Source organism: Helianthus annuus, chromosome 12, assembly GCF_002127325.2.
Source record: "Helianthus annuus cultivar XRQ/B chromosome 12, HanXRQr2.0-SUNRISE, whole genome shotgun sequence".
NCBI lineage: Eukaryota > Viridiplantae > Streptophyta > Magnoliopsida > Asterales > Asteraceae > Helianthus > Helianthus annuus.
This window is the reverse complement of record NC_035444.2, coordinates 98,991,962-99,064,050: the sequence shown is the minus strand read 5'-3', so window position 1 is coordinate 99,064,050 and position 72,089 is coordinate 98,991,962. Positions and strand designations below refer to the sequence as shown.

General features: G+C 38.7%; 1 protein-coding gene across 1 annotated transcript; it reads right to left on the bottom strand.

Annotated features, from left to right (window-relative positions):
- Window positions 1-34,605: 34,605 nt before the first annotated feature.
- Window positions 34,606-69,280, bottom strand: LOC110895860 (1-aminocyclopropane-1-carboxylate oxidase homolog 1). Its single transcript, XM_022143223.2, has 3 exons — window positions 68,695-69,280; window positions 35,251-35,572; window positions 34,606-34,958 (listed from the first exon to the last, which is right to left on the bottom strand). The coding sequence occupies exons 1-3, from the start codon at window positions 69,216-69,218 to the stop codon at window positions 34,704-34,706; spliced, it is 1,101 nt and encodes a 366-aa protein (XP_021998915.1). The 5' UTR covers window positions 69,219-69,280; the 3' UTR covers window positions 34,606-34,703.
- Window positions 69,281-72,089: the final 2,809 nt, after the last annotated feature.

Here is a 72,089-nt window from a genome sequence, read left to right as displayed (position 1 = left end):
CGGTGGTATGTGTTGTTGGCGAGGTTGTAGGTGTTCCTGGTGCACATAAGGTTTTCCTGCAAAAGATCATGTAAACTCTGAAAGTTAGGAAAACCGCCTCCTTGTGAGGAGGACGGGCCCGGTTCACCGTGGGGTTGGTACTGGTCTTGGGGAGGTGGAGCGTGAAGGACTAGCGCCTCTTGCGGGTTCCATGCATGGCCTTGCATCCTCTGAAAGCTTACCGACCCGTCTCCCACCTTATAGATTAGGTTCATGGAGTGACAAATGTGTACATCGACCCGTTATGACCATGGGCTCCTCTCGAAAGACCTAGGGATGTTCGCGAAGTGCAGCTAGTGAATTCCAGACTGCGATCCCAGCTTGTCGAAAGGGGGAGTCTGTAGACGTAAAAGCCTGGTTCCTGGTCTTGTTGCTACGAAGAACCAAGAGATGGTCCTAAATCTATGAAAGCTGCTTATGCTGAGAAGATTAGGAGTGCTATATCAGATTGCGATCCTGAAACAACTTAAGGGGGAGTCTGTTAACAAAAGAGAGTTTGAAGGATGCTTCAACGTCAAATTTTTTTGGAGAAAGTGTGAAGAATGATCAAGACTGAAGTTTTGACGTACTGACGTCTCGTACTGAAGACTCCGTCAACATCCAAGGGGGAGACTATTAGTGCATATGTCTGTTGACTTCGTCTTGTATTGAGTCTTGTAATTAGAATGATAGATTAAGTCATGTAGTTTAGAAAAATAGGGTTTCAATGTTAATTTCCCGCAAAATGTTGATTCACCACGAAATGGTGATTTCCCACCAAATGGACATGACACTTTCGTGGGAAATCAGAAAGTGTCATTTCGTGGGAAACCAGAAATTGTCATTTCGTAGGAAATCAGGAAATGTCATTTCGTGGGAAATCAGAACTACTATAAATAGGGTAGTGGTAGTGTCATTTGGTGGGGAATCAGGAAATTGTAACATGGTGCTGCCAAATTTTCTCCACCCATTGTATCGTCACGTTTATCAATACAAGAGACCGTTTTCTAGTACGTTCTTGTGTGTTCGGTCACGCACGTTCACGGATTCCGCACGTCGAACGTTCGGTTACGCAATCGTACGGTGTCAAAACCGATCCTACAAGTGGTATCAGAGCAGGAGCTCGATTGCTTTGATCAAACACATAGATTCGTACCAGATTACAGCGTTTTCAGATCCGAATTTCATCTATTTCTTCATCTTTTTCACTTTTACCACGGTTTTCACTAAAAACCGTCAAATTGAACAGGTTTTTACAGTCCAAATCGGCTGAATTTTTGATATGTTGTGCGAAAACACTTGATTTACAACCCTACCAAATTTCAGATTCAAACTCCTAGCCGTTTAGGAGAAATTTGAGTTTTTCGGTCCGATTTCGCGTTAAAAACCTGATTCCACTCGAAATTAAGATCTAATTCCGCTCAAAATCAGCATTAAAATCTGATTTCGCTCGAAAAACATTGATTTCGCTCGAAAAACGTTAATTTCGCTCGTAATTTCAGGTTGATTTCGCTCCAAAGTAGCTTACAATCTGATTTCGCTCATAAGACACCACATCTGATTTCGCCCGAAACTTTAAATCCTGATTCCGCTTTAAACGTGACTGTGCAGATTTCGAGTAAAACATTTCATTGAACCATGTGGTGATAAAGCTTGTCTGTTCACCAAAACAAATCGGTCCGATAAGATTTAGTTAAATATAACAGTGGTCGGCCGTTTTAATTAAAGTTATATGTGAATTGTAGTGTCGGCTTAGTGAAAGATAAGGCCCAATCAAGTAAAAAGAGTTGTCAACCACTTTTAGTTGAAGGTCCAATCAAATATTAAAGCTCATCGCAATCGAAAGGCTCAACTAAAAGGTGTTATCGAGAATCTGTGAAAGTCATTGCATGTGAGTTTAAATTTGCGGCCCAATACATGTGAGCTATTAACTGTCATCGAGAAGTTAAAGGTCCAATCAGAAATCGACTTATATTTTTGTCGGTCATCATTAATAATCTAAAACAAAATGCATGTGATCTGATGTCATATTAGCGGCCCAATCAACAACCAAATAGTTGTGTGTCTGAATTGCATGAAATAAAGTGTGTCGGTCACTTCTGATATTTGGTCAAAATGTTTGATGAACAAGAAAACAAGAATCTTGAAAATTTGAATAATTGGCCTAGTGAATCTTGGTATGAGATGAGAAGTGATAAGAATGTTTATGTTAAAAGATTCGAAAATTTTTTGTGTATGAAGCATGAGTCATTGGAGAAGTTGGAAAACCGGTTTAATGAGCTAATTAGCAAGTTAGAAAAACATGGAATAAGATTTTCAAATGATGAAAGAATTTCAAAATTTGTTGATGCATTACCTTTGGAATGGGATAAATTTTTGCATGAACTGAAACGAGATTCTAGTTTCTCACGCTATGATTCAAGAAGTTTCATCAATTTACTTAAAAATCACAAGTGTGATGAAGAATCAAGAAAAAGGAAGATAATGGATAAAACAAAAGAAGATTTAGAAAAGATAAATTTGGATGTAATCATTGAAATGAGAAAAAGAATCTCTGTGTGTCTTGAAGCAAAAAATGTTATGAAATACGATATTAAGAGGGGTTGTTATATTGATGAATATATGAATCCTCTTGATTTTGTTAAAATTTTCTGTGCAGGAACATACAAGACAAAGACACAGGATATTTCAAAGAATGAAGAAAAAGAAAAAGATGAAATTTCAAAAAGTGAAGCTGTGTGCTTGAAATGTGATAAATCTGAAGCAGACATTGTCAAACTCTTGAAGGATGTGGAGAGTTTGACATTGGAAAACAAAAGTTTAAAAAATGAAAAATTGAAATTCGAAAAAGATTTTGAAATAATTAAAGTTGAAAATGAAAATGTTTCTTGGATCAAATTAGAAAATAAAGTTTTAAAAGAAAAAGAAAAAGATTTTCAAAATCAAATAAAGATTTTAGAAGATGAGAAAGATATTTTTGGTAAAAATAATCTTGAAAAACAAATTGCAATAAATTCTCATCTTGCTAAAATCATTCAGCTTGAAAAAGAAGCTAAAAGTGATCGGAATAAAATTGATGAGTTAGAAAATAAGTTGAAAGGTTTTGTGACTTCTGCACCATATGTGTGTCCAAAACCGATCAATTCAGTTCCAATAAGTGACCATGTCACAAATTTTGACAAAGTCAAAATTGAGTATTGTGATGATAAAACTGATGATGAAAATGAGAAAAATGAGAAAAGAAAATTATTTTTAGAATTAAAAGAAAATTTCAAAAATACTGTTTTGCAATCTACTGAAATAGGTGAATGCTCAAAGGAAAAACCTGTTAAGAAGATTGTAGAACAGAAACAAAAAATTAAAAATTCGAAAAATTTTCAAAATGAAAATAAAAGCTCATCAGTTCAGTCATCCAATCATTATGCAAAATCACAAAAATCTAAAAACAAAAACTCACAAAAAATTGGTAATTAGTGGTGCAGGTTTGACCACAGTGCTCAAGCGTCAAAACAAGCTTATAGGAGAAGTCATGAGTACTATAAATCAAATCAGTGCTATGATTTGAGCGTTTGGTGTGAAAGTGGTGAATGGTATGATAACAGAGTGTCCTACACTTGTGGTGTTCAAGGACACATTGTTGTTAACTGCCATAATCAGTGGTTTGAGATGAGGAGATGCTATAACTGCCAAATCAAAGGACACATTGCCAGAGATTGCCCAAGGAGATCGAATGACAGATTGAGGGCTAATTCTCAGAAAGCGACAAAGAAAGCAGTCAATGTTAAGCCCAAAGAACAGAAGGTTCAAGAACCTAAAGTTCAAGAAAAGAAAGTGAAGCTTTCTCAGGGGCAGAAAGACAGACTGCGAAAGAAGAGGAAGAAGGCGAGAGAGTATCTGGAGAAGATTTTGTCCTCGGATACAACTGGAAAATCAGAAAACAGTTCTGATAAATCATTTTGCTCTTCAAAGAATGATAATTCAAGCAAAAAGAATTCATCAGATACAAATCTGAGGACAGAAGAGAGGGTAAAGAAAGAAAAAATGGTTAATCAAAAGATTAACAAACCAAAGAAAGTGAGATTTTCACTTCTTGGCGATGAATCTGTTTCTGTGAAAACAAAGGAGCTACATGTCGGCGATGAATCTGGCTCATCAAAGTCAGACAAGCCACACTCAGGCAATGATTCTGGTTCATCAAAATCAGAGGAGCCAGTTGTTGAGGTAAAAACTGAGAATTCTAGTTTAACAATGGATGATGCAAATTTTCCACCATTGTTGAACAAGAATTCAAAATCACCCAAGGAACGTCAGGCTTGGGTAAGTCTGTTCAAATAGTGAAAACCTGACTTGCCGGAACTCCCAGGTTGGTAATTGGGGAGTAGGAATCGGCATCTTTCTTGAGAAATTCACAGGTTGGTAACTGTGATATTTCGACTTACAAGTGGTTAATCAAGGACATTAAGTTGTACTTGATTTGACCATCTGTGGTTGTGATAAACCTACAAGAAGTTGAAAACAGTGTGATGAATTAAACCCCATGTTTGTGAAACGACACACAAAACTAATTTTCCGAAAAAAACCATTTTAATTAAAACAAACTTAAGTGTTTTGAAATCATAATGGGAAAATAGTTTGTTGTCAGGGGGAGTTCTGATTGTTTAAGCCAAGTGGATGGCGAATTGAAGCGATTCGATATCATGTTGTCACATTATCTGTATAGTTTGTTTTCAAATTTTCCAGAAAATCAAAATTGAAACATATTTTGATTTTAGGGGGAGAAAAATTTAAAAAAATTTTGAAAATTTGAAAAAAATCCAAAAACATGATAAAATATAAAAGCCAAACACATTGAAAAAATCAAAAATGAGTTTTGTTGAGACATGAGGAAATGATAGTAAATCAGTGGACTATCACAGCATGCTAAAGAAATGAAATGTAAAATGTGATAAACGGTCTCACTAAAGATGTGACGATAGGCTTAGCTAGACTAGTAGATTTGCGGTAACGATACAAACTTAAATGAAAAAGCCTAGTTCTAGTCGGAAACACGGTTGAAAGCATAGTACTTAGTTTTGTCCTTTGTGATTGTGTGCCTGCTCAGTAATCGCTGAATGCCAAAAAACATAAAAACTAGTTAAGTTTGTGAGCTTTCACAACTTTGCTGAAAAGTCGCTGTGATTGTGCATTTCATTTTGCAAAGATTTAAACTTGTTTTATTTCTTTATTTTGTTTAAGCATTGGACATCCTCTGCGTATACGTGAGTATCGACCTGGATGTTATTGCCTAAACGTTCTGCTTTATTTTCTTTGGTGTTTCGTTTAAGCTTTGGATCACCTCTGCGTATACGGGAGTATCGACCTGGTGCTTAAAGCCTAAACAACTTCAATTTGTTTTATTTTCTTATTTTGTTTAAACATTGGACTTTCTCTGCGTATACGGAAGTATCGACCTGATTGTTAATGTTTAAACATTCTGCTTTGTTTTCGCACAAATCACAGTTGATGAAAGTTTACAAGCATTACTTGAGTTAGTGTATTGCATGATGAGGGGATATGCTGAGATCGTGGGGTCCATAAGAATTTAGTACAAAATTAATATACCTTAACGTATCGGTAAGCATTTTGAAAGTTTTTAGATTGAGTTTAAGAGGATAACTATTTCGTCAATCTATGTGAATCGTTTAGAACTTAAAATGATTAAAGCTTAACGGTGCTAGTGATTTGTCTCATAAACTAATATGATCCTCTTACACAAACTCACAAAAATATTGTTTGTATATATTTCTTTACTGCATTTCTTTCAAAACACAAAAAGATTTTAGTGTGTTTTAGCATAAATTTTTGAAAAATCCAAAAAGATTTTTGACAACTGATGTTGGAGCGCTGATATTCAAAATTATAAGTGCTAAACAGGAAGAACAGAAGTTTGGGTAAGTTTGTTGGAAATAAGAATTGTTTTTGAAATGGATAAATGGCTCATTAATTTGAAACCAATTTAATCATTTTAAATTCAAGTGATAAGCATAAAGTCAAATCTTACTGTTGGTTAAAGTATGTGCAGGTATGAGGCTAATGAAAGCCAGACTACGATCCCGACAACTGAGTCTAAGGGGGAGTCTGAAGACGAGCTCAACGCAAGAGGAAGCGTGGATTCAAAAAGCCAGATAAATATTTTGGAGGAGCTTGTATACGGAAATCCAGGTGTCGATCCCAAAAGCACGGAAGCTTGACGAAAGGGGGAGCCTGAAGAAAGAGACTACCGAGAGGGGGAGCAACTGAAGCTGAAGACAGATCCACATGGATTCTGTTCGAAAAAGAGAAAGACAAGACGCTACGAGATTGACTGCGACAATATCCAAGGGGGAGTCTGTTAGGGCAGTAATGTCAATCGCCTTCGTCAATCCGAGCCATAGAGAGAAACAGTTCAAAACGAGCTTTATATTGTAATAATTAGATAGAAGTAGCAAGGTGGCATTTTGGTAATTAATGAGAAGTCTCATTAATTCCAAGGGCTATATATAGGAGAGTTATGTCATCATTTGTAAGACTTTTGCTCATTTGGAATTAGAAGAGCTAATCTTAGAGAGAGAAAGTCTAGAGAGAGAAAGTTCTCTACGTGATTCTCGTTGCTTGTACACATCTTCTTATTCAATAGAATCACGGTTCTAGTACGTTCTTGTGTGTTCGATCACGCACATTCACGGATTCCGCACGTCGAACGTTCGTTACGCAATCGTACGGTGTCAAAACCGATCCTACAAAAATAGGGGTTGGTGCATGAGCAAGCCGGTTTAGATGCATGTTCCGGAGTAGGAGAAATGGAACATCAAGGGGTCTTCGGGTGTGAATGCAGTGAAGGACTACCAAATCTCTCAACCCAACAACGCCGCTGCTGTCATGTCTTTGACTAAGAGAGTAAGCGAGGAGCCTATGAATGTAGCGGTAAAGCGGATCCCTCAGCTTAGTGCTCTTAGTGCTGCTCGGATTGTAGAACCCATCACCAATCTGAGCCCATGCGGCTTGGCGTTCGTTTTCATCTAACTCTCGCATTCCTCCGGTGTTTTCTTCACTTCCCGAATCCTCCTCCATATACAGCCCATCTATTGCCCCGAATTGTGCCATAGAGATCGAGTACCTAGTTCCACCACACCGAAATGCAACCCCATTATTGTCGAAAGGGTCGCACCTCGAATTAAAAGTGAAGGTGTTGTAGAACTCCATAGTGCACTCGTGTACCGATCGAAGTCGAGTGGTTAGGGCAACCCTTAGTGGGCCGGTAACGAGGTTGTTAAACCGGTCAAGTTGGTTCACCATGGCTAAGAAGTCCGTGCATGCTTGTCTTGGGTATTCTTTGTGTCTTGTTTGAAGTGTGTCATATCTGGCCCTAGCATCAAGCTCATTTGCATTGAATCTTGTGAACTTCTTCGACATCTTGATGTTGTTAGAATGAGAGGAGACGTCGAAAATCTGTGGAAAATCGCCTAGACCAGAGCGTGCTTTGGGGAAACGGGGCGTGTGGAATGATGTAACTGATATGAAAAAAGGGGTTTTATCCCGACAGTTGTGCGGACACGGCCCCGTGTCCAGCAGACACGACCCCGTGCCTAGCAAAGTTTTGAATTTTTTTTTCAGTGCTCGTGTGAGTGCCCAGGTATGATGTTGATGCCTTTACTCGTCGACCGTTTGAAGCGAGATCTCTTCCTCCTCATCCTCAATGGATCCTTGATAGAGTTTCAGCCGTTGGCCATTGACTTTGAATGGAATTCCATTCCGAGATTTAATTTCTGATCTTTGGCAAGCATCACATGTCTTGACAAGATTTTGCGCATCTTTGTAAATGGTTGGCCAATAAAACCCTGAATCAAATACCTTTCGTGTGGTACTAGCGGCACCATGATGTCCTCCATATGGACCTTCATGACAATAGCGGAGAATCCTTCGCGCTTCGTAGCCATGTACACATCTTCGGATGAGTTGGTCGGCACACATTTTGAAAAGATAGGGATCTTCCCAAAAGTAATGCTTTACATCAGCAAAGAATTTCTTTCTTTGGTGATGTGGCTATCCCTTTGCGACTATACCGCTAGCTAAGTAGTTAGCATAGTCGGCATACGAAGGCTCTTGTCTATGTTCCGCCATTTCCAGGGACTCTGTTGGAAATTTTTCGTTGATTTGCTCGTTCCTGGTTGCCTCCAAAGCTGGGTCATCTAAACGTGAAAGATGATCTGCTGCTGTGTTTTCTGCTCCTCTTTTGTCTTTGATTTCAATACCAAATTCTTGTAGGAGTAGAATCCACCTGATCAAACAGGGTTTTGCGTCTTGTTTCTTGAAGAGGTATCGGATGGCTGCATGTGTATAGACTATAGTTTTAGAAAGAACAAGGTAAGAACGAAATTTATCAAAAGCAAAAACCACAGCTAGTAATTCTTTTTCAGTAGTTGTGTAATTCTCTTGTGCATCGTTAAGTGTTTTACTAGCATAATAAATTGGGTGGAAATGCTTTTCTTTTCTTTGTCCCAAGACTACTCCAACCGTAAAGTCACTTGCATCACACATGATTTCGAAAGGTATTCCAATCAGGCGCTATCATGATAGGTGCATTGACAAGCATTTCCTTGAGGGTTATAAATGCTTGATTGCAATCCTTGTTAAAGATGAAAGGCACATCTTTTTCAAGTAATTTTGTTAGAGGTCTTGAAATTTTCGAAAAGTCTTTGATAAACCGTCTATAAAATTCGGCATGCCCTAAGAAACTTCTGATTGCTCTAACGGAGGATGGTGGAGGTAATCGAGAAATTGTGTCTATTTTTTCTCGATCAACTTCCATTCCTTTGCTCGAGATCTTGTGACCGAGTATTATTCCCTCAGTTACCATGAAATGGCATTTTTCCTAGTTAAGGGCGAGGTTAGTTTCCTGACATCGGGATAGCATTCGTTCGAGGTTATCGAGGCATTGGTCGTATGAATCTCCAAAGATAGAAAAGTCATCCATGAAGACTTCCATTGTCTTTTCTATCATGTCATGGAAGATGGCCACCATGCAACGTTGGAATGTTGCGGGGGCATTACATAGACCGAATGGCATGCGTTGATAAGCAAAAGTTCCATAGGGACATGTGAAAGTTGTCTTTTCTTGGTCTTCAAGTGCTATCGGAATTTGGAAGTATCCTGAAAAACCATCCAAGAAACAGTAAAATTTATGATCGGATAGTCGTTCTAACATTTGATCAATGAAGGGCAAAGGAAAGTGGTCTTTCCTTGTTGCTTCATTTAATCGTCTATAGTCTATACATACTCTCCATCCTGTGACGGTTCTCGTTGGTATTAATTCATTCTTTTCATTAGTTATTACCGTTATACCTCCTTTCTTTGGGACTACTTGGACGGGACTCACCCAAGGACTATCGGAGATATGATAAATTAGTCCGGCGTCAAGTAGTTTGATGACCTCATTTTTAACCACTTCTTGGACATTTGGATTTACTCTTCGTTGCGGTTGTATTACTGATTTGTAGTCATCATTCATTAGAATTTTGTGCGTGCACATGGAAGGGCTTATTCCTTTTATATCTACAAGCTTCCAAGCGATCGCATTTTTATGTTTTTTCAAAAGTTTAATTAATTTTTCTTTTTCTACACTACTTAATTTAGACGAAATAATTACAGGTGAATTACCATCTTTGTCTAGAAAAGCATATTCCAAACCTATCGGAAGTTCTTTGAGCTCAAGGGGCGGGTCTTTAGGAGACTCCTTATGTTGGGGCTCATTTTGATCAAGAACTTTAAAGTTTTGTTCTATGGCGACCTCTTCTTCAACAAAGTGGTCAATCTTTTCACTTGTATCGGGTGGCTCATCTTCATCTTCAATTAGGGGGTCATTGTTGCCAAAAGGATATTTCATTGAACTCTCAAGATCTATGCTCCTTTTGAATGCCCCTAATTGAAGAGCTAGATTATTAAACTTCTGGTTTTTCAAAGCTTCGTGAGTTTTTACAAAAGGTCTTCCCAACACTAGAGGAGCGTCATCGAGGATGACAAAGTCGGTTGGGATTACAATTTGATTTGTTTGAACCAAGACATCCTCAACTACACCGATTGATTTTATTACTCTCCGATTGGATAGAAAAATGGGTATTTGAAGTGGAGCAAAATCACTAATACTCAATTTTTCGAAAATGTAGTTAGACATTATGTTAACACAAAGATCCTTATCAATGGTGACGTTACTAATAAATGAATTTTGAAAAAAACATGGAACCAGTGTAATGTTAATTTCAAAAGGGTCTTCTTTTATTAGCGAAGTTTGATCATTAGTTAACTTAACACTTACCATTTCGTCAATTTTTGCGTTAGTGTTTAGCTCTTTTAAAAACTTAGCATGAGTTGATACTAAACAATGATTTTCAAAAGAATGTGACAAGAGATTAATTTCTTCAAAATTAGACTCTTCTTTAATTTTAACGTTATCGTCCTCACCTAATTCGTTGTTTAACTCATGTGTCGGTTTCTCACTTAATTGTTCTTCCGTATTTAACTTTTCAACTATCGTTTCTTTATTTAATTCTTCTCTCATGCGGGACTCATCTTCCCTTGCACGAGATTCTTTTATGTATCGTTCGATAGTTTTAAGTTTTTCGATTATCCTATCGGCCACTTCGGTGATAGAGAAAGGATCGGGATCCTCAAAGCTTGAATCCGGTTGTTCGATCCTTGGTTCCTCATATTACTCATATGAAGTAGATGATTCACACCATTGTTCTTCATTGTAAGCATATGATGGATAAGGGTCGTAATTTTGTTCTTCATAGTACTCATATGAGGTGGGTTGTTCACGCCATGGTTCCTCATAATAAGAGTATGAAGGTGGTGGCTCATATCTTGATTCCTCAAAGTATGAGTATGAAGGCTCATACCTTGGTTCATCAAAATATGAGTATAAGGGGGAAGGTTCATACCTTTGGTCTTCATAGGATGTGTATGAAGTCGATGGCTCGTACCTAGGCTCCTCATAATAGTTGTATGAATTGGATGGTTGAAATAAGTTACAACATTGTACCGAGTGCGGGTTACCACAATTAGTGCAATAGTCTCTCATGTAATCATCCTCCTCATAGGTGTAGTTGTAGCCTCCTGAGTATTGATCCATAAGAATCACTCAACAGACCACAACTGGGTCTCGGGACCAGAAAACAAAAATAAAGGTGGAAACAGAGGCTGGACACGGCCCCGTGTTCAGTGGACACGGCCCCGTGTTCAGGATCTGTATCTGGGCGTTTAATGAAAAATGTGTAGCACGGCCCCGTGTTCAGGCTACTGTAATGCAAACTAAACTAAAATGCAGAAAAATGTGGTGCGTTTTGAAAAAGTTTTGAAAAACTGATTAGGCCGTCAATTTTAAGCTTTCTTAAAATCCTTGTGTCCCCGGCAGCGGCGCCAAAAACTTGATGTGCGTAAGTGTGTATATGTTTTAGGTATATATATTTTAAGCCCTTTTTAAACTTTTTAGCCAAGTTTTAAATTTATAAAACACGATATTTACTAACACTAAACACACATATGGGCAAGTGCACCCATCGTGGACGTAGTATAGTGTTGGTAAGATACCGAGGTCGTCCAAGGACACAAGAGCTTTTAGTACCAGTTTATCCTCAACGTCTAATCAATCAAAATGTTAGAAAAAGGTTTTTAAACTAAGAAAATAAAACTAACTAAAATGCTAAAAAATAAAATAAAAATAAAACAGATAGACAAGATGAATCACTTGGATCCGACTCGTGTGTAGTGTAACCTTTGATTATTTTTGCACTTTTGCACTTGTTTAAGAGATTATCTTAGTTCTTGTAGTAGGCCCCTCTTTTGAAGGCAACGTTACCCTCAACCCAGTAGTTTGAGTCAGCAAGGATACAATCCTAAAGGGTCGGATTATTGAAAGATAATTAATTAAGTTATTAATGCATAATGTGGTAGGCCCCTCTTTTGAAGGCGACGTTACCCTCGGCTAAGTAGTTTGAGTCAGCAAGGATACAGTCCTAAGTAGTCGGGTTAAAGTTTTAATAGTAGTTTAACTTATGAGGGGGTCAAAGAGTTTGGACCCCCGCCATCCAATACCTTTGGGTATTGAAGGAGGTCCTACTAAATTTGACCCAGGTCCTTTGCAGGATCTATGCACTGAACAATGGCAAGACTCTTACCAAACCGTTCCCTTAACCCCCGACCAGGTAGCCAACATACCTCCATATAGACCGTGGAGATATGAATGGTGAAAATCTTTTATTTTATATAGACAGTAAAATAATGCCAAGACACCACGGACAAACGATAAGGAAGAATCACCTTCAACATAAGAAACTAGTAATTAAAGTCATTAATACAAAACCAATTAAAAAGTGCAAAAGATTAAAAATAAAAAGTATTACACTAAACACTTGTCTTCACCAAGTGATGTAAGAGACTTAGGCAAACATGGCCTTTGATTGTCAAGAACTCTTACGATCAATCTTGGATCCCGAGACGACTCACACACTCTATGATGGACAATGGATGATGGTGGTTGATGATGGTGTTGTGATGGTGGTGGGTGGTGGGTGAAGTGTGAGAGAGGTGGTGTGCCAAGGGATGAGTTTCAAGAACTCCAAACACTCCTATTTATAGGCTGAACAGAAGCTCGGGCACGGCCCCGTGTTCGCTGGGCACAGCCCCGTGTCCATCTGACTCTCTCTCTCTCTCTTCATTAATTGCAATTCGCAATTTCAATAAATGCGCCTGCAAGAAGTTGACCACGCCCCCGTGTCCGCTGGGCATGACCCCGTGGTGGGCAACAGAAGCTTCTATGAGTTTGTCTTTTCTGCTGACACTTGGGCACGGCCCCGTGCTCACTGAGCACGGGGCGTGTTCAGTCTTCTGTCTTCTTTGTTTTGCTTGGGAAGATGCTATCGGGAGGTCGGGCATGCCACTTTTGTTCCTTTTCTTGTATTTATGTTAGATTTAGCTATCTTCTTGCTTCTGTTGTTCATTTGAGCTCATTTAACCCTGAAAATACCAAAGGAAGACAAAAACACAATTTTTCCAACATTAGTACTAAAAAAGGGTTAGTTTTATGCCACAATTGATGTAATTTATATGTTGCATTTTGTGCACATCAATGTCACACCCCTATTTTTCCACGTGTCACCGGTGGGCCCGGTGGGGAGTATCGTGACGTAGTTGATATCATCATAGTCAAACAACACAAATTTAAAATGCACAGCGGAAGCAAAAAAGATAGATTTATTTCAACCGAATAAATATTTTAATCTTAAGTATCACAAACAGTTGAAATAGATCCACAGGCAGATAAAAATAAAAAGGAAACTTGTTCAACAGAATTATTTGCATCCAAGCTTGCGAGACTCTAAATGATGCTAAGGAGAGGCCAGCCTATTACGCGTAGTGCCTGCACTTAACCTTTTTGGGAAAATACGTCAGTTTACACTGGTAAATACAATTTAACTGACTCATTTTGAAAAGGTTTAAAATTGATTTGAATGCACATGGCACAAAAAGATTTTTGTAACTTGGGATAATTATTTGAATATAAACTTGTAAAAGATTTACATGTTTCTTATGCGTCTGGTAGTCCGGGTTGACACCGGGTTAAAGGTCAATAGACACACCACATGGTATAGTCCCGCAGCGGTTAAACCCAAAACCGGCGGTTATACCTTAATATTTATTTATGCACAAATGGGTGTACGCCTACACCCGTATGCTTAGGTCATGGCCATTTCGTAAAATGATGCCAAGGATATCCGGGACATGGTCATTAACCCCCCAAAGGCTTTAAGCAAACAAAACAATTTTAACGGGTCATTTCAATTATTTAACCTACATTTGATTAAAGATTCAATGCCCGACCAAACGGTATTTTATATACCGTACCCCAAGCCCGTATAGGGAAAATAGGTTAAAAGTATTTACCTGAGCAAGTATAGTTACAATAAGCAAGTGCAAATAGCTTTTACAGGATCTCCTATTCTGGAACGAAGGTTTATAATAACCTATTAGAATCCTAACGGGTCTTTAATTTAGCCTAAGCTTAGACCGGTTAGTTTTTAAAGAAAGAGTACGGTTCAATCGCATGGAAGGCGAAGACCGGTTTAGAATGTGATTTTTGACCCGACAAGCTTGCATGCTTGTTTGATATGGGTAACTTAAACACATTCTGGATTTTGAGACAATAATGATATGGTTTGACCCGTTTCGGCTAATATGTGTAAACTAGTTACATAAGCCGATCCGAACGCGGAAAGTGCGTAACGAGTTACCATATGAATCATATACAAGTTTCCTGAGTTAATATGTACTAAATATGTTGTGACATCAGTAAGATATCTTCTATTATGCCCAAAATGATTTTAAACTCAAACTATGCCTCATAAGGGTATTTTGGTCATTTTAAAGGGTATAAAAGAGTTTAATTTGTAATCTGAGTTACAGGTCTGATTTATTTAGTAAATATAGTAAATTTAATAAGTTATAACAGTAGGGTATCATATATATGTGAAATTTATTAATTATAACCATATTATGCACCATAGGGGCATTTTGGTAATTTCACATAAGCTTAAAAGGTCAAAACTGGAAATCTGAGTTTAAGAGTTTTGCTTACTATTATAATATAAAAATTTACTGAATATATCAGTAGGTATCAAACCTTATATATATAAACTAGTTTTGATACATACTATGTCGTTAAAATGCTTTAAAAGGCGATTTGGAGCCATTTCCGGGTTTTGTATATAAAGCTGATATTTTTAATATTCCAGAAGGCTCAAAATAATTTATTTAACATAATGAATCAGTAGAAAAAGGTTTGAGGTCAAAAGGATTTATAAAACTCATTTTATAGCCCAAAAGGGCAAAACCGGCAATAACCGAAATAAGCTTAAAACTCTAAGTTATGCTCAGCCTAAAAATAAATAAAAATCTTCAGAAATCCAAAAATATTATTTTATATTAGTAGGTAAAAAGTTTGATATTTAAAATTTGGGTTTAGATAGGCTATATGCTAATTACGCCATTTAATTACTAAAAAGGCTTCTAATTACGCTAATGAGCATAACTCTAAATCTAGACCTCAAACTGATGTAAAATTTTAGGTATAAGTTTATAAATCAGTAACTAAGGTGTCTACTCTTTTACATTTTCAAAATCATAATTTAAGGTGGAAAGGGCATAATAGTCAACATTTAGGCGATTAATGGAAACTTGCATAATAATTGGACAACTAATGAACCAAGCCGTATAATCACAGAGGGTTATACTAACATGTAACTAGGTCCAAAAGAAGCTCTAAGGCAATCCTAAACTAGGCTTAAACGGGTCAGAACTGAAAGTCAAAGCATAAGTCAAACTATGCGACTTTCGGTTCCCAAACGAGTCTAAACTGAAAATTGTCGAGTTGAACATGTTTAGACATGTTCTTATTTTAATTATCAAGTTATATTAATGATAAAACGGGTTACATGGATCCTACATTGCTAATTATGTATTAATTTAAAATAAAGCTTTCTGTTGACTTTTTGTAATTAGCTTTGACCCGACAATTGACATAGTTAGAGTGGGAATCAGAGAGTACCCTTTTAAGGGTTTATTACCCACATAATTACCTACTTATTGGTATTTTTAATTCGAGATTTGACTGGATAATTATAGCTTAATCTCGAAGTCAAACCTTAAGTACGACGGTTTGACTTTTAGCTAATTAACTAAGCTAAACTGAATTAAGAAGGATTAGGAACACTTACAATGGTCCTAAGTAAGATTAGGGACTTTAGGAAAGATTGATTGCTGTCCAGAGAGCTTCAGAGTAAGGTTGCAATTGTGTTTGAATGAGCAAGTCTCAAAGTTGCAACACCAAGTTCTTATATAGTGCACAAAATGCCACAAGATCATGCCATGTAACTCTACTAATGTTGTGAGTCATATCTGCGCTTCCCAAAGTGGTGCTTTTTACAGACCTTACACTTGGGCTTATCTCCAGACTGATGCCCGTCCTTCTTGGATCCAGACCCCTTCTTGTGCTCATTGTTTCCCTTGTGCTTCTTGTCTGACCGTCGTGAATTGTCATCATCATGCTTTCTCTTCTCTGCATCCGTGTTCCTCAGCGATCTCTGCCTGACCGCGTCCAGTGTGAGGGACAAGGATATATCAGCTACAGAACTGAATGTAGCTGGCCGAGAAGCCTTTACACTTGCCTTGATCTCTGGGGCTAAACCCCTAGTGAAACGAGCTATTCTTTAGGGTTCCGGGGTCACAAGATAAGGAACCAACCTTGACATTGTATTAAAGCTCGTGAGGTAGGCTTGGCAATCCAGGTTTTTCATCACCAATGACAGAAAATCAGACTCAATCTTTTCAACCTCATGCTGAGGGCATTAGTTCTCCTTGATTAGTGACACAAACTGTTCCCAAGACATGTTGTACAATGGGATTTTCCCTGTAGCTTGAATCAAGGACCTCCACCAAGCTAATGCCTCACCCTTAAAAGACTAAGAAACAAACTTCACAATGTCTCTTTCACACCCACTAATATCTACCACAGTGTCCATTTCATCCAACCAAGTCATGCAATCCACTACCCCTTTCTCCCTAGTGAAATCCCGGGGTTTGCAAGAAACAAAGTATTTATAGGTGCAACCTTTGGCACGTGGTGCATTATCAAACACTATCTTCTTGGAGGGAACACTGTTTTGGTTTGAAGAATGTCGATCATCATCTTTCTTTGATTCTTCTTTCTTAGGCTTAGGTTGGATAGAGGGTGGCTTGCTGTGAGCCTCCGAATGAGTGTTAGGCTTGGAATGCAGTGTAGATAGGGTCCTACTTCGAGTCCCACTAGATTCACTATACTGCCGATCCATAGCCCTTGTAACAGCATTATCAACTAGTGCTTGCAGTTCTGCACCAGTCAGCTGTATCCTAACATTCTCGCGGTTTTCCACCAGATGACTGTTTACTTCATCTGACCCAGCCATGTAGCTTTAATTGCTACATATAGAAAAATAATGGGCAAGGTTTTATTTAGAAGCTTTTACAGTATTTTATGATTTATTAACCATGGTTTTAATAGCCATTTTTGGTTAATTTGTTAATTATTTATATATTCGGGACCTTTATTATAATCCTATATTTTAATTTAATAATAGCACAAAAGGGCATAGTCATATAGACAAATTAAATTTTTAAACCAAGACTTTTACAGAGTCAATATATTAAGGCTTTAATCAAAGTTCATTGCCTTACTCTAGACAGGGAGTTATAAGCTACTACTGTCTTTAGTCCAAAAGGACATTAGTTATAGCCCGTAGGCACTTCATCCTTAAGGGATGGTTATATAATTAAGGGAATTTAAAACAACCCAATTAAAAGATGACCTATGTGATTTTATCGCATCACAGTTTGTCATGAATGTTAACATGCTTTCAGATGTTAACAAGAATTGGAATCTTTTGTGTAGGTTCTACCATATTGGCCATGTCTGCAACGACATATAGGCTAGGTTTTACCTTTAAGATTCTTTTAATAATTAACGCAGAACAGTCCTAAATTGAGATGTTAATATGGATCTGAATCTAATTATGGAACTACCATCTTGGCCATGTCTTATGATGACACATGGCTAGGTCTTGTCCTTTTTAGATTTTGCCATTTTAATATAATGGTAGATCTTTTAATAAGAAAATTTATTTTCATTTATTTTATGTTTCATGCACATAATAAATAACAAACAAAACGAAAACTTAAATTAAACATCTCATTAATAATTCAAACAAGTACATTTTTGCCCTAAACGGGACTTCTACAAAATAACATGCCCACGCAGGGGTAGAGTACAAAGGTCCTTAATGATCCCTTCTTTTGGATTTCCCCTTGATCAGGTCTGATAATCCCTTGAAGAAGCCTCGAGTGTTACTGCGCTCCGTTTGAATATCCCGTTCACATTGGTCCAATCTATCGAGGACCTCTTGTTGACGTTCCGGCGTGATTAGCTGCGGCTGCGGCGGCTGGTGATGCAGTGGTTGAGGAGGTGGCGGTGCTGGTACACATAAGGTGGGTACCCAGTAGTCCAAGGACCACCATAAGGCCCTTTAGGGTGAGGAGCATTGTAGTCCCACGCCTCCTGGTACGGGTCCACATTGGCATAGTTGTAGCTGTTGTGGCCTGGTAGCTCAAACGGGTTATATGCCGCTGAACCGGCATATGCAGAGATTGGGTTATCAAAACCCAATGCTGGCGCCACAGGCGCAAAGTTTGCCTCTGAGACAGGGTTTGATGGTCCCCCCATCTATGGGTCTTCTTCTTAGAGTGGCGGATAGTGACTGCCACTCGAGGGATGAGGAGTGCTGATGTCGACTCCTCCTCGCACGGACATCCGCGCGATTGATCTTCTCTGCCTCGGTGGTTCCTGAAGCGGCTACTCCACTGGTGGTGGTGGTGGTGGCGGAGTGACTGCCACAAATCGGGAATCCTCGGAAGGATCCTGCTGTTGTTGTTGTTGCTGCTGCTGCTGGTACGGAGACGAGTGTTGAGAAGGTGTAAAATACCAGTCCCACTGGTTAAACCTTGCCTGGTAGCTATCCGGACCGTGGTAAGGCGATCCATGAAACGAGGACCCATCCGAGATCTCGATGGGATGGTTTGGGGTCCCGGTTGCAGGCTCCACGGGATCCGTATCCTCATCCATGTCGTTGCCACCCGAAAAGTGATCTTCGGGTCCTCGTGGGTTAAAACCCACGGGTTCTTGAATGTAATTAGCCGGGTTGAACTGGCTCTGAAAGGCGGGAGTGGGGTTGCTGAAAGAATGGTGCGACTTTGATCGCTGTAGTGGTATGAAGGATGCTTAGGGGTTGTTGGGCTCGTTTTCAGACTGTGGCCCAAATGAGTGTAGGTAGCATGGTGAGGAGCTTAGGGAGACAGATCGCCTCCCGGGTTCAATATATATCCTCCAGGGCTCCTGAGGACTCGTGCTCATGGTGATCAAGGGTGTACGCCGGTGAGAAGGCCCGGCTTCGTGGTCATGGCTAGTAAATAGAGCCTTACCTCGTCCTCGTCTCATCCTGTGCGGCATTCTTAAACCTGTAAACATAATTAAAGATAACAACAAGAATATATAAAATAAAAGACAAAAATAAAATAAAACAAAACAGAATTTGTCCTATGTTCTTTGTCTAGACTCAGAACTCGAGGAATGTGCAATTTGTGTGCTGAGATTAAACACAAAAAAGGCTAGTGTTTAATTCACTCAGTGTTGGCTCTGATACCAACCTGTCACACCCCTATTTTTCCATGGGTCACCGGTGGGCCCGGTGGGAGTATCGTGACGTAGTTGATATCATCATAGTCAAACAACACAAATTTAAAATGCACAGCGGAAGCAAAAGGATAGATTTATTTCAACCGAATAACTATTGTAATATTAAGTATCACAAACAGTTGAAATAGATCCACAGGCGGATCAAAAGAAAAAGGAAACTTGTTCAACAGATTTATTTGCATCCAAGCTTGCGAGACTCTAAATGATGCTAAGGAGAGGCCAGCCTATGACGCGTAGTACCTGTACTTAACCTTTTTGGGAAAATACGTCAGTTTACACTGGTAAATACAATTTAACTGACTCATTTTGAAAAGGTTTAAAATTGATTTGAATGCACATGGCACAAAAATATTTTTATAACTTGGGGTAATTATTTGAATATAAACTTGTAAAAGATTTACATGTTTCTTATGCGTCCGGTAGTCCGGGTTAACACTGGGTTAAAGGTCAATAGACACACCACATGGTATAGTCCCGCATCGGTTAAACCCAAAACCGGCGGTTATACCTTAATATTTATTTATGCACTAACGGGTGTACGCCTACACCCGTATGCTTAGGTCGTGGCCATTTCGTAAAATCATTCCAAGGATATCCGGGACATGGTCATTAACCCCGCAAAGGCTTTAAGCAAACAAAACAATTTTAACGGGTCATTTCAATGATTTAACCTACATTTGATTAAAGATTCAATGCCCAACCAAGCAGAATTTTATATACCGTACCCCAAGCCCGTATAGGGAAAATAAGTTAAAAGTATTTACCTGAGCAAGTATAGTCACAATAAGCAAGTGCAAATAGCTTTTACTAGATCTCCTATTCTGGAACGAAGGTTTATAATAACCTATTAGAATCCTAACGGGTCTTTAATTTAGCCTAAGCTTAGACCGGTTAGTTTTTAAAGAAAGAGTACGGTTCAATCGCATGGAAGGCGAAGACCGGTTTAGAATGTGATTTTTGACCCGACAAGGTTGCATGCTTGTTTGATATGGGTAACTTAAACACATTCTGGATTTTGAGACAATAATGATATGGTTTGACCCGTTTCGGCTAATATGTGTAAACTAGTTACATAAGCCGATCCGAACGCGGAAGGTGCGTAACGAGTAACCATATGAATCATATACAAGTTCCCTGAGTTAATATGCACTAAATATGTTGTGACATCACTAAGATATCTTCTATTATGCCCAAAATGATTTTAAACTCAAACTATGCCTCATAAGGGTATTTTGGTCATTATAAAGGGTATAAAAGAGTTTAATTTGTAATCTGAGTTACAGGTCTGATTTATTTAGTAAATATACTTAATTTAATTAGTTATAATAGTAGGGTATCATATATATGTGAAATTTATTAATTATAACCATATTATGCACCATAGGGGCATTTTGGTAATTTCACATAAGCTTAAAAGGTCAAAACTGGAAATCTGAGTTTAAGAGTTTTGCTTACTGTTATAATATAAAAATTTACTGAATATATCAGTAGGTATCAAACCTTATATATATAAACTAGTTTTTATACATACTATGCTTTAAAAGGCGATTTGGAGCCATTTCCGGGTTTTGTATATAAAGCTGATATTTTTAATATTCCAGAAGGCTCAAAATAATTTATTTAACATAATGAATCAGTAGAAAAAGGTTTGAGGTCAAAAGGATTTATAAAACTCATTTTATAGCCCAATAGGGCAAAACCGGCAATAACCGAAATAAGCTTAAAACTCTAAGTTATGCTCAGCCTAAAAATAAATAAAAATCTTCAGAAATCCAAAAATATTATTTTATATTAGTAGGTAAAAAGTTTGATATTTAAAATTTGGGTTTAGATAGGCTATATGCTAATTACGCCATTTAATTACTAAAAAGGCTTCTAATTACGCTAATGAGCATAACTCTAAATCTAGACCTCAAACTGATGTAAAATTTTAGGTATAAGTTTATAAATCAGTAACTAAGGTGTCTACTCTTTTACATTTTCAAAATCATAATCTAAGGTGGAAAGGGCATAATAGTCAACATTTAGGCGATTAATGGAAACTTGCATAATAATTGGACAACTAATGAACCAAGCCGTATAATCACAGAGAGTTATACTAACATGTAACTAGGTCCAAAAGAAGCTCTAAGGCAATCCTAAACTAGGCTTAAACGGGTCAGAACTGAAAGTCAAAGCATAAGTCAAACTATGCGACTTTCGGTTCCCAAACGAGTCTAAACTGAAAATTGTCGAGTTGAACATGTTTAGACATGTTCTTATTTTAATTACCAAGTTATATTAATGATAAAACGGGTTACATGGATCCTACATTGCTAATTATGTATTAATTTAAAATAAAGCTTTCTGTTGACTTTTTGTAATTAGCTTTGACCCGACAATTGACATAGTTAGAGTGGGAATCAGAGAGTACCCTTTTAAGGGTTTATTACCCACATAATTACCTACTTATTGTATTTTTAATTCGAGATTTGACTGGATAATTATAGCTTAATCTCGAAGTCAAACCTTAAGTACGACGGTTTGACTTTTAGCTAATTAACTAAGCTAAACTGAATTAAGAAGGATTAGGAACACTTACAATGGTCCTAAGTAAGATTAGGGACTTTAGGAAAGATTGATTGCTGTCCAGAGAGCTTCAGAGTAAGGTTGCAATTGTGTTTGAATGAGCAAGTCTCAAAGTTGCAACACCAAGTTCTTATATAGTGCACAAAATGCCACAAGATCATGCCATGTAACTCTACTAATGTTGTGAGTCATATCTGCGCTTCCCAAAGTGGTGCTTTTTACAGACCTTACACTTGGGCTTATCTCCAGACTGATGCCCGTCCTTCTTGGATCCAGACCCCTTCTTGTGGTCATTGTTTCCCTTGTGCTTCTTGTCTGACCGTCGTGAATTGTCATCATCATGCTTTCTCTTCTCTGCATCCGTGTTCCTCAGCGATCTCTGCCTGACCGCGTCCAGTGTGAGGGACAAGGATATATCAGCTACAGAACTGAATGTAGCTGGCCGAGAAGCCTTTACACTTGCCTTGATCTCTGGGGCTAAACCCCTAGTGAAACGAGCTATTCTTTAGGGTTCCGGGGTCACAAGATAAGGAACCAACCTTGACATTGTATTAAAGCTCGTGAGGTAGGCTTGGCAATCCAGGTTTTTCATCACCAATGACAGAAAATCAGACTCAATCTTTTCAACCTCATGCTGAGGGCATTAGTTCTCCTTGATTAGTGACACAAACTGTTCCCAAGACATGTTGTACAATGGGATTTTCCCTGTAGCTTGAATCAAGGACCTCCACCAAGCTAATGCCTCACCCTTAAAAGACTAAGAAACAAACTTCACAATGTCTCTTTCACACCCACTAATATCTACCACAGTGTCCATTTCATCCAACCAAGTCATGCAATCCACTACCCCTTTCTCCCCAGTGAAATCCCGGGGTTTGCAAGAAACAAAGTATTTATAGGTGCAACCTTTGGCACGTGGTGCATTATCAAACACTATCTTCTTGGAGGGAACACTGTTTTGGTTTGAAGAATGTCGATCATCATCTTTCTTTGATTCTTCTTTCTTAGGCTTAGGTTGGATAGAGGGTGGCTTGCTGTGAGCCTCCGAATGAGTGTTAGGCTTGGAATGCAGTGTAGATAGGGTCCTACTTCGAGTCCCACTAGATTCACTATACTGCCGATCCATAGCCCTTGTAACAGCATTATCAACTAGTGCTTGCAGTTCTGCACCAGTCAGCTGTATCCTAACATTCTCACGGTTTTCCACCAGATGACTGTTTACTTCATCTGACCCAGCCATGTAGCTTTAATTGCTACATATAGAAAAATAATGGGCAAGGTTTTATTTAGAAGCTTTTACAGTATTTTATGATTTATTAACCATGGTTTTAATAGCCATTTTTGGTTAATTTGTTAATTATTTATATATTCGGGACCTTTATTATAATCCTATATTTTAATTTAATAATAGCACAAAAGGGCATAGTCATATAGACAAATTAAATTTTTAAACCAAGACTTTTACAGAGTCAATATATTAAGGCTTTAATCAAAGTTCATTGCCTTACTCTAGACAGGGAGTTATAAGCTACTACTGTCTTTAGTCCAAAAGGACATTAGTTATAGCCCGTAGGCACTTCATCCTTAAGGGATGGTTATATAATTAAGGGAATTTAAAACAACCCAATTAAAAGATGACCTATGTGATTTTATCGCATCACAGTTTGTCATGAATGTTAACATGCTTTCAGATGTTAACAAGAATTGGAATCTTTTGTGTAGGTTCTACCATATTGGCCATGTCTGCAACGACATATAGGCTAGGTTTTACCTTTAAGATTCTTTTAATAATTAACGCAGAACAGTCCTAAATTGAGATGTTAATATGGATCTGAATCTAATTATGGAACTACCATCTTGGCCATGTCTTATGATGACACATGGCTAGGTCTTGTCCTTTTTAGATTTTGCCATTTTAATATAATGGTAGATCTTTTAATAAGAAAATTTATTTTCATTTATTTTATGTTTCATGCACATAATAAATAACAAACAAAACGAAAACTTAAATTAAACATCTCATTAATAATTCAAACAAGTACATTTTTGCCCTAAACGGGACTTCTACAAAATAACATGCCCACGCAGGGGTAGAGTACAAAGGTCCTTAATGATCCCTTCTTTTGGATTTCCCCTTGATCAGGTCTGATAATCCCTTGAAGAAGCCTCGAGTGTTACTGCGCTCCGTTTGAATATCCCGTCCACATCGGTCCAATCTATCGAGGACCTCTTGTTGACGTTCCGGCGTGATTAGCTGCGGCTGCGGCGGCTGGTGATGCAGTGGTTGAGGAGGTGGCGGTGCTGGTACACATAAGGTGGGTACCCAGTAGTCCAAGGACCACCATAGGGCCCTTTAGGGTGAGGAGCATTGTAGTCCCACGCCTCCTAGTACGGGTCCACATTGGCATAGTTGTAGCTGTTGTGGCCTGGTAGCTCAAACGGGTTATATGCCGCTGAACCGGCATATGCAGAGATTGGGTTATCAAAACCCAATGCTGGCGCCACAGGCGCAAAGTTTGCCTCTGAGACAGGGTTTGATGGTCCCCCCATCTATGGGTCTTCTTCTTAGAGTGGCGGATAGTGACTGCCACTCGAGGGATGAGGAGTGCTGATGTCGACTCCTCCTCGCACGGACATCCGCGCGATTGATCTTCTCCGCCTCGGTGGTTCCTGAAGCGGCTACTCCACTGGTGGTGGTGGTGGTGGCGGAGTGACTGCCACAAATCGGGAATCCTCGGAAGGATCCTGCTGTTGTTGTTGTTGCTGCTGCTGCTGGTACGGAGACGAGTGTTGAGAAGGTGTAAAATACCAGTCCCACTGGTTAAACCTTGCCTGGTAGCTATCCGGACCGTGGTAAGGCGATCCATGAAACGAGGACCCATCCGAGATCTCGATGGGATGGTTTGGGGTCCCGGTTGCAGGCTCCACGGGATCCGTATCCTCATCCATGTCGTTGCCACCCGAAAAGTGATCTTCGGGTCCTCGTGGGTTAAAACCCACGGGTTCTTGAATGTAATTAGCCGGGTTGAACTGGCTCTGAAAGGCGGGAGTGGGGTTGCTGAAAGAATGGTGCGACTTTGATCGCTGTAGTGGTATGAAGGATGCTTAGGGGTTGTTGGGCTCGTTTTCAGACTGTGGCCCAAATGAGTGTAGGTAGCATGGTGAGGAGCTTAGGGAGACAGATCGCCTCCCGGGTTCAATATATATCCTCCAGGGCTCCTGAGGACTCGTGCTCATAGTGATCAAGGGTGTACGCCGGTGAGAAGGCCCGGCTTCGTGGTCATGGCTAGTAAATAGAGCCTTACCTCGTCCTCGTCTCATCCTGGGCGGCATTCTTAAACCTGTAAACATAATTAAAGATAACAACAAGAATATATAAAATAAAAGACAAAAATAAAATAAAACAAAACAGAATTTGTCCTATGTTCTTTGTCTAGACTCAGAACTCGAGGAATATGCAATTTGTGTGCTGAGATTAAACACAAAAAAGGCTAGTGTTTAATTCACTCAGTGTTGGCTCTGATACCAACCTGTCACACCCCTATTTTTCCATGGGTCACCGGTGGGCCCAGTGGGAGTATCATGACGTAGTTGATATCATCATAGTCAAACAACACAAATTTAAAATGCACAGCGGAAGCAAAAGGATAGATTTATTTCAACCGAATAACTATTGTAATATTAAGTATCACAAACAGTTGAAATAGATCCACAGGCGGATCAAAAGAAAAAGGAAACTTGTTCAACAGATTTATTTGCATCCAAGCTTGCGAGACTCTAAATGATGCTAAGGAGAGGCCAGCCTATTACGCGTAGTACCTGTACTTAACCTTTTTGGGAAAATACGTCAGTTTACACTGGTAAATACAATTTAACTGACTCATTTTGAAAAGGTTTAAAATTGATTTGAATGCACATGGCACAAAAATATTTTTATAACTTGGGGTAATTATTTGAATATAAACTTGTAAAAGATTTACATGTTTCTTATGCGTCCGGTAGTCCGGGTTAACACTGGGTTAAAGGTCAATAGACACACCACATGGTATAGTCCCGCATCGGTTAAACCCAAAACCGGCGGTTATACCTTAATATTTATTTATGCACTAACGGGTGTACGCCTACACCCGTATGCTTAGGTCGTGGCCATTTCGTAAAATCATTCCAAGGATATCCGGGACATGGTCATTAACCCCGCAAAGGCTTTAAGCAAACAAAACAATTTTAACGGGTCATTTCAATGATTTAACCTACATTTGATTAAAGATTCAATGCCCAACCAAGCGGTATTTTATAAATCGTACCCCAAGCCCGTATAGGGAAAATAAGTTAAAAGTATTTACCTGAGCAAGTATAGTCACAATAAGCAAGTGCAAATAGCTTTTACTGGATCTCCTATTCTGGAACGAAGGTTTATAATAACCTATTAGAATCCTAACGGGTCTTTAATTTAGCCTAAGCTTAGACCGGTTAGTTTTTAAAGAAAGAGTACGGTTCAATCGCATGGAAGGCGAAGACCGGTTTAGAATGTGATTTTTGACCCGACAAGCTTGCATGCTTGTTTGATATGGGTAACTTAAACACATTCTGGATTTTGAGACAATAATGATATGGTTTGACCCGTTTCGGCTAATATGTGTAAACTAGTTACATAAGCCGATCCGAACGCGGAAGGTGCGTAACGAGTAACCATATGAATCATATACAAGTTCCCTGAGTTAATATGCACTAAATATGTTGTGACATCAGTAAGATATCTTCTATTATGCCCAAAATGATTTTAAACTCAAACTATGCCTCATAAGGGTATTTTGGTCATTATAAAGGGTATAAAAGAGTTTAATTTGTAATCTGAGTTACAGGTGTGATTTATTTAGTAAATATACTTAATTTAATTAGTTATAATAGTAGGGTATCATATATATGTGAAATTTATTAATTATAACCATATTATGCACCATAGGGGCATTTTGGTAATTTCACATAAGCTTAAAAGGTCAAAACTGGAAATCTGAGTTTAAGAGTTTTGCTTACTGTTATAATATAAAAATTTACTGAATATATCAGTAGGTATCAAACCTTATATATATAAACTAGTTTTTATACATACTATGCTTTAAAAGGCGATTTGGAGCCATTTCCGGGTTTTGTATATAAAGCTGATATTTTTAATATTCCAGAAGGCTCAAAATAATTTATTTAACATAATGAATCAGTAGAAAAAGGTTTGAGGTCAAAAGGATTTATAAAACTCATTTTATAGCCCAATAGGGCAAAACCGGCAATAACCGAAATAAGCTTAAAACTCTAAGTTATGCTCAGCCTAAAAATAAATAAAAATCTTCAGAAATCCAAAAATATTATTTTATATTAGTAGGTAAAAAGTTTGATATTTAAAATTTGGGTTTAGATAGGCTATATGCTAATTACGCCATTTAATTACTAAAAAGGCTTCTAATTACGCTAATGAGCATAACTCTAAATCTAGACCTCAAACTGATGTAAAATTTTAGGTATAAGTTTATAAATCAGTAACTAAGGTGTCTACTCTTTTACATTTTCAAAATCATAATCTAAGGTGGAAAGGGCATAATAGTCAACATTTAGGCGATTAATGGAAACTTGCATAATAATTGGACAACTAATGAACCAAGCCGTATAATCACAGAGAGTTATACTAACATGTAACTAGGTCCAAAAGAAGCTCTAAGGCAATCCTAAACTAGGCTTAAACGGGTCAGAACTGAAAGTCAAAGCATAAGTCAAACTATGCGACTTTCGGTTCCCAAACGAGTCTAAACTGAAAATTGTCGAGTTGAACATGTTTAGACATGTTCTTATTTTAATTACCAAGTTATATTAATGATAAAACGGGTTACATGGATCCTACATTGCTAATTATGTATTAATTTAAAATAAAGCTTTCTGTTGACTTTTTGTAATTAGCTTTGACCCGACAATTGACATAGTTAGAGTGGGAATCAGAGAGTACCCTTTTAAGGGTTTATTACCCACATAATTACCTACTTATTGGTATTTTTAATTCGAGATTTGACTGGATAATTATAGCTTAATCTCGAAGTCAAACCTTAAGTACGACGGTTTGACTTTTAGCTAATTAACTAAGCTAAACTGAATTAAGAAGGATTAGGAACACTTACAATGGTCCTAAGTAAGATTAGGGACTTTAGGAAAGATTGATTGCTGTCCAGAGAGCTTCAGAGTAAGGTTGCAATTGTGTTTGAATGAGCAAGTCTCAAAGTTGCAACACCAAGTTCTTATATAGTGCACAAAATGCCACAAGATCATGCCATGTAACTCTACTAATGTTGTGAGTCATATCTGCGCTTCCCAGAGTGGTGCTTTTTACAGACCTTACACTTGGGCTTATCTCCAGACTGATGCCCGTCCTTCTTGGATCCAGACCCCTTCTTGTGGTCATTGTTTCCCTTGTGCTTCTTGTCTGACCGTCGTGAATTGTCATCATCATGCTTTCTCTTCTCTGCATCCGTGTTCCTCAGCGATCTCTGCCTGACCGCGTCCAGTGTGAGGGACAAGGATATATCAGCTACAGAACTGAATGTAGCTGGCCGAGAAGCCTTTACACTTGCCTTGATCTCTAGGGCTAAACCCATAGTGAAACGAGCTATTCTTTAGGGTTCCGGGGTCACAAGATAAGGAACCAACCTTGACATTGTATTAAAGCTCGTGAGGTAGGCTTGGCAATCCAGGTTTTTCATCACCAATGACAGAAAATCAGACTCAATCTTTTCAACCTCATGCTGAGGGCATTAGTTCTCCTTGATTAGTGACACAAACTGTTCCCAAGACATGTTGTACAATGGGATTTTCCCTGTAGCTTGAATCAAGGACCTCCACCAAGCTAATGCCTCACCCTTAAAAGACTAAGAAACAAACTTCACAATGTCTCTTTCACACCCACTAATATCTACCACAGTGTCCATTTCATCCAACCAAGTCATGCAATCCACTACCCCTTTCTCCCCAGTGAAATCCCGGGGTTTGCAAGAAACAAAGTATTTATAGGTGCAACCTTTGGCACGTGGTGCATTATCAAACACTATCTTCTTGGAGGGAACACTGTTTTGGTTTGAAGAATGTCGATCATCATCTTTCTTTGATTCTTCTTTCTTAGGCTTAGGTTGGATAGAGGGTGGCTTGCTGTGAGCCTCCGAATGAGTGTTAGGCTTGGAATGCAGTGTAGATAGGGTCCTACTTCGAGTCCCACTAGATTCACTATACTGCCGATCCATAGCCCTTGTAACAGCATTATCAACTAGTGCTTGCAGTTCTGCACCAGTCAGCTGTATCCTAACATTCTCGCGGTTTTCCACCAGATGACTGTTTACTTCATCTGACCCAGCCATGTAGCTTTAATTGCTACATATAGAAAAATAATGGGCAAGGTTTTATTTAGAAGCTTTTACAGTATTTTATGATTTATTAACCATGGTTTTAATAGCCATTTTTGGTTAATTTGTTAATTATTTATATATTCGGGACCATTATTATAATCCTATATTTTAATTTAATAATAGCACAAAAGGGCATAGTCATATAGACAAATTAAATTTTTAAACCAAGACTTTTACAGAGTCAATATATTAAGGCTTTAATCAAAGTTCATTGCCTTACTCTAGACAGGGAGTTATAAGCTACTACTGTCTTTAGTCCAAAAGGACATTAGTTATAGCCCGTAGGCACTTCATCCTTAAGGGATGGTTATATAATTAAGGGAATTTAAAACAACCCAATTAAAAGATGACCTATGTGATTTTATCGCATCACAGTTTGTCATGAATGTTAACATGCTTTCAGACGTTCACAAGAATTGGAATCTTTTGTGTAGGTTCTACCATATTGGCCATGTCTGCAACGACATATAGGCTAGGTTTTACCTTTAAGATTCTTTTAATAATTAACGCAGAACAGTCCTAAATTGAGATGTTAATATGGATCTGAATCTAATTATGGAACTACCATCTTGGCCATGTCTTATGATGACACATGGCTAGGTCTTGTCCTTTTTAGATTTTGCCATTTTAATATAATGGTAGATCTTTTAATAAGAAAATTTATTTTCATTTATTTTATGTTTCATGCACATAATAAATAACAAACAAAACGAAAACTTAAATTAAACATCTCATTAATAATTCAAACAAGTACATTTTTGCCCTAAACGGGACTTCTACAAAATAACATGCCCACGCAGGGGTAGAGTACAAAGGTCCTTAATGATCCCTTCTTTTGGATTTCCCCTTGATCAGGTCTGATAATCCCTTGAAGAAGCCTCGAGTGTTACTGCGCTCCGTTTGAATATCCCGTCCACATCGGTCCAATCTATCGAGGACCTCTTGTTGACGTTCCGGCGTGATTAGCTGCGGCTGCGGCGGCTGGTGATGCAGTGGTTGAGGAGGTGGCGGTGCTGGTACACATAAGGTGGGTACCCAGTAGTCCAAGGACCACCATAGGGCCCTTTAGGGTGAGGAGCATTGTAGTCCCACGCCTCCTAGTACGGGTCCACATTGGCATAGTTGTAGCTGTTGTGGCCTGGTAGCTCAAACGGGTTATATGCCGCTGAACCGGCATATGCAGAGATTGGGTTATCAAAACCCAATGCTGGCGCCACAGGCGCAAAGTTTGCCTCTGAGACAGGGTTTGATGGTCCCCCCATCTATGGGTCTTCTTCTTAGAGTGGCGGATAGTGACTGCCACTCGAGGGATGAGGAGTGCTGATGTCGACTCCTCCTCGCATGGACATCCGCGCGATTGATCTTCTCCGCCTCGGTGGTTCCTGAAGCGGCTACTCCACTGGTGGTGGTGGTGGTGGCGGAGTGACTGCCACAAATCGGGAATCCTCGGAAGGATCCTGCTGTTGTTGTTGTTGCTGCTGCTGCTGGTACGGAGACGAGTGTTGAGAAGGTGTAAAATACCAGTCCCACTGGTTAAACCTTGCCTGGTAGCTATCCGGACCGTGGTAAGGCGATCCATGAAACGAGGACCCATCCGAGATCTCGATGGGATGGTTTGGGGTCCCGGTTGCAGGCTCCACGGGATCCGTATCCTCATCCATGTCGTTGCCACCCGAAAAGTGATCTTCGGGTCCTCGTGGGTTAAAACCCACGGGTTCTTGAATGTAATTAGCCGGGTTGAACTGGCTCTGAAAGGCGGGAGTGGGGTTGCTGAAAGAATGGTGCGACTTTGATCGCTGTAGTGGTATGAAGGATGCTTAGGGGTTGTTGGGCTCGTTTTCAGACTGTGGCCCAAATGAGTGTAGGTAGCATGGTGAGGAGCTTAGGGAGACAGATCGCCTCCCGGGTTCAATATATATCCTCCAGGGCTCCTGAGGACTCGTGCTCATAGTGATCAAGGGTGTACGCCGGTGAGAAGGCCCGGCTTCGTGGTCATGGCTAGTAAATAGAGCCTTACCTCGTCCTCGTCTCATCCTGGGCGGCATTCTTAAACCTGTAAACATAATTAAAGATAACAACAAGAATATATAAAATAAAAGACAAAAATAAAATAAAACAAAACAGAATTTGTCCTATGTTCTTTGTCTAGACTCAGAACTCGAGGAATGTGCAATTTGTGTGCTGAGATTAAACACAAAAAAGGCTAGTGTTTAATTCACTCAGTGTTGGCTCTGATACCAACCTGTCACACCCCTATTTTTCCATGGGTCACCGGTGGGCCCGGTGGGAGTATCGTGACGTAGTTGATATCATCATAGTCAAACAACACAAATTTAAAATGCACAGCGGAAGCAAAAGGATAGATTTATTTCAACCGAATAACCCTAACTATTGTAATATTAAGTATCACAAACAGTTGAAATAGATCCACAGGCGGATCAAAAGAAAAAGGAAACTTGTTCAACAGATTTATTTGCATCCAAGCTTGCGAGACTCTAAATGATGCTAAGGAGAGGCCAGCCTATTACGCGTAGTACCTGTACTTAACCTTTTTGGGAAAATACGTCAGTTTACACTGGTAAATACAATTTAACTGACTCATTTTGAAAAGGTTTAAAATTGATTTGAATGCACATGGCACAAAAATATTTTTATAACTTGGGGTAATTATTTGAATATAAACTTGTAAAAGATTTACATGTTTCTTATGCGTCCGGTAGTCCGGGTTAACACTGGGTTAAAGGTCAATAGACACACCACATGGTATAGTCCCGCATCGGTTAAACCCAAAACCGGCGGTTATACCTTAATATTTATTTATGCACTAACGGGTGTACGCCTACACCCGTATGCTTAGGTCGTGGCCATTTCGTAAAATCATTCGAAGGATATCCGGGACATGGTCATTAACCCCGCAAAGGCTTTAAGCAAACAAAACAATTTTAACGGGTCATTTCAATGATTTAACCTACATTTGATTAAAGATTCAATGCCCAACCAAGCGGTATTTTATATACCGTACCCCAAGCCCGTATAGGGAAAATAAGTTAAAAGTATTTACCTGAGCAAGTATAGTCACAATAAGCAAGTGCAAATAGCTTTTACTGGATCTCCTATTCTGGAACGAAGGTTTATAATAACCTATTAGAATCCTAATGGGTCTTTAATTTAGCCTAAGCTTAGACCGGTTAGTTTTTAAAGAAAGAGTACGGTTCAATCGCATGGAAGGCGAAGACCGGTTTAGAATGTGATTTTTGACCCGACAAGCTTGCATGCTTGTTTGATATGGGTAACTTAACACATTCTGGATTTTGAGACAATAATGATATGGTTTGACCCGTTTCGGCTAATATGTGTAAACTAGTTACATAAGCCGATCCGAACGCGGAAGGTGCGTAACGAGTAACCATATGAATCATATACAAGTTCCCTGAGTTAATATGCACTAAATATGTTGTGACATCAGTAAGATATCTTCTATTATGCCCAAAATGATTTTAAACTCAAACTATGCCTCATAAGGGTATTTTGGTCATTATAAAGGGTATAAAAGAGTTTAATTTGTAATCTGAGTTACAGGTGTGATTTATTTAGTAAATATACTTAATTTAATTAGTTATAATAGTAGGGTATCATATATATGTGAAATTTATTAATTATAACCATATTATGCACCATAGGGGCATTTTGGTAATTTCACATAAGCTTAAAAGGTCAAAACTGGAAATCTGAGTTTAAGAGTTTTGCTTACTGTTATAATATAAAAATTTATTGAATATATCAGTAGGTATCAAACCTTATATATATAAACTAGTTTTTATACATACTATGTCGTTAAGATGCTTTAAAAGGCGATTTGGAGCCATTTCCGGGTTTTTTATAGAAAGCTGGTATTTTTAGAATTATAGAAGGCTCAAAATAATTTATTAAACATAATGAATCAGTAGAAAAAGGTTTGAGGTCAAAAGGATTTATAAAACTCATTTTATAGCCTAAAAGGGCAAAACCGGCAATAACTGAAATAAGCTTAAAACTCTAAATTATGCTCAGCCTAAAAATAAATAAAAATCATCAAAAATCCCAAAATATTATTTTATATCAGTAGGTAAAAAGTTTGATATTTAAAATTTGGGTTTAGATAGGCTATATGCTAATTACGCCATTTAATTACTAAAAAGGCTTCTAATTACGCTAATGAGCATAACTCTAAATCTAGACCTCAAACTGATGTCAAATTTTAGGTACAAGTTTATAAATCAGTAACTAAGGTGTCTACTTTTTTACATTTTCAAAATCATAATTTAAGGTGGAAAGGGCATAATAGTCAACATTTAGGCGATTAACGGAAACTTGCATAATAATTGGACAACTAATGAACCAAGCCGTATAATCACAGAGGGTTATACAAACATGTAACTAGGTCCAAAAGAAGCTCTAAGGCAATCCTAAACTAGGTTTAACGGGTCAGAACTGAAAGTCAAAGCATAAGTCAAACTATGCGACTTTCAGTTCCAAACCGAGTCTAAACTGAAAATTGTCGAGTTGAACATGTTTAGACATGTTCTTATTTTAATTACCAAGTTATATTAATGATAAAACGGGTTACATGGATCCTACATTTCTAATTATGTATTAATTTGAAATAAAGCTTTCTGTTGACTTTTTGTAATTAGCTTTGACCCGACAATTGACATAGTTAGAGTGGGAATCAGAGAGTACCCTTTTAAGGGTTTATTACCCACATAATTACCTACTTATAGGTATTTTTAATTCGAGATTTGACAGGATAATTATAACTTAATCTCGAAGTCAAACCTTAATTACGACGGTTTGACTTTTAGCTAAACTGAATTAAGAAGGATTAGGAACACTTACAATGGTCCTAAGTATGATTAGGGACTTTAGGAAAGATTGATTGCTGTCCAGAGAGCTTCAGAGCAAGGTTGCAATTGTGTTTGAATGAGCAAGTCTCAAAGTTGCAACACCAACTTCTTATATAGTGCACAAAATGCCACAAGATCATGCCATGTAACTCTACTAATGTTGTGAGATGATCCCAGGTGCCCCTATGTTGCTATATACCAGATACCAAGCCCCTTACTAGTCTAAATTCTCATGTTGTCTCTTGAACAATGTATGGATTGTTGTACGTTCTTGTTAATAAGCTATTTATGCTCAAGTTATAGTCCAAATTAAGTAAATAAACTATAATAAGGGTTGGACACATATATGTATAATGACAAAACTCCCAACTAAATTAGAAAAGGAAAACCAAAATAAATGTATATTAAAACATGATATGTTTGTATCTTTGGTTCATTCCAGTGACATTAGTCTAATATGTGAACATAGTTTAAGCCAGATTTATCATCAAGTCTCCTTGAGTAAAAGTTCATGACGAAATCTTTAATAGTAAATTCTCTATAAATTTGTGGACTTTCTTCTGTGATAAGCTTCTGGATGGGCCCATAAATTTTTGTTGGTGTAGAGACACCATGAAGAAAACAAGCAAATGATGTTCGTGCCCGAGTTACATTGCCAATTGCTCGATGGATTACACTTTTGAACTTGTCATTTGATATGATCTACATGGATTCAACACAAAATAGTTAGCATCACTAGTTCGTTTCATGTATCCTCTTCTAGATTACATGGAACAAGTATTAATTTTGGTGGATTCTTATATGCAACAACACTAAGGCCTCAAAAGTAAAAGGAATTATAACTTTTTTTTATTCAAATTGGCTTTAAAATCTTTGTCAAATCTTTCAAATTTATGTAAGCTTATAAGTTGTCAATTATAAGATTTCTTGTGTAATGTATGTGTTCACTTACATAAGTTTCTATGATATATGTGGTATGTTATAAGATAAATACCTGAAGAAGATTCCCAATATTGACAACAAGAGCACTTGGAATAGGATCGACACTCGCCCATTGGTTTTGATGCAAAACTTGAAGTCCCCCAATCTCATCTTGCAAAAGTAGAGTAATGAAAGAAGCATCTGTGTGCTTGCCGATTCCAAGGGTTAGGTCAGGTTTCGGGCAGGCCGGGTAGTAGTGGCCAACCATGAGTTTACCCTTCTCCAATTCCAAGGACTTGAGGTAGTTTAGTTCTAGTCCAAGAGCTTCTGATAGTAACTCAAAAAGGGTGTCTACAAACTTCATGACATGGCTTAGATAGTCAACCGTGGCATCTCTGCTTGTTATAATGCACTTTAGTTTTCTATTAACCATGGGTTTAATTAATACAAACTAGAAGCTCTATAAAACATTATACTATATTATTAGAATATAAAGAAAGTAAACAACGATAATTTATAAAATATTGCATTGTAAAACTAATAAGAGAAAAATATAATATGTTTAAAATTCTTTATAACTAGTAAGATTACACGCGTTATGTCGCGAGCTTTCTGTCGATTTGTATTTTGATTCAGTATAGCAGCCAAAAGAAACATGCTCAAAAGAATATCTATACATGTTTTAAATCAACTGAAAACCATAAAAATAATTTAAATTGGAGGTACGGGTTGATTTTAAATTAATTGTAAATAGAAATGTAAACACTATCTTTAATATAACTTTAATAAAAATTTACGTCTAAACGTAAATCAACTTGAATTTATAGCGAAACGTACATAAAAATAAGCACGTAAGAAAATATTGTTGTTAAGTTAAGAAATGGCACGGGGCGTTGCGATAGTGTCAAAACGTAAAGTGACTCAAATTTATACAGTCAAATTAAAACTTATTATATTTGACTACAGTCGTTTTCAAACAAATTTACATCAAAATTTAGAACAACTAAAAACATACATAAAAATAAGCACGAAAACGTATTAGACTTGACCCGACTCATTTATGAAAAAAATTTCGCCAAAACGTAGATCAACTGAAAAACGTACACAATAATAAGCATAAGAACATATGTCACCCAACTCATATTCATGAAAAAATTACGTTGAAACGTAAATCAACTTTAATTTATACCGACACGTACATAAATATAAACACGTAAAACTCAATTAAAAAGTTTCTAGAAAGTTAAGATTTTGTAAGTGTCAATTCTAAAAGGTGAGGGGTAAAGTATAAAAAAACAAAACAAAAAAAACAAAAAAATTATAAAAAAAAATTGAAACCACGATTCACATAAGTTACTAATTGTATTATAGTTAATTAATAATAAAATAAAATATTTAAAAAAAGTAAATAACTTTCTAATCTATCTATACTATATTATAAGGTCATGTGTAGTGGGGCGTTATGCACCCACATAAAGCCCCTATAAAGCCCCAAACACCATTACAAAGGGCTTTATGAGACAAAAAAATTAGTGGAGTGTGATATATATAGCGCTAAGTATGGGGGAGATTTCAAAGTTTGGACCAATCAAAAATTAGTTAGTGTTTTTATAATTAATTAATAAAACCGAAAATTAATAATTAGGTATTGATGGGTAGGGGCTTTATGACTACGGGCTCTAGTGATATAACGCCCTATAAAGCCCCTGTATGACGTGGCACGACACGTGTCGCATAACGCCCCACAAAGGGCTTTATGATGGCCTACTGTATGAGGGTGGGGTATTTTAAAATACCCCCCCCCCCCCCGTTATTTATAGAAAGACCCCTAAAATGAGGGTAGTTTGCTATTTTAAACACTATCTATTTTTAGCCCTTAAACTTATTACACTTAACTCCTTGAGGTTTTAACAAAATTGTAGATAATTAGTAACAATTCACCCATCCACAACAAACTTATATTTTTTTTACGTATTCTTGACATATCTTATAAACTATATTGTTTAAAAATATTCCAAAGATAGCATGACGACCTGCACATTTTTGTCGACGTTTCGGTAGTAGTCTTGTTTAATATCGACGGACGGATTAAAAGGTCAAAGTCGATAATGCTTTAGTATACGAGTAATTAATACATGTGATCTAATGCGCCTAATCTACAAAGATGGACTCCATCTATGCAAACAAAAACAAAAAGAATTACAAGTACCGTAACAAAAAATGTAGATATTATGTGTCACACTTTATTTTATTAAAACTGTCTAATATCTATACTTAGATATATCTTATAAAAACTTAAAACTAACCATAACAAACTTCCTAAATAAAAGGGTGGTGAATCTAAAATTAAACCCTAATGCACTTCTATAGTTACTATTCAATGTCGATGCACGGATTAAAAGGTACAAGTCGATAATGCTTGAATGTACTAGTAATTAATACTTGTGATCTAATGCGCCTAATATACAAAGATGGCTCCATCTATGCAAACAAAAACAAAAAGAAGTAAAAGTACCATACCATAAAATGAATATATTATGTGTCACATTTTATTTTATTAAAACCGCCTAATATTTATACTTAGATATATCTTATAAAAACTTAAAAACCACAACAAACTTCCTAAATAAATGGGTGGCAAATATAAAATTAAACCCTAATACACTTCTATAGTTACTACTATAAATACATAGCAGGACACCCCTATATCTATTGCTAAACAAATTTAAAAATGGATCCAGTTCTGAATTCAATTGTTGCGAAAAACCAAACATGCGAGATTGAAAATTCCAAGGTCAGTTTTGTTATATCGAAGTAGTGAATAATTGTTTTCTTTTATTTACTTTTATGTGAATGTTAACTTATTTGATTTTTTAGATTCAGTTGCTTGATGATCATGCAAATTTAAACAACCCAGTTATTGAACAAGCATCTAAGGTATTGATTTTTCAGATTCAGTTTCTTATGGTGCAATATTTAGTCTATACAGGTCTAATCTTCATCGTGATTTTAGCGAAGATGTAATTTTAAGGTTTATTTAATCTTTTTTTAACTTTTGTGTTCTATTTTTGTCTTTTTTAAGTATCAGAAGTTTGAGACTCAAAGGAAGAGATCCAAGAGACTCTCTAAATGGAAATGGAGTGAGGTTATTGTAACACCCCGTGTTTTCGAATGTCAAAGTCAAAGTCAAAGTCAAAGTCAAAGTCCAAGTCAACTTAGACTTCTTTGACTGATAATAGTTCTTTTTGCTTCTGTACTATGTGGAGTAAGTGTTGTCTAAATAAAATGATCGAATGTTTAATCAATGCGACCGATTTACGACTGTGAATAGTAGGAAGTAACAATGCGATAAAGTTAATCAATCAGTAATCAAACCGATCTAACTATCATCGAACTCGAAACTCGAATTACGCGAATTTTGGTGTGGTTATACGTGTGTGTGTGCCTTATGTGTTACCTGTGTGTGTTTACTTTATGTTTTGTGTGGGAATCAATCGAAACTCGAATCGAAACTCGAAAAGCAATCAAACCCAATCGAAACCGACATCGAAACGTGAATTACAGATGATTGTATGTTAGATATAGTAGTTGGGACTGAAAGTAATTTGACTAGGAACTCTATCGTATTCGTATCATCGTTCATCGAAATCGAAATATCGAAAACCGTCGCAAAACACTCGAAGAGGGTTGCTAATCGAACAGGAAGCACCCTGATCGAACAGGCCAGCCGATCGAACAGGCTGTTCGATCGAGCAGGCCATTCGATCGGAGGTCCTGGCCGATCGGTTGACACTTTCCTCTTTGGGAGGCCTATAAATAGCCCTGTCATTGTCACTCTTTCTACTTTTGGAAAGCTCTGACCGAACCAGCCCTTGTTCTTCACCTTTTCTCATATTTCTCTCAACTCCGGTAAGTTTTCACTCTAATTCTTGTACGATTTTGGTCATTACACGATTCTACACCTTTCTATCTTTCAAAACTTGATTTCTAACCGAGAAATCACCAAGATCTAAGTGTTCTTGGGTGATGTCATCATGGTGTTCTTGAAGAACATCATGTTTTGGCCTCATTCAACCGTGAATAGCTTAGATCTGACCGATTTCCACATAAACAAACTAAGATTTGTAAGAATCTTAACATTTTCATGGTAGAAAGGATTGAAAGAAGGATTTCCAACTTTCTTTCAACTCTTTTACACTCAAAACCTTAAAACCGATAGAAACGGAGCTCGACCAGCTAACTAATCATTCTAACAGTCAAGAGGTTCAACATTCGGATTCTATCTACGAGGTTCACCGATTTCGGGTTAAACGCCAAACTACCGTTCCGAACAATTCACCGGCCGGACTTGGGTGACTCCTGTCCGAACCGGTGAAGCAAGTAAGAACCCACGTTCTATGGTTCAACTCGTTGTCAAAAATACCTCAAAATCATATCAAAACAATCAAAACAGCCAAGTGGTAGACGTAAGGCCGACCAGGTCAGAATTGCTGGCCGAACGGCTAGGATGTCCGAACGAACAGCCCAGCCGATCGGACATACCAGCCGATCGACCGGGCCAGCCGATCGGCTAGCACATGGTCCCACACTTTTCAAACTTCATGAAGTATGCTATTGACGAAGTGATGTTCGATCGAATATGCTACTCGCTTGGTAACGAACAGCCCAGCCGATCGGACATACCAGCCGATCGACCGGGCTAGCCGATCGGCTAGCACATGGTCCCACACTTTTCAAACTTCATGAAGTATACTCGCTTGGTAAACATTACTCTTCGGATCATGAGATACTATGCTTCAACACTTAATCGCTTTACAACTCGTTCGTAGTATGGAGTGCCACCCGATCGAGCATGTTGTTCGATCGAGTGAGATCCTGCTGAAGACTACTTCTGAAGTTCCTAACCGATCGGTTAAGCCGGCCGATCGAACAGACCGTTTGATCAATCGCCCTAAAAGGTAAGAACACTTTAGTGTTCTCAAATGCTGCAACGAAAACTTCAAAAGTTCAAACCATCATACACAAACACGTCAGAGGAAGAAACAATCCACTCGAATGGTCCAGCCGATCGAGCCTACCGGCCGATCGAGCAGGACTGTTCAAACGGACTTTCAAACCGAACGAACAGCCCGTTCGATCGAACCAGGTGTTCGATCGACCAGGCTATTCGATCCATTTACATTCGTTTGCATTTCCGAGTTACTCATTATTGTGCTATTGAACTATTCAGGCTAACCCTACTCTCAGCGCTCCCTTCAATCCATAATCAATCACTGTGAGTATGCTCGAATCCCTTTTTGCTTTAGCACTTTTGGGTGTTACATACGTTACTTATCAAAATCACAATCGAACACGCTATTCAAACTATTTGAACACTAACCGATTGCATGTATTACATGACCAAATGTGTGCTTGTTGTTATGTTTACACGTGGAATGCTGTCTACCTGCCTTAGCAACGTAGTACTATAGTTTGGACTCAGCACCCGTTCACACGGGGGTTGTTAAGGACAATTACTTGCATGGATTACGGTGGTAATCATGTATTGCGAACTGTCTCGGACAGTCAACCCGCAGTCGCTGGTATCGATAGATCCATGTCGATAATTAACATGCATCCTTTCTCTCTGTGTACGTGCTGGTTATGCGTAAACTATTCGAACTCTATATGCTATTATCAAACTTGTATGCTCACCTTTACATTATATGTATTGACTTTATTTTAACGTATGTAACAGGTATTTAGGATGCTTACTTGCTCTTCCTGCTGTGAAATCGAGGCTAGGAAAGAGTCTAGAAACCAAGACAATTTATATTTATGTACTTAAATCTGAGTTGTCGGAACATGTTTTGTTTGAAGAATATCTATATCTGTAATAACTAAATTTATCTTATAGGTCACGGTATGGGACGTGATATTTAAACTATTCGGTAATAATAGTTGTTATGGAATTTCTTTGAACAATCTGTTTCGCTCAGTGCCATGCCCCAATGATTCCGCCATCGGTTGGGGTGTGATAGATTGGTATCAGAGCCATAACTATAGGGAATTAGGCTAGACACGACCTACTCCGGGTCGCTGTCTTAGAGACCTAGGCTATTGTTAGAAACCAACAGACCAAGTTCATATGCCCTATTCTGCGATTATCCGCTATCACTGCACTCGAGTTTTCAATTAAAGTTAAGCGATTTGGTCAGAATTAGGTGTGAAAACCGCAAATTCCCGACTAAATTGCCTGACTAATATGGATTTTATCACCTTATCAATGACTTTTCAACAAAAATGGGGAGAATTATGCCGAAATAGGAGTGAAATCCATATTTTGATGAATAATTTCCTCAAAGTTTCCTAAAAACAAGGAAGAAATTGCTAAGCCAGGGGTGAAACCCTAACCTGGGCAATTTATTCTGGACACTTTTCATCTCACCAAAGCTTCGATGGACTCCAACGACCTGAACTCACAAGTAGGACCTGGGGAATGCGTGTGGAATGCCCAAGAAAACGAGGCAGAAGCATGATCCCGAACGTCGAAAGTGACGACAAGTCTACTGTGAATAGTCGATTTGCTTTGGGTCAGTCGATGTCTAGTAGCCGCAGACAATCTATTTCTCGACCTTATGTGTTTCGATTCTGAGCCTGCAACCGCAGACTCTGATGACTCAATGATTTTATGTGTTTGTGTGAGTTTGACAGTTTATGTGTTTAATTTTGATGTTCACTCGATTTTTGCTATCACTTCAATCGACACACACGACTCGCATTGCTATCTATCTCAATTCGATATTCAGTTACAATCTAGACGATACTATGCTATGCTGTGCTATAAGACTAAGTTGGGCTATACTATACTATACTATACTATTCGACACGCTATCCGACTATACGTTGCTACTCAATATACTATATGCGACCAATATATACGAACGACATGCGAGCTTTGAATGATAGGTTTCTGTATTCTGACTACCTCTGCGATCAAATAGGAATGTGTCATGTGTTTATATGTTCTGTGCTCTACGTGTTTGTGTGTTTCCGTGATCTATGTGCTCTATGTGCTTCTGTGCTCTATAATTACGTGTATCTGTGGTTGTGTGCCTATGTGTTTATGTGATATGTGTGTCAACGTGTTCCTAAGCTTTAGTAGTCTAGACGTGTGAGGTGAGATTCGATTTCGCTGTGTTGAGTCCTGTGACGATGTCTGTTGCAGACCATGTCGTCGTCTGGATCCCGACACCACCTGACTCGTCAGGAGAAGAGAGATAAGCGTCTCGCCGCCATCATCCCCAAAAGTGTAGCAAAGGCTGTGAGCAACGTTTATGAAAACGCCAGCAAGTCGTCTGAAGAATCGCGAACAGACGCTCCCAAAGATGCAAACAAGGCTGCTTTTAGTTTCAAGCAATTCAAAGCATGCGGACCCAAAGAGTTCACCGGAGAAGATGGCCCTACCGCCATGTTTCATTGGTTCGACTCAGTCGAAGTCACTCTGCGCCAAAGAGGATGTCCTGAAAATCTCCGCACTCTCAATGCTACAGGCATCTTTCAGTCCCGTGCTCTAGACTGGTGGACAGCCGAACGGAACAAGCGCGGAAATGATGCAGCTTACGAGCTAACATGGGAGGAGTTGAAGGCAATTATGATCGACGAATTCTGCCCTCGTCATGAACGCCAAAAGCTGGAGGACGAGTTTTGGACCATCAAGCAGAAGGATGGAGACAACGCTGCTCTCACTGCCCGTTTCAAGCAGCTTAGCATCATATGTCCTGATCAAGTCAAGACCCCAGATCAAACCATCAAGAAGTACATTCGAGCTCTACCCGATTATGTAGCCGACTTTGTTCACGCCGCCAAGCCAGCAACGATTGAAGAGACTTACCTACTCGCCGCTGAGGTCAATGACAAGCGAGTGAAGTCTGGTTTTTAGGATAAGCAAACCAAGTCTCTGCACCAAGCCACCGCAACAGCATCCACCGACACCGCCACTGCTCAATCCTCCAAGTCATCAAGAAGAAAGAAGAAGCACAACAACAATAGCTCCAGCAACAAGAGCTGTGCTGCCGCAACAACCGCTGCTCCTCTACAAGCTGTACCAGCTCAGCAGCAACAGTACCACCGCTCAACTCCAGTAATCAATGCACCGCCAGCGAAGCGTGCATACACAGGCCCTCACCCGCTCAGCCCGACATGCTCGTATCATCATCCAGTGGGTCTAGCCTGTCGTTTTTGCGCTCACTGCAACCTTTTCGGTCATTTCACTGCGAACTGTCGCTTTGGTCCCCGTCAAGCCCCAGTGCAAGCTACTGTCCACCAAGCTCTGCTCCCCGCCCCTCAAGGCCAACAAGCAGCTCAAGCACCTGCAGTCAATGCTCGAGTCTGCTTTGCATGTGGTGATCCTAACCACTTTGCAAACAGGTGCCCGAACAGGGTGGTTAAGCAAGAGCCCCAGCAGCCGCAGCAACAACAGCAGCCTCAGCAACAACAGCAAGCAGCCCATGCTCGAACCTTCAACATCAATGCCCGCCAGGCTCAGGCGGATAACAACGTGGTTAATGGTACGTTCCTTGTGAATGGTATTTATGCATCATGTTTGTTTGATACTGGAGCCCATAACTACTTCGTGTCGTTTGAATTTGAGAAGCTCCTTAGTCGTAAGCGCTTTTATCTGTCCTCGTCATTCGAAGTCGAAGTCGCTACTGGAAGAACCGTCGCCGTTAACTCTGTTCTTCGTCATTGTACTCTGGAGCTCAACAATCATATCTTTCCAATCGACCTTATTCCGATGCAACTCGGAAGTTTCGACGTCATAGTAGGCATGGACTTCCTTCGCGAAAAACATGCTGAAGTTGTGTGTTTTGACAAGATGATTCGATTCTCGCTCGCAAATGGTGATCTTCTATGTGTATACGGTGAAACAGCATCGAAAGGTCTCAAGCTAATGTCATGCGTCCAAGCCGGTAAGTATCTCCGCAAGGAGTACAGGGCTTTCTTGGCCAACATAGTAGTAGCGGAAAAAGGAAAGAAAAAGAAAGCTGAAGTCAGAGACGTTCCAGTGGTTCATGAATTTCCTCAGGTGTTCCCTGACGATCTCCCTGGGATACCGCCAAGTCGTGATATCGACTTTCGTATTGACCTTATTCCGGGAGCTAACCCTGTTGCCAAAGCCCCGTATCGACTCGCTCCATCCAAAATGCGGGAACTCTCAAACCAACTCCAGGAATTACTCGAAAAAGGATTTATTCGCCCGAGCACCTCTCCTTGGGGCGCACCAGTCCTTTTCGTCAAAAAGAAGGATGGATCGTTCAGGATGTGCATCGAGTATCGGGAGCTGAATAAGCTAACCATCAAGAACAGATACCCTTTGCCCTGAATCGACGACTTATTTGATCAGCTGCAAGGTGCCCAATGTTTCTCGAAGATCGATCTGCGTTCAGGCTACCATCAATTGCGGATTCAAGAGGAAGACATCCCCAAAACCGCTTTTCGAACCCGATACGGCCATTATGAATTCGTTGTTATGCCTTTTGGTCTAACTAACGCACCCGCGGTCTTTATGGAGCTGATGAATCGCGTGTGTAAGCCTTTCTTGGACCGTTCCGTCATCGTGTTCATTGACGATGTCTTGATATATTCCAAATCGAAGACCGAACACGCGCAACATCTACGTTTGGTTCTCGAGTTACTTCAGGGGAACCAACTCTATGCCAAGTTCTCCAAGTGTGAATTCTGGTTAGAGGAGGTTCAGTTTCTGGGTCACATCGTGAATAGTCAGGGAATACACGTCGATCCTGCGAAGATTGAAGCCGTCAAAAGTTGGATTACGCCTAAGAACCCTTCTGAAGTTCGTTCTTTTCTCGGACTAGCGGCCTATTATCGACGATTTATCGAAGGATTCTCTAAAATTGCTGTGCCGCTTACCGCTCTTACCCGTAAAGACAAGTCTTTTGTTTGGGGAACCGCACAAGAGACTGCCTTTCAAACCCTCAAGCCTATGCTGTGCAACGCTCCGATTCTTACACTGCCCGACGGAAGCAACGACTTCGTTGTCTATTGTGATGCTTCCAACCTTGGCCTTGGTTGTGTTCTTATGCAGCGAGACAAGGTTATAGCGTACGCATCTCGTCAGCTCAAGATCCACGAGAAGAACTATACAACCCATGACCTCGAGCTAGGCGCAGTTGTCTTTGCATTAAAGATTTGGCGACACTACCTGTATGGTACCAAGTGTACGATCTTCACTGATCACAGGAGTTTACAACATATCTTCAATCAGAGGGAACTTGACATGCATCAATGCCGATGGGTAGAACTCCTCAACGATTACGACTGTGAGATTCGTTATCACCCAGGCAAGGCGAATGTGGTTGCCGACGCGCTCAGTAGAAAAAGTTATGTGCTCAGTATCCGAAACGTTCAAGCCCAGCATAATCTCGAAGCCCTCATCCGCGAAGCCCAGCATGCGTGTTTTACTGAACGCACCTTGAAGAAAGAAAGGATTTATCACGATGGAGCTCAACTTGTAAGCAAGGCAGATGGGATTTTCTACTATCTGGACCGAATTTGGATCCCTAAGCGGACCGATTTGCGAAAGATTATCATGAATGAAGCCCAAAAATCCCGATATTCTATTCATCCCGGTGCTGATAAGATGTACCAGGACCTGCGTTATAAGTACTGGTGGCCGGGCATGAAACGGGATATCGCTCTTTACGTTGGAAGTTGCTTAACTTGCACAAGAGTCAAGGCTGAATATCAAAGACCTTCTGGCTTACTCGAACAACCGCCGATACCTATATGGAAGTGGGATAGTATAGCTATGGATTTCATAACGAAACTCCCGCCCACGCCATCAGGTCATGACAGTATTTGGGTTATAGTTGATCGTCTGACCAAATCAGCCCACTTCTTGCCAATACGAGAAGACTACAAGGTGGAACGACTAGCCCAGATCTACATCGACGAGATCATTTGTAATCATGGTACGCCTCGCGACATCATCTCAGACCGTGATGCTTGGTTTACCTCGAGACTGTGGGAAACATTTCAAGCAGCGCTTGGCACGTCGCTTAATCTGAGTACTGCATTCCATCCACAAACCGACGGACAGACTGAAAGAACGATCCGTACTCTTGAAGACATGCTCCGTGCGTGTGTCATAGATTTTGGTGGTAGTTGGAACAAACACCTGCCATTAGTCGAATTCTCGTACAACAATAGTTACCATGCCAGCATCCAAATTGTGACAACTCGTATTTCGAACCCACTTTTGTGTAACGTAACGTGATTATGTGAACAATAGTAATAACGTGATATATGTGAAATTGTGATATGTTTATATGTTGCATGATTAGACCGTACATAACCCACTCGATTACACAATTTACCTCGGCCCACTCGGTTTACACTCACTTGGACTCGAGACCAAGGAGGACTCGATAATGGGTTCGGCCCATTCCCAACACACAAAAACACGACACCCTTGGGGGTGTTCCCTCATTCTCGCAAACTCACACAAGTTACACAAACCCTAGAACTCTTGCATTCCCTCTCGACTCGGAACAAAGGCAGCCGACACCCCTTTCGCGAAGCTTGTAGTTCGGATTAATCACCTTTAGCATCTCGGTTAGTGTTCATGTTTACCGATTACCTGTTGAATGATGTTGTGAAGTGTGTGTTACAATAATCATACATGTTAATCTAGGGTTCTTGTTAGTATGATTGTGGTGTTCATGTTATTCGGTTCATGATAGGGTTAACTATGAGTATATAAGGTTGCATGATGTAGAACTGAATGGATAAGTGTAACCGGCTGTGATGTTATGATTTGGGAATATGATTTAGGTTGCTTGATAGTCTATGAAATCGATTGTCACATGATCCGATCCACTGTTCTTGATGATAATGGTATGAACATGCATGAATCTTGGTTAAAAACTGTTGTTTGATCCGTATGAATGCCATTGAAAAACTGTTAATTGATCCTGATTGAACTGCCAAATTTGTGCATAATCTGTTACGGAATTTAGAAGCTACAAATCAGGAAGTCAATTACACCGGGTTGCGACAAGAGGTTGCGAGTCGGGAACACCTAGTCTCGACTCGAGACCTCACACCGACACACAGCAGCACAACTCGAAACCGTGGTTGCGAGTCCAGTTGCGACTCGAAACCGACACAAAACAGCATGAACCGAAACCACGGTTGCGAGTCCCGTTGCGACTCGAAACCGGACCATGACAAACCGAAACGACCCTTGTTGCGACTCGAGACCTTCCTCCGTTGCGACTCGAAATCTCGACTCGAGACCATGTAACCGTACACGCTGATATTGGGCCTGCACACTATCACGAGCCCAACTGATTGGGCTGAACACTTGGACTATGCTTGTTATGTAACTGTTTACGCTGATACCTATACGATGATGAATACTTGTACAACCTGTTACAATACGTGTAGAACCTACGTGCAATACTTGAATACGAATCTGATTGGTATGATAACTTTGGTAGGACGTGGTTGATCGCTTTTTAACTTAATTGAACTGTGTGTATCATACCGAGCAATCCCAGGTGAGTTCATTGCATTTTCTCAAGCATGCGTCCCGGTGGTTTGGGACAACTAGTAAACATTTGGACGGGAAACATTGGGTAAACAACTTAATCGGTTTTGGTCATTGCCTGGAGGGCAATGGGGGTAATTAGTTGATAGCGCTATTAGGTACTAATTATCTGGGTTTCACTATGGTTGTTTAGAGGCACACTCCTCGGTTACGTAAGGGCGTTTTCCCTAGGGTAACTAACTGAACAACATAGTGGGTTGCTAAGAGGCACACTCCTCGGTTACGTAAGGGTGTCGTCCCTAGGGTAACTAACATGAGCAACAACGTAACACAACAGTGAATCGTATTAACATATATCTGGTAACACAACTCATGTACAAACCTTGAACTCACCAGCGTAGTCTGACACACTTGTCTGCATGCTTGTAGGTCATTAACACTTGGGACATGGATTTGCTATCTGGGAGTGCTGGAGTGGTCATGGATCGAGGCTCTTGGATTTATTTACATCAGATACTTTGGTTTTAAGTATTATGAAACAATTGCTAAACAATTTATTATATGCTTCCGCTACACGATACATTGGGAATTGACACTATATTTTATTTAAGTATTTACTATTGGTTCAATATGATTGGTGGCTCAAACTCTGATGCGTAACACGCCTCGCGGGGGTTCCCGCTGGTGGAATTATTGGGGGTGTTACAGTTGGTATCAGAGCCACTGGTTATAGTGAACTAGGTTTTAAAACGTTTTGTAAAACCAGACTATAACCGAACGCCTTCGAACATCGATCATGACACTCAGCTCCAGATTGCAAGGTTCGTCTCTCCCTTTATACATTACTAGCTTAGCAGTCACACACTCACAACGTATATGAACTGACACATTTAATACTATAGTGACTGGATAGTGTGACACTACTCGTCGATTCATATGAACCATAGACTTGTGATACCACCTGTTGTGTTGTTTGAACGGAAGAAACTTTGAGCGCAAGCTAAGAGGCACTGAGATAAGCATGCAAATTGCCTTATTATTATGGGTGCACACTTAATAATAACACGGGGTGCATGCAAGTCCCAGTGAGGCTTATCGAGCGTGAGAAGGGTTCTGCCTTACTATGTGTAAACTTGGTAGTATAGAGATATCTGTATGACACCTGACTTCCATCTCGTTTCGATTTCTAAATCGGTTTATTCCCAACTATAGAAACATGAGTGGACGAGGACACGGACGTGGCAACATCAACATGACTCAGGCTGAGTTGACTGACCTAATCAATACCCGCGTGGCTGAGGCCTTAGCAGCCTATCAAGCTGGTACGGAATGTACCAAGTACTCTTTACTCTTATACCACGTACACGTCTTTTCATCCCTATAATGTGTTCCCTTTCATCATTTAGGTCAGCAAGCCCAACCTCAACCTAACCAGCCTGCGTGTACATTCAAAATGTTTATGGACTGTAAGCCACAGACTTTCACCGGAACTGAAGGGGCTGTGGGACTTCTAAGATGGTTCGAGAAAGCAGAGTCTGTGTTTGCTATCTGTAACTGTCCCGCTGGGGACAGGGTGAAATATGCTGCGGGTACCTTGGCAGATGGTGCCCTAACGTGGTGGAACGCCCAGGTACAGTTGTTGGGCATCGAGGCAGCGAATGCCACAACCTGGGAAGACTTTAAAGAACTGATCAGGGAGGAGTACTGTCCTCGGGATGAAGTCCAGAAGTTGGAAAACGAATACTACGACTTGAAGATGGTTGGATCTGAAGTCGAAGCGTATGTGAAGCGATCGTATGAACTGGCCGACATGTGCCCGAACTTGTCCCGGCCTATGTCTCGGAGGATTGAGTTATTCATCAAAGGGTTGCCTCCGCGTGTGAAGAGCTTGGTCACTGCAGCCCATCTCAATGATTTGACACAGATCGTTCGTCTGACTCATAAGATTGTGGACCAAGAGGTGGAAAACGATTCGTTACCTCCGCGTATTTCGGCCGCTACTGCTGCTACACCCACTGCCACTACGTCCGCTAATGATAACAAGCGGAAGTGGGGTGATTATGACAAAGCATCCAGTGCTGGCCAGACTCAGAAAAGGCCAGACAACAGCAACCGCAACATCAGCCAGTCGTCTTCTGTCAATCAAGGCCAGGGAAGTGGCCACAGCCAGGGTTCTTATGCAGGGAGAAAGCCACGGTGTAACAAATGTGGCTATCATCATTGGGGGCCGTGTGGTCGGACGTGTAACAAGTGTGGTAAGCCAGGCCATGAGGCCAGGGATTGTAGGACCTCACAACCCAAACACCAGCAACCACAGAACCAACAAAACCAGAGACAACAGGGACAGCCACCTCAGCAGAACCAAGGTTTCAGGAAGGAGTGCTATCAGTGTGGTGACGAGGGCCACTTTAAGCGGGATTGCCCTCAGTTAAACCAGAACGCCAACGACAACAACCGCCCAAATAATAACAATGCTGGGAACAACAACAACAACAACAACAACGGCAACAACGGGGGTAATGGTGCTCGGGGCAGAGTGTTTCAGCTTGGAGCAGGGGATGCCAGGAATGACGGCAACGTTTTAACTGGTACATTTCCTGTTAACAATCGTATTGCTTCTGTATTATTTGATTCGGGTGCCGATTGGAGTTATGTGTCCCTAGAGTTTAGTCAACGATTAGGGATAACCCCAACACCTTTAGAAGTTAAACAGGTAGTAGAACTAGCAGATGGTAAAACGATAGAAGCCTCGAACGTCCTTTTCGGGTGCAAACTAGATCTCGTGGGTCAGGTGTTTGATATTGACCTCCTTCCCGTTACGCTCGGTAGTTTCGATATAGTGGTAGGCATGGATTGGTTGTCCAAGCACCAAGCAGAAATTTTGTGTAAAGAGAAGATCGTGCGTATCCCTCTCCCTGACGGGGAGTCACTGTTAGTTCAAGGGCATCGTAGTGGGGCGATGGTTGGGATTATCTCGGCCATGCGTGCACAGCAGTATCTACAAAAGGGGTATCCAACAATGTTAGCGTTAGTTACCAACGCTCAGTCTGAAGAGAGAAAGATTGAGGATCTACCAGTGGTGCGAGAATTCGCTGATGTATTTCCAGAGGAGCTACCAGGGTTACCTCCTCACCGTCAAGTAGAATTTCAGATTGATCTTGCACCGGGAGCGGCTCCAATTGCTCGAGCTCCTTACCGGTTAGCACCAGGAGAGTTACAGGAACTGTCTAATCAACTGCAGGAGTTGTTGGACAGGGGCTTTATTCGACCCAGTTCTTCGCCTTGGGGAGCCCCAGTTCTGTTCGTAAAGAAGAAAGACGGGTCATTCCGTATGTGTATCGACTATCGAGAGCTCAACAAGGTGACCATTAAGAACCGCTATCCGTTACCACGCATCGACGACTTGTTTGACCAGCTGCAAGGGTCAAGTTTCTATTCCAAGATCGACTTAAGATCAGGTTATCACCAGGTAAGGGTTAGGGAAGAGGATGTTCCCAAGACAGCTTTTCGAACGCGCTACGGACACTATGAGTTTTTGGTCATGCCGTTTGGATTGACTAATGCACCAGCGGTTTTCATGGATCTCATGAACCGCGTATGTAAGCCTTATCTCGATGAATTCGTTATAGTATTCATCGATGATATCTTAGTCTATTCGAAGAACAAGGAAGATCACGAGCGTCACCTACGTCTCATCTTGGAACTTTTGAGAAGGGAACAACTGTATGCGAAGTTTTCTAAGTGCGACTTTTGGATTCGAGAAGTGCATTTCCTTGGGCACGTTGTTAACGAGAAAGGGATACATGTGGATCCTGCAAAGGTGGATGCAGTTAAGAATTGGGCAGCACCAAAGACTCCGTCTGAAGTGCGGCAATTTCTTGGTCTCGCAGGGTATTATCGTAGGTTCATTAAAGATTTCTCGAAAATCGCGCAACCCCTCACCTTACTGACACAGAAGAACACGGCGTACTCTTGGGGAACGAAGCAGGAAGAGGCCTTCCAATTGTTAAAACAGAAACTTTGCAGTGCACCGATTCTGTCGCTACCAGAGGGAACCGAAGATTTTGTGGTTTATTGTGATGCTTCGATTCAAGGTCTCGGTTGCGTGTTGATGCAACGCGAGAAGGTGATAGCTTATGCTTCTCGTCAGCTGAAGGTGCACGAGAAGAACTACACGACACACGACTTGGAGTTAGGAGCGGTGGTATTTGCGTTGAAGATTTGGAGGCACTATCTGTACGGTACCAAATGCACCATCTACACCGACCATAGGAGTCTCCAGCACATCTTCGACCAGAAAGAGTTGAATATGCGACAACGACGATGGGTGGAATTATTGAACGATTATGAATGTGCCATCAAGTACCATCCGGGCAAGGCAAACTTTGTAGCTGACGCCCTCTGCAGAAAGGATAATGCACCTAGGCGTGTGCGAGCATTGCAACTCACGATCCAGTCCAACCTTCCTTCCTTCCCAGATACGAGACGCTCAGTTAGAAGCGTTGAAACCAGAAAATGTTAGAGCTGAAGCTTTACGTGGCTCGAGGCAACGACTAGAACAAAAGGGAGACGGCGCTTACTACGTAACCGGGCGCATTTGGGTCCCATTCTTTGGCAACTTACGGGAACTTGTAATGGAAGAGGCACATAAATCACGTTACTCTGTACATCCTGGATCAGATAAGATGTACCATGACTTGAAAACTACCTACTGGTGGCCCAGCATGAAGGCGCATATAGCAACCTACGTCAGCAAATGTTTGACTTGTGCTAAAGTCAAAGCAGAACATCAAAAGCCCTCAGGTCTACTGCAGCAACCAGAAATACCCACCTGGAAGTGGGAACAGATCGCTATGGATTTTGTGACAGGGTTGCCCAGAACTCAGACTGGGAATGACACTATCTGGGTGATTGTTGATCGCCTCACGAAATCAGCACACTTCTTAGCAATCAAGGAAACAGACAAGTTTTCTCAATTGGCAGCAATCTACCTTAAGGAAGTGGTCTCTAGGCATGGGGTGCCAACTTCTATCATCTCAGACCGTGATCCGCGTTTCACTTCAGAATTATGGCAGTCAATGCATAAATCGTTTGGTTCCCAACTCGACATGAGTACCGCTTATCACCCACAGACGGATGGTCAAAGCGAGCGCACCATCCAAACCCTCGAAGATATGCTTCGAGCATGCGTACTCGACTTTGGGAAGGGATGGGAGAAGCACCTACCGTTGATAGAATTCTCCTACAACAACAGCTACCATTCAAGCATTAAGGCAGCTCCGTTCGAAGCACTGTACGGACGGAAATGTCGCTCACCTCTCTGTTGGCATGAGGTGGGTGACAGCCAGATCACAGGCCCCGAGTTTGTCCTTGAAGCATCAGAAAGCATCGTGCAAATCAGAAATCGTATGGCCGCAGCCCGCGATCGTCAGAAAAGCTACGCTGACAAGCGTAGTAAACCACTGGAATTTGAAGTTAATGACCGCGTTATGTTAAAGGTTTCACCCTGGAAGGGTGTGGTGCGTTTTGGGAAACGCGGCAAATTAAACCCTCGTTATGTAGGACCCTTCAAAATTGTGGAACGGATTGGAAAGGTGGGCCTACAGGTTGGAATTACCGGCTGAGTTGGGTAATGTCCATGATGTATTTCACGTATCACAGCTAAAGAAGTGTTTGGTTGATGAAACACTAGTAGTACCATTCCAAGAGCTAAAGATAGATGACAAATTGCAGTTTGTCGAAGAACCAATTGAGATTATGGATCGGGAGGTTAAAGTTCGTAAACACAGCCGTATACCGATTGTGAGAGTTCGTTGGAACTCAAGACGTGGTCCAGAGTTCACGTGGGAACGCGAGGACCAGATGAAACTTAAGTACCCACATCTGTTCCCCGAAGACCAGTCTAAACCTAGCGAACCTAATGTTGATGCGACTAGCGAATTTCGGGACGAAATTCCCATTCAAGTTGGGGAGGATGTGACACCCCAGGAAAACCAGCAAACGATATAACCTACCTAGCTTTAACTTATCTAGCTTCTCAGTAAGTGCGTACCAAATTTCGGGACGAAATTTCTTTTTAGTTGGGGATACTGTGACAACTCGTATTTCGAACCCACTTTTGTGTAACGTAACGTGATTATGTGAACATTAGTAATAACGTGATATATGTGAAATTGTGATATGTTTATATGTTGCATGATTAGACCGTACATAACCCACTCGATTACACAATTTACCTCGGCCCACTCGGTTTACACTCACTTGGACTCGAGACCAAGGAGGACTCGATAATGGGTTCGGCCCATTCCCAACACACAAAAACACGACACCCTTGGGGGTGTTCCCTCATTCTCGCAAACTCACACAAGTTACACAAACCCTAGAACTCTTGCATTCCCTCTCGACTCGGAACAAAGGCAGCCGACACCCCTTTCGCGAAGCTTGTAGTTCGGATTAATCACCTTTAGCATCTCGGTTAGTGTTCATGTTTGCCGATTACCTGTTGAATGATGTTGTGAAGTGTGTGTTACAATAATCATACATGTTAATCTAGGGTTCTTGTTAGTATGATTGTGGTGTTCATGTTATTCGGTTCATGATAGGGTTAACTATGAGTATATAAGGTTGCATGATGTAGAACTGAATGGATAAGTGTAACCGGCTGTGATGTTATGATTTGGGAATATGATTTAGGTTGCTTGATAGTCTATGAAATCGATTGTCACATGATCCGATCCACTGTTCTTGATGATAATGGTATGAACATGCATGAATCTTGGTTAAAAACTGTTGTTTGATCCGTATGAATGCCATTGAAAAACTGTTAATTGATCCTGATTGAACTGCCAAATTTGTGCATAATCTGTTACGGAATTTAGAAGCTACAAATCAGGAAGTCAATTACACCGGGTTGCGACAAGAGGTTGCGAGTCGGGAACACCTAGTCTCGACTCGAGACCTCACACCGACACACAGCAGCACAACTCGAAACCGTGGTTGCGAGTCCAGTTGCGACTCGAAACCGACACAAAACAGCATGAACCGAAACCACGGTTGCGAGTCCCGTTGCGACTCGAAACCGGACCATGACAAACCGAAACGACCCTTGTTGCGACTCGAGACCTTCCTCCGTTGCGACTCGAAATCTCGACTCGAGACCATGTAACCGTACACGCTGATATTGGGCCTGCACACTATCACGAGCCCAACTGATTGGGCTGAACACTTGGACTATGCTTGTTATGTAACTGTTTACGCTGATACCTATACGATGATGAATACTTGTACAACCTGTTACAATACGTGTAGAACCTACGTGCAATACTTGAATACGAATCTGATTGGTATGATAACTTTGGTAGGACGTGGTTGATCGCTTTTTAACTTAATTGAACTGTGTGTATCATACCGAGCAATCCCAGGTGAGTTCATTGCATTTTCTCAAGCATGCGTCCCGGTGGTTTGGGACAACTAGTAAACATTTGGACGGGAAACATTGGGTAAACAACTTAATCGGTTTTGGTCATTGCCTGGAGGGCAATGGGGGTAATTAGTTGATAGCGCTATTAGGTACTAATTATCTGGGTTTCACTATGGTTGTTTAGAGGCACACTCCTCGGTTACGTAAGGGCGTTTTCCCTAGGGTAACTAACTGAACAACATAGTGGGTTGCTAAGAGGCACACTCCTCGGTTACGTAAGGGCGTCGTCCCTAGGGTAACTAACATGAGCAACAACGTAACACAACAGTGAATCGTATTAACATATATCTGGTAACACAACTCATGTACAAACCTTGAACTCACCAGCGTAGTCTGACACACTTGTCTGCATGCTTGTAGGTCATTAACACTTGGGACATGGATTTGCTATCTGGGAGTGCTGGAGTGGTCATGGATCGAGGCTCTTGGATTTATTTACATCAGATACTTTGGTTTTAAGTATTATGAAACAATTGCTAAACAATTTATTATATGCTTCCGCTACACGATACATTGGGAATTGACACTATATTTTATTTAAGTATTTACTATTGGTTCAATATGATTGGTGGCTCAAACTCTGATGCGTAACACGCCTCGCGGGGGTTCCCGCTGGTGGAATTATTGGGGGTGTTACACAAATGGCACCCTTCGAGGCTTTGTATGGAAGGGGATGTCGATCGCCTATTGTGTGGCACGAGATCGGTCATTCGCAATTAACCGGTCCCGAGATACTACAAGAAACGACTGAAAAAATCCTCCAGATTAGAGACAACTTGGTAAAAGCTCGAAGTAGGCAGAAAAGTTACGCCGATAGAAGACGCAAGCCCCTTGAATTTGACGTTGGCGACTACGTACTCCTAAAGGTATCCCCTTGGAAGGGTGTAGTCAGATTCGGCAAGAAAGGGAAACTAGCGCCTCGATATGTGGTACCTTTTAAGATTCTGGAAAGGATCGGAAAAGTCGCCTACAGACTCGAACAACCGGAGGAACTCAGTAACGTCCACCCGACTTTCCACGTCTCTAACCTTCGAAAGTGCCTAACTGATCATGATCTAATCGTACCTATCGACGATCTTCAGGTCAACGAAACCTTACACTTCATGGAAAAGCCTGTCGAAATCATGGATCGCCAAACCAAGCAACTCAGGCGCTCACGCATACTGTTTGAATAAAGATCTGAAACGTCAAATTGGTAAACGAGTCACGGTGATGTGCAGCTTCGAGCCTAATTTCGGGACGAAATTCCCTAAACAAGGGGAGGCTGTAACACCCCGTGGTTTCTAATGTCAATGTCAAAGTCAAAGTCCAAGTCAACCTAGACTTCTTTGACTGATAATAGTTCTTTTTGCTTCTGTATTATGTGGAGTAAGTGTTGTCTAAATAAAATGATCGAATGTTTAATCAATGCGACCGATTTACGACTGTGAATAGTAGGAAGTAACAATGCGATAAAGTTAATCAATCAGTAGTCAAACCGATCTAACTGTCATCGAACTCGAAACTCGAATTACGCGAATTTTGGTGTGGTTATACGTGTGTGTGTGCCTTATGTGTTACCTGTGCGTGTTTACTTTATGTTTTGTATGGGAATCAATCAAAACTCGAATCGAAACTCGAAAAGCAATCAAACTCAATCGATACCAACATCGAAACGTGAAGTACAGATGATTATATGTTAGATATAGTAGTTGGGACTGAAAGTAATTTGACTAGGAACTCTATCGTGTTCGTATCATCGTCCATCAAAATCGAAATATCGAAAACCGTCGCAAAACACTCGAAGAGGGTTGCTGATCGAACAGGAAGCACCCTGATCGAACAGGCCAGCCGATCGAACAGGCTGTTCGATCGAGCAGGCCATTCAATCGGAGGTCCTGGCCGATCGGTTGACACTTTCCTCTTTGGGAGGCCTATAAATAGCCCTGTCATTGTCACTCTTTCTACTTTTGGAAAGCTCTGACCGAACCAGCCCTTGTTCTTCACCTTTTCTCATATTTCTCTCAACTCCGGTAAGTTTTCACTCTAATTCTTGTACGATTTTGGTCGTTACACGATTCTACACCTTTCTATCTTTCAAAACTTGATTTCTAACCGAGAAATAACCAAGATCTAAGTGTTCTTGGGTGATGTCATCATGGTGTTCTTGAAGAACATCATGTTTTGGCCTCATTCAACCGTGAATAGCTTAGATCTGACCGATTTCCACATAAACAAACTAAGATTTGTAAGAATCTTAACATTTTCATGGTAGAAAGGATTGAAAGAAGGATTTCCAACTTTCTTTCAACTCTTTTACACTCAAAACCTTAAAACCGATAGAAACGGAGCTCGAACCAGCTAACTAATCATTCTAACAGTCAAGAGGTTCAAGATTCGGATTCTATCTACGAGGTTCACCGATTTCAGGTTAAACGCCAAACTATCGTACCGAACAGTTCGCCGACCGGACTTGGGTGATTCCTGTCCGAACCGGTGAAGCAAGTAAGAACCCACGTTCTATGGTTCAACTCGTTGTAAAAAATACCTCAAAATCATATCAAAACAATCAAAACAGCCAAGTGGTAGACGTAAGGCCGACCAGGTGAGAATTGCTGGCCGAACGGCTAGGATGTCCGAACGAACAGCCCAGCCGATCGGACATACCAGCCGATCGACCGGGCCAGCTGATCGGCTAGCAAATGGTCCCACACTTTTCAAACTTCATGAAGTATGCTATTGACGAAGTGATGTTCGATCGAATATGCTACTCGCTTGGTAAACATTACTCTTCGGATCATGAGATACTATGCTTCAACACTTAATCGCTTTACAACTCGTTCGTAGTATGGAGTGCCACCCGATCGAGCATGCTGTTCGATCGAGTGACATCCTGCTGAGGACTACTTCTGAAGTTCCTAACCGATCGGTTAAGCCGGCCGATCGAACAGACCGTTCGATCGATCACCCTGAAAGGTAAGAACACTTCAGTGTTCTCAAATACTGCAACGAAAACTTCAAAAGTTCAAACCATCATACACAAACACATCAGAGGAAGAAATAATCCACTCGAATGGTCCAGCCGATCGAGCCTACCGGCCGATCGAGCAGGACTGTTCAAACGGACTTTCAAACCGAACGAACAGCCCGTTCGATCGAACCAGCTGTTCGATCGACAAGTCTATTCGATCCATTTACACTCGTTTGCATTTCCGCGTTACTCATTATTGTGCTATCGAACTATTCAGGCTAACCCTACTCTCATCGCTCCCTTCAATCCATAATCAATCACTATGAGTATGCTCGAATCACTTTTTGCTTTAGCACTTTTGGGTGTTACATACGTTACTTATCAAAATCACAATCGAACACGCTATTAAAACTATTTGAACGCTAACCGATTGCATGTATTATGTGACCAAATGTGTGCTTGTTGTTATGTTTACACGTGGAATGCTGTCTACCTGCCTTAGCAACGTAGTACTATAGTTTGGACTCAGCACCCGTTCACACGGGGGTTGTTAAGGACAATTACTTGCATGGATTACGGTGGTAATCATGTATTGCGAACTGTCTCGGACAGTCAACCCGCAGTCGCTGGTATCGATAGATCCATGTCGATAATTAACATGCATCCTTTCTCTCTGTGTACGTGCTGGTTATGCGTAAACTATTCGAACTCTATATGCTATTATCAAACTTGTATGCTTACCTTTACATTATATGTATTGACTTTATTTTAACGTATGTAACAGGTATTTAGGATGCTTACTTGCTCTTCCTGCTGTGAAATCGAGGCTAGGAAAGAGTCTAGAAACCAAGACAATTTATATTTATGTACTTAAATCTGAGTTGTCGGAACATGTTTTGTTTGAAGGATATCTATATCTGTAATAACTAAATTTATCTTATAGGTCACGGTATGGGACGTGATATTTAAACTATTCGGTAATAATAGTTGTTATGGAATTTCTTTGAACAATCTGTTTCGCTCAGTGCCATGCCCCGATGATTCCGCCATCGGTTGGGGTGTGACAGATTGGTATCAGAGCCATAACTATAGGGAATTAGGCTAGACACGACCTAGTCCGGGTCGCTGTCTTAGAGACCTAGACTATAGTTAGAAACCAACAGACCAAGTTCATATACCCTATTCTGCGATTATCCGCTATCACTGCACTCGAGTTTTCAATTAAAGTTAAGCGATTTGGTCAGAATTAGGTGTGAAAACCGCAAATTCCCGACTAAATTGCCTGACTAATTTGGATTTTATCACCTTACCATGTGGATATTTAAAAAAAGTTATGAACTTTAAAGAATAAAATTACAAACTTTATTATTTAACCAAAAAAAATAAACTTAGTTTACAACTATAACATCTTATCTTTTATTTTTTGTCACTTGATTATTATCTTTTATTAAAAACCAAACTTTACATATGTAAAATAGTTTTTTTTACTTTATTTATAAACAAAACATTTGTTTTTTATAAAAAATTAATTCTTTTATAAACATTTTTATAACAAGTAATTTAAATAAAATACTCCAGAAATTTAAAAATGTTTAATATATAAATACTAAGTTGTGTTGTAAATTTTTAGAAATTATAAGTTCAACTATTTTGTTATAGATAATATTAGTTAGTTTCAAAAGAATTCTTTACCAATTTGACTACATACATAGTATGATATAAAGTTAATAAAGATATAAGCTCTTAACATCCTATTTAACAAAAAACAGAAATTTTATAAAAAAAATATAATTTTTTTATATCTGTAAAAAAATAAAAATTAACAATTTATGTTAAAGGTCTAAAACGTACTTACAAGTCAAATACTATTATTTATTATTTTTATAAAAATGAAAATTTTAAACTTAAAGTTTATTGGATGAGTACTATGTGGATATTTAAAAAAAGTTACGAACTTTAAAGAATAAAATTAAACTTTATAATTTAACAAATAAAATAAATATACTTACAATTATAACAACTTATCTTTTATTTTTTTTCTTTTGATTATTAATTTTTATAAAAAAAATTTTTTTGTCTTTGATTATTAATTTTGATAAAAAAAACAAAACTTTACATATGTGTAACACTTATGACATATATCTACCACAATAACGTTATCATAAATATTATACAAATAAGAAAACTACTAGAAACGAGTTCCGCAATGCAAAGTGTCGCACCCACCGCATCGTGCGGGCATCCTACTAGTATATTATATTGCATGAGAGAGGAACATTTTAAGATACCAAAAATAAGAACTTTTTTACTCAAAATTTATAAATACACCCATAAAATGTGGGTAAATTAGTCTTTTAAACAATAATTATATTTTAGCCCCTATTTTATTACACTTAAATCACTTGTAATTAGTTATACTTTTCCCCCTCCACAACAAACTTATATTTTTTTTACGTATTCATGCCATATCTTATAAACTATAATCTTTTAAAAAATCCAAAAGTACCATAACGACCTACTCATTTTTGTCGACGTTTCGATAGTTGTCTTGATCATAATTGACGTGTGGATTAAAAGGTACACGTAGATGATGCCTTAGTGTACAAGTGATTAAAGCCCAACGTACTTTGTCATCATCCAAAAATGTTTAATAGCTACAGAATGTCAAGTGATTAAATACCGTCAATTTAATCCTCTCATCTAGATTACACTTTAATCTCTCTTATTTAACCAAATTTTAGATAATTACTTAGTAGTTACACTTTACCTTCTTATAAAAAAAACTAACCCCCTGCCCTGATTTTTAAATGGTCATAATTTTTTGGTAGCTTAATATATATATTTTTTAAATTACACCATATAAACGAGTATTTTATTCTTTTTAATTTGAGTATAGTATTTCTATAGTTCTTTTAATAAAAAAAGTTGATATGTCATGTGATTAACAATGTCTAAGGGTGATAACCAAAACCGAACTGAAATCAACAAAAAAACTAAATTAATTGAAAACTGATTAACCGAAACCCGAACTAACTAAAAACGGTTATCTTTTTTGTACCCTCGTTTAACCAAAATTAACTGAACTGAACCATTAATATTTTCAAATAATTCTAGCTTTTATATCTTCAGCTCATGTATTACATATTTATACCTCCACTCTATGTGTTTATACGTCCATTCCATGTACCTATACATCCATTTCGTGTATATATACCTAAAGTTTTAGCCCAAGTTTGGTTTTGCCTATTAACTGAAATTAAATGAATCCAATCAAAATCGATCAATCTAACTAAATAAACCAAGCCGATTAACTGAAAATGGATTGGTTAATAAAATAGACTAATCAATGAACTCGAGTTCGATTGAGGATAATAATCGAACCAACCAAACAATGCACACCGTGGCAACATCTGTGTTTCCCGTCGCATCACGCGCCAAACCAAACCAAAAAACAGAAGAGTAATAACTAAATCTTTAACCTAAACCAAACCAAAAAACAGATGAGACCGAAACGAAACAACCAGAACCTGAATTAACTTAAAACTGAAAACCGAATTAACCAAAAATTGGTTATCAATTTTTTTGTAATCTCGTTTATCCAAAATTAGGTAAACCAAATCGAATTATTCATATTTTCATATATTTCTAGCTTTTATGCCTCCAGTTCATATGTTTCATACTTTCATTTCATGTATTTATACCTCAATTTCATATACTTATAAGCAAACGTTTTAACTCAAGTTTGGTTTTTGCTATTAACTGACATTAAATGAACTAAACCAAAAACCGTCAAACTAACCGTATAAACCGAAGTGCTTAGCTGAAAACCGATTGGTTAATAAAACAAACCAACAGATGACTTTGGTTTCGGCTTCGATTGAGGATAATAACCGAACCATGCACAACATAATGAAATGGATTAGCCAGTTACTATGCTTTTGATGTATATCTATCACAATGATTCTATAATAAATATTATATGAATAAGAAAACTAACAAAAAAGAGTATCGCAATGCGATATGTCGCTCCTATCGCATTACACGGGCAACCTGCTAATAATAATATCTATATCTTATATCATGTTACCACTTAAGTTATATATATATATATATATATATGTATATGTATATGTATATATTGATTACCAATATTAACATATATATTAATACTAATAATTAATAGTAATAACTAGCAATAAGACCCACGCGCGTTGCGGCGCGGATGCATCGCAAAAATCATCAAATGAATTAGTCCAATCGATATGTAATGCGTTAAACATATGAAAATGCGTATTTAGACGTATTTGATTGAACTCAATGTAACCTATATAAGCATTGCGATTGGATCAAACATATAGTAAATCGTATCTATACTATACGATCATAACGTATTATATATGACCCGACACATACATGGAAAACATAATACAATTAGGAACTTATGTGGATCAACTCAAATTCATACTGACACGTGCATAAAAACATGCACGTAAAATATTGTTCTTTTAAACAAAAACACACTATATTTGACCTCGCTCGTTTCAAGAAAAATAATTGCGTGGAAACATAGACCAATTTGAATTTTGACCAACACGTAATAAATTAGTTTTCTAAGTAAAGAAACGATAGGAGTAAACTTGATACTTTAGAAACACGAGGGGGTCAAAATGATATTTTACAAAGTCAATAAAGAGAACAATAAATTAACTTTTTAGAAAGAAATTAGGAAACGAAAGTTATTCAAGGTTAAAAATGTATATAATATATAGTATAAGGGTAAAGATAGAACATTGAAAATTGAAAAGGTCTATTTGTATAACATGTAAAATGAAGTAGAGACTAAAAATTATCAAAATAGAAGGGTTAGCAAAGATGAAAGTAGTGTTGCACACTTTGTTTTTCGTCTTAGTCTGGGAAAACAAATAGAAAAAATAACTTTAAGTAAGTAAATAAAACCTAAAAGACCAATAGAAAAAAACATAAAATACTAAAGAGGTACATCTAACCGGCATTTATGTTTATTATATTACAAGGAAACTATAATAAAGTTGGGGCTGAAAAGAAAACTATCACAAAGTTAAGGTGTTAAAAGCAAACTATTTGTAAAATGGAGTAGTAGTTTAGGGACTAAATTTACCATTTTATAAAACTTTAAATATATCAAAGTCAACAGACTAAAATTACAACATTGTGAAATTATGAGTGGGGGGCGGGGGGAGGCAAAGCTGATGGGGTTTTCACCAACTTTGTCTTATAAGAGTATGTATAATAAAAATAATAATAATAATAACAATAATATAATATAATATAATATAATATAATATAATATAATATAATATAATATAATATAATATAATATAATATAATATAATATAATATAATATAATATAATATAATATAATATAATATAATATAATATAATATAATATAATATAATATAATATAATATAATATAATATAATATAATATAATATAATATAATATAATATAATATAATATAATATAATATAATATAATATAATATAATATAATATAATATAATATAATATAATATAATATAATATAATATAATATAATATAATATAATATAATATAATATAATAAATAATAATATATGTAATATAATATAAACCAATAATAAAATCTACATTTGTATTATGCATGCCATAAGTTAATAAAAAAATTATTTAAGTAGCCAGTTCATGGCATACCGTCTATCATCATTTCATACTATTGAGTCAAATTGGAGAATGATGTTATCAATTATGACGGCTTTAGTTTAGCAATTTTATTGTTTATATTATGTGGGGTTTTATTTGTAATAGTCGGATATTTTAGTGAGTTTAGTAGGTTTTCCAAGCAAGAGGCGGCTTACTTGGAAAACAAGGCTCAACAGGCTATAAATAGAATACTATACCTCACTTGTGAGGGGTGCATTTGTGAGTCACCACCCTGGGGGAGCTCACCCGGTGTGGATGATTATCTTTTGTATTTTGTTCATCACTTTCAACATTTGGTATCAGAGCCAAAGTGGCTCGTTTCAGCTTCGGTAGTGGTCGGATCTTTACCAGAAAACCGCCGGAGACGTTAAAAGATGGTAGATTTTTGTGTTTTTATGTCATTTCAGATTTGGTGCGTTTTGGGTATATTTTTGTTCATCCAGCAAATTTATTTATCCATAAAATCTGAAGGTTTTGCTTAAAATACATGGGCGACAGATGATTGTTCATTTGTTCTTTTTGCCTACACACACTTAAGGTGTGAGAGAAATTCTCTCTACCTCATCCAATAGCCGTTCACTCTCATTTCACTATCCTCAACCTTCTGCAAACCAAAATCATGGCTAAGAGAGGCGGAGAACGCGGCGGATTCGGCAGAGGTTTCGGAGGCAGAGGCGGTCATGGCGGTGACCGCAGTCGTGGCAGACGCTGAAGAAAAAATAATGGGTCCCGTCACCATGCTCAAGGGCAAAATCACCAAACTCGGAGAAATCTATCTTCACACTCCCCATGAAAGAACACCAGATCGTTGACCAAATCCTTCCATCGTTGAAAGATAGTTATTGGAAAGGACATGTGGGTCTCGGGGTGAGGTGTGCGAAAGGAATGAAGATTAGTCCTTCCAGCTTCAATATTGAAATCGTGATATCACAAGACTCAGATCTAGCTTCTTCTCCTTCTTGCCTTTATTTTGTATCGGCTGTCGTTTTACGGTCAGTGTTGTCTCCGTTGAACTGGTTGAAAGTGGCAGGGCATGGTGGTTGATGATGTTTGGAGATGTTGATGTCGAGCTCGTTGGTGATAGGGTGGAAGACAGATTCTGATATTACAGAAAGGTTATGAAGAAGATTTTAAAAGAAAGAGAAGGATACGAACGTCCTAACGAAGGAGTTGTTCAGGTGAAATTGATCGGTAAGCTACAAGATGTCACTATATTCATTAACAGAGGTAACGATGATGGTGTCAAGTTCGTTCGGAAGGTCCGATGTATCTCCGGTGGATGGGGGTAAGTTGGCGGCGACAAAAGGTTTGGCGGCTGGGTGTGACGTTTGAAACTAGGGTTTGCAAGGTTTCAGTGTGCATGGGCTGGATAATTATTGGGCCCCACAGACTCTTTGGGCTGCGCATACTGAGACTGAGATTGATTATTTTTGGCTGCAAAGTTTGCAAATACTTTGTACTGCATCACATATTTTTTTTGGGCCACGCACAGTTACTTTCAAAGTTTCAGGTATCAATTATATTGGACCTTGTCCATTTAATTTTCAGCTTTGAAGGCTTAGGTGGGCCGGGTCTAGGACGTATGTCTCCATATTTATTTTAGAGATTAATTATCTCATCAGAATATCTGTTTGGTGGATTTTATTTGGACACTGTTTTGACCGAATACATTGGGCTTCGATTAGTTTGGTTTCCATAGGGCCGGGAGTACATGATTAATACACGGGCCAAAGAAAATATTGCGATTTTGGGGCTTTAAAGTTTTGACCAAGTTGAAGATTTTCAAAAAGAAGTTGATTATTTTATTTCGATCATTGGAGGTTCGAACCTTTATCACATGCCAGTTATAGTAGAGATGTTCAATCAGGCGTAAAGCTTACACATAGTGGGAGTTGCCGATTGATTTTGAATCTTGAATTAATTTGGAGGGTCTACATTTGCGGGGGAAAATGACAATGAAAGATATTTTATTTTCAGCCGATTTGTGAAGATTCGAAGACAATGTCAGACATACTTTGAAATCATTTGAAGAATTGATAGCATCATTCTCGGGGGAATATTGTTGGGTCAAATTGGAGAATGATGTTATCAATTATGACGGCTTTAGTTTAGCAATTTTATTGTTTATATTATGTGGGGTTTCTATTTGTAATAGTCGGATATTTTAGTGAATTTAGTAGGTTTTCCAAGCAAGAGGCGGCTTGCTTGGAAAACAAGGCTCAAGAGGCTATAAATAGAATACTATACCTCACTTGTGAGGGGTGCATTTGTAAGCCACCACCCCGGGGAGCTCACCCGATGTGGATGATTATCTTGTATGTTCTTATCAAATCAATCAAAATATCTTTGTTTAAATCTTTGTTCTTATCTTTCTATTGTTTGTTTATGGTTCTCGAATCACCCGTCTCCACTATTTTTCACCGAACCGAGACTGAAACCAAACTTTGAATTAATAATAATATAGAGTTAATTACATAGTTAGTCCCCGTGGTTTGTACAAAATAACATACTTAGGTACTAATAGTTTAAAATCACTTTCTAAGGTATTAACTTTTCATTTTGTAACGTTTGAAGGTATTAACTTCTAGGGTATTAACATAGTTAGTCCCTGTGGTTTGCACAAAATAACATACTTAGGTACTAATAGAATGTGATTTTAAACCTACAAATAACGTTAATACCTACAAATGTTATAAAATGAAAAGTTAATACCCTAGAATGTGATTTTAAACTATTAGTACCTAAGTATGTTACTTTATGCAAACCATAGGGACTAACTATGTAATTAACTCTAATAATATATAATTTTTATTTTCTTCTTCCTCGTAGAATATAGAAGAAGTTTTCTTTTTTTTTTCTTTGTAGAACCAGACAAATATATAAATTGTTATTCTCATTCAAATTAGATTTAGTTAAATTAGTTTTTTAATTTTATTATTTAATATTTGATACAATACAGAAATAAAAAATAATAGTAAATTACAAACTTCACAGATCTCTATTATTTATTTATTATTTCTTTTATTTTTTTTCCAGTTATTAATATCCATCTAATTTAATTGGTTCTACCACGTGTAATACACATGTTTCTAACCTAATAATAAATAAAAAAAACAAATTAAAATTTTAATAATAAAGAGGATATCGAATTCATCATTTAAATACATATCTTTACGACTATATATGTTAATCGATTACATTATATTTATTTAACTCGTGCAATACACGATTTATTTTAAATATATAACTATAGGGTTAAGTTATTCTACAAAAGTTCTTAAAAAAGTGTAAGAAGACATTATATAGAGTGACAAGTGTCAAAGAAACTAAAACCTAAACCCACTACACCACCACTCAAAACCTAAACACTCACTCGGCAAAAAAAAATTTTTTTGGTGGGTGATGGGGATTTAGGTTTTTTGGTGGTGGTGGGTGTTTAGAGTTTTTTTTTTTTTTAGTTGTACTGGATTTATTTTTAGAAGCCTTTGTACACTTATTATTTTTAGAAGTCTTTATATTTGATCCTAACTATATTACTTTGATCCTAAACCTATAGCTATATTACTTATTATATAAAATTCAATTCATGCAACCCGTGTAAAACACGAGTTTCTAAGCTAATATATATAAACCTAAAATAAAATATACCTTTCTAAATATCGTAGCTCAATAAAAAAAAATTTAATTCGTCCCTTCACGATCTAGTGTTCATCATCTTTTCCCTTTAATCAGGGACGGACCCACACTATGTGGGTCGGGGTTCCCGGACCCCAATGTTTTTTAAAAATATAGTAACAACGGTGTGTTAAATTTTGTATGGACCCCATAAAAATATTTAGATGGAACCCATTAAAACAAGATTAAATTTGGTGTGGTGATAAATTTCTTGACTTACATATGAAAGGTCATAGTTTCGAGTCACGTTTTCTCTTTTTTATCGTTTTGTTTTTAATTCCAAATATAAACAGAACAACAGCTGCCTTCACCCTTGTTTCCTTCATCAGGTTCAAAACACAACACCCTCGTTGGCTTCCTCTCTTCATTATTTGTATCTGATTTATTTATTAGAAGTTTCTGATACGCATACCATTAATCTTGTTATGGTGAATATATTAATCTATTAGATTTAATGATTTTGGTGATTTTCGTCTTGGAGATAATGAGAGCATAGTTGCAGAGAACTATGACATCGTATTTTTAGATTTAATTTGATTTTGTGATTTTTTTTTTCGTTTTAAATGACATGGTATTCTTATATCGTATAGTTATATTATGATATTGTATATTGTATTATATTATGTTTCTCGCCTCCACCCGACCCGAATGATGTCCGACCCAACAATTCTAACATGCAAAATCTTAACACCGAAAAATTGGAACCCATTGAATAAAAATCCTGAGTCCACCACTGCCTTTAATAAATATATATAAGTTTCACAAAAGTCTCATCAAACGCTAGTCAATATGTAGACAAAATACGTGTTAGAGATCATGCCGAAAATTAAACACCGGATTTTTTAAACGACAATTTCTATTTATTATATAAATTTGACTCAGTTACAGTAACTCCTAAAACATCTACTTATACTAAAATATAAAGTATACTACTCCACCTCAAATTTCTCTCAATTGTCGTCTAATACAAACTCACAACATTTTCGACCTTCAAAGATTTTTTCTACTAATTAAATCAAACTAAATCACACCAAATATTCAAACTATTAATTAAATCATAATTAGTTATACTTGTTAGAATTACACCTAGTTTAGAATACGTTATTTTAACAAGTAAAATGGTTTTCAATGATTTGTACCTGCAAATCGAGGGTAGATCTTTAGGATCAAGATGGTAGTTATTCATCATGTCAATTTCCAACGTATCCCTCCAATTAGCTGCTCGCGACAAATACAAATCATAATTGGTGTGAAACTTCACCATCCTCTCCGGATCTCTCGAATAATAATCTTTTTTGAACTCTACATCCTGCTCATGGAACCCGCGCACTCCCTTGAGCATATCTTCAAGCACTTTGGTGGGTATTCCATGATTAACCACCTGAAAGAAACCCCATCTTTCCGAAGCGTGTTTGATTTCGTTTATGATGTTGTGTCTTTTTGAACTCCCCTTGTCCCCAACCCCATGAAGATCAATGACAGGTACTTGTAAACTTGTTTTACTAACTTCCAGATCTTCGGCTACTTCATCGGGTGGCCGGATGAATATGTTTGGAATATCAACGACCCCACCAGCTGCAGCATCAACTAGTCCTTTGACACCGGCTTTTGTGTCATCGAACGCCTTTAACTGTTTTGTTCGATCATCCGCTAAGATGTCCATATGTTCTTTGAGGGAAAAACAGGTTGTTTGATGCTAAACATAAATGACACAATGTAGTCTTTGGAATAAGTCAGATGCTGACAAAGTTTCTATCATTAAAGATGTCAACATGTGGTATCTTTGATTATAAGTTAGCGGACAAATTACATAATATTTAAATTCCACGAGGCCACCTAGCATAGGTTATGTTCTAATCTGCAGATCCATTTCGGAATACAAAATTAAGGTTGATTTTTTTTTTATTCAGGACTTAGTCATGGCACTATTTTTTTCTTATCCAGACATCCCCTAATTTATCTACACATCCCTCTGTCCGATACGCATCTCATAGTCTTATAAACGACGTATAAGGCCCACCTATTTAATTTCAATCATTGGCTGTGAGCCAATGATCACAGCCAATGATTGCTGAATGACTAAGTCTGTTTTTTTTAAGTCAGAAACACTAGTACAAAAGTGATCATATGATGCGGTTAAATTAGCTATTATAGATGCGGTTCTAGATCCGCATCTTATGGCGTAGCATTTTATGGCTATAAGCCAAAAGATGCGGGTCTAAGAGATGCGGTTCTAGATCCGCATCTTTTGATAATTTAACCAAAAACTATTTTTTCCTAATATATTCAAGCGATGTGGTTTTAGAACCGCATCTCTTGGTGTTTAAGAGAAAATATATTTTTTTGGTTCATTTTCTAGAAAATTTTGTTAAATATTTCTAATAATTTCTTAGAGTAAACTGTCATTTTGGTCCCTGAGGTTTGCCTAGTTTTGCCACTTTAATCCAAATCTCAAACTTTTTTGTATATGGGTCCCCGTAATTTCATTTTTATTGCCATTTTGGTCCAAAAGTAAAATCTTGCCAGATTAACCTAATCAAACCCTCAACTTTTGTCCTTTTTCACAGGGGTATTTTTGTCATTTACGTTTTATTATAACTGATTATCAATTAAAACTAATAAAACTAAAATATTATAACCTGACCTATAAAAGCCCACTTGTTTCCCCAACCCAAACACTAATTCCACAGCCACCTCCAACTCCACCTCCGGTGATAGAAGGCATAGAAGCAACAACAGGTGGTAATGTTAAATTCACTGCATATAAGACCAACGGCGTTGGACCGCCTTTCCAACCAAGGCGGTTATCCCATAGTTGGAATGTGAGGATCACTGAAATGGACTTCATATCTCTCTTAACCCCTCTCCAACAGGTGGGAATCTGCTGTGGAGAAAAGACTTTGCTACATGAGTTTCTAAATTCTGTATATTTGGAGTACCAACAGTAGAAGGAAAGCTCAAAATTGAAGTGTGAAGCTCAAGAATCGTCGCATCAACAAGTTCAAACAAGCTAACAACTCGAGTAAAAGAAGATTTAGTACAAAAAGCTGACCAGGAACAAAATCTAATGCCATCCATGGCAAGGTAGCAGCAAAAAGTGAACCGTTTCCATAATTAGGCAACATAAATATCAATTAGAGAATGCTTAACACAAGCAGGTTGCTGCCCCAAAATAGGATTGTTTTATTGTTCCCAGTGTGGTATAAAACCGAGGACAAACAACATGAACAAGGTGTGTCGAGCTAAGGGTTACCTGAACATGACTGTCAAACAAATCCGGTTGAAGCAGAGTAGTAACATGTATAAGTGTTGGCGGATCAGTTCCTAGTGCCGAAGTAATAGAAGTCAATAAGTTTCTATCTCGGGTCTCTTTTGCATCAGGTATATAATTAACTAAGGGCTTGGCAATCAAATCTTTATGTTTCTTGAAAATAGTTGCAGATGAATTAGGGTTTATGTAATGGTATATTTGGGGAAGATGATGTGCTTTTATAGGGTTAAGGTTGATTTATTTAGTTTTATTATTTTTAATTAATAATCAGTTATAATAAAACGAAAATGACAAAATTACCCCTGAGGAAAAGGACAAAACATGAGGGTTTAATTTGGGGAATCTGGCCTGATTTCACTTTTGGACCAAAATGGCAACAAAAATGAAACCACGGGACCCAGATACAAAAAGTTTGAGATTTGGACTAAAGTGGCAAAACTGGCCAAACCTCACGGACCAAAATGACAGTTTACTCAATTTCTTATTATAGACAAATTGTCACACCCCAACTGATGGCGGAAACATCGGGGTGCGAGCACTAAGCATCCAGATTTCTCATGAGATTCCATAACAATAAAAGTTTCAATATAGATTAATCAAGGTTCATGCATAAATTTGTCGAAAACAGCATCACCAACAAAAGATTCATAATACAATCATCAATCATTGTTCAAATGTCTAGATTTAAACTAGGTGAGTTTCTAAGCAATCAGCCCTAGCTTGATTTCCATAATTCAGCATCCTATCCTATTCTCCCAATTTTGCCCCCAATTCAACAGCCCGTGTAGATTGAAGACGCTAATTGATGTGCCTTCTTCAATGGTCACCGCCCTATTCAATGGAGAATTTGGAAGGTCGTTGATAGGACTCTCTTTTTAAAAGCAACATCAATCGTCTTCCTCATGCAGATTATTCAACTGACAGTGTCAATTCGATTCCATTTACATTTGTTGTTTTGGTCTCTTGAAATCATGTCCGATTGTAGTGGCAGGCGGCTTGCTTCCAACGGCGAAATTGCCTTTAATACTGAAATCGTCCATACATTGAACTTTGTGTTTTAACACCTTCAGTGGTGTTCATCTATAATACTTTATTCATCTTCAATCCTACTGAAAGTCTAAAACCCTAAAATCCGTATTCATGTATACGTATATCAATAAGTAGGTTTTGAAGAGGGGTTTTCGCATTCATGGTCAGCCAAGGGTTACGATGAAGATGCAGTGAGATGATGACACATATAAAGGTCTCTATTCCATTGTATGA

Coding starts and splice junctions, on each gene's coding strand:
- LOC110895860 (XM_022143223.2), bottom strand. CDS start 69,218: ATGGACATCTTAGCGGATGATCGAACAAAACAGTTAAAGGCGTTCGAT. Junction 35,573..68,694: donor GATCTACCCTCGATTTGCAG/GTACAAATCATT, acceptor TATAACAAGCAG/AGATGCCACGGTTGACTATC. Junction 34,959..35,250: donor ATATTGGGAATCTTCTTCAG/GTATTTATCTTA, acceptor GAATCCATGTAG/ATCATATCAAATGACAAGTT.